Source organism: Balaenoptera acutorostrata, chromosome 2, assembly GCF_949987535.1.
Source record: "Balaenoptera acutorostrata chromosome 2, mBalAcu1.1, whole genome shotgun sequence".
NCBI classification, from domain to species: Eukaryota; Metazoa; Chordata; class Mammalia; order Artiodactyla; family Balaenopteridae; genus Balaenoptera; species Balaenoptera acutorostrata.
Genome location: NC_080065.1, coordinates 152,889,105 through 152,961,193, shown reverse-complemented (window position 1 = coordinate 152,961,193; position 72,089 = coordinate 152,889,105).

Below are 72,089 nucleotides of genomic sequence, written 5' to 3'. Positions count from 1 at the left end.
TTCTCACAGGGTTGGTACAAGATTTAAATGAGCTTCACAATCTTTTTTGAGATTCTCTAGAAGCTGCTTCCAATATATCAAAGTATTTAAACTGTGTTCCCCATTGTATAAATTCAAAGTACTTGTCAGCACCCCATGAATGTTTTACTAAGGTCACTTGAAGGAAACACACTTATTCCAGGTTGCTATTTTCCACTCTAATCTATACAGAGCAGTTTTTGATCCTATCAGCTGTTTGATCTTGGCAGTTATAATCAAGGAGTTTCCTATAAAAAGAAAGAAAGAGTTATATACTCGTGGAGACTTTCAAAAGCACAATGCACTAAGAAGCTGGAGACCGAGGGACTAGTCCCTCATTTTTCTATTGCCTGGGGCCACTGAGAAAGACCCAAGACTCTTTGCCCTGAGATACAGGGAAACATAATCTGGACCCTGCCTGACTCTCCCATCTTGCCAGGTCTTACTGTCCCACTCATAGTGCTCTGGCCCCGCCGGCTTTCTTTCTGTTCCTCAAGCACTCAACCTCCTTTCAGCTTAGTGTCTCCACTCACTCTCCATACTGCCTGGTGTTGACTCTGTCAGATCTTGGCCCCAATGGCTCTTTCTTCTCATTCAAGTCTCAGCTAAAAAGTCCTCTTTTCTGAGAAAACTCTCTTGACCGGCCACCCCCACTGCCGTGTTTTACTTGTTTCCCATCACCGTGCCCAAGCTTCCATAATCTTCAACGGCCATCTGATAGTACCTTCCTTGTTCACTTATTTATTACCCACCTCCCACTGGAAGATGGTCTCCATGAAAGCAGGGACCTTGTCTGAATTATTAAAACCTAGAAATCTAACAATAAAAACAAGAACACAAGAAAAGGTGATCTGGACACGCAGTCACCCTAGGCAAATATGATAAAGACATGAATGAAGTATCTCAGCACTGGGAACCCTGTGACGTGGTTTTCTTTGTAGTCATGCTCCTAACTAGATTGGTGACCTTCGTCAAGTCCATTAATACTATGGGGTTGGAATCTTTATCCTAGGAATGGATATATGACGCATACGTGCTTCTGCCCCACCCTGCAGCACCCATGCTGGTCATCTTTAGTTGATCTTGTCACTCTTCCACCAAGCCATATGGGACGCATATTCTTTGTCAACACAGCACTCCAAGCGGCCACTATTAAGACTTTGCTGATGGCGTTCGAGATAAAAACTTTCCTGCCACTACGTCATAAGATGATATCTAATGATCCTTTCGGGCTCTGCTCAAATATCTCTGGTTTAAGAAAAGGGTCAAAGAAAATCATAATCTTACCTAAAGTTCCAAAATTTTGGTCCACACCCCGGGACCTAGAAAGAGGGCAACAAGAAGTACCAGGAAGGAATCTAAGTTCACAATGTTCTAAGGTGCCATGAATGTCTCATAAAGACAACTCCTGATGACTAATTATGTATTTTTCCTCCTCTTCTCAAGGTCTGGAAAGGCCAAATAAGATGTTACAACATTGTGAGAAACAGTAAGCCTCCTTTTCATACTTTTTCCTCAATTCAAATCCCACTCCAGGATAAGGCTCAATATGATTTTGTTGGCGTCCTGCTAGTAGCCATTTCCATATCCGTCTCTACTTCCTCACTGCTCTCAAGGTGATGAGTTTCAAGGCTCTTCATCTTTCAGTGGCGCCTCAACAAGTTGGGCTTCCTGTCTTTTCTAGTCTGGCCTTCTCCCAGCCTTTCCTCCACACAGCAGGAGACTGTAGCTTATCCATGAAAATCCCTACCTCTCTGTCCATACCACTCCCCAAATGAAACGCTCCAGTGGCTTCCTTTCTCTTTCAAGGCAGTGCCTACACTCTTTACCCTGAGCTGCAGAGCCCTTCCTGACCTAGCCGTGCCATGGCATTTACTTCCCTTCTTACCATGCTCCTTGCCAGGCTCCAAGGCTCACTTGTTTTTCTCTGTGTCCAGGGCTTCCTGCCCCATCCCAGCCAGCCTGACTCACCTAGAATACTGCTCACACACCACTTCCCCTGCAGGTCTTCTCTGCCTTCAAGCCCCTTGTCCAGGTTGAGTTGTGAGTCTCTCAATGGAAACCTCTATTACACTGTGTCTCTACTTATGACATCACTTGTCACATTATCTTATAATTATATTTCACTTTCCCTCCTCCACAAGACAGAGTTCTTAGAGCACAGAAGTGCTGACTGTTATCGCTGCCTTCTCTGTGGCTATCACAGTGGCCTCCCGGTGTTCAATAAACAGGAGCTCAGAAGTACATTTTAAAAATGTGACCTATTTCCTGCTTTGGGGATCAGCCTGTCTCTGATGGGTTTTTTGGCTGTTGTTGTAACAAGTCACCAACACTTTGCAGAGTGCTCACTACATATTATACACTCGTTATGCATCTTAAATACTTAAATAGATCATTTTCATGTAAAAAACACTTACATCCATTATGTGCCAGGCAATTTTCTACATATTTTTAAAACATCAACTAATTTTATCTGTATTTGAGCTAGGTACTATTCATTTCCTCATTTAACAGATTAGGAAACTGAGGCAGACAGAGACCAAGAAATTTGCACAGGGTGACAAGGTTAATGGTGGGGGGGGGGGCAGTGGGCAGGGATGTGTGACCAGGTGGCTTTTGGAATAGATGCATGTGTGCATGGATCCATGTGTGCATGGGCTCTCTGATGATTGTATTAGGTGGACCCAATGATTAGAACAAGGCAACTCCTTGTCAGCACTTTCTACCTTTACAATCAAAAAGTCTTTCTTTTCTTACAATACTATCTCAAGTCCTTCTCCAGAATAAACAGTGAAGGATGAGAACTCCTTGAGAAAGGCTGAAAGGAGACAAAGCAAAATACACAGAGCTCTGTACAGCCCTTGCTAGGCAACATCTGCTCCCTCCCTCCCCCTTCACTTGTGATATATTGGCACATAAGCACATTGATACTCATGAGAGAAATTACAGTCATCAAGGTTATCTCCCTAAGAAGCAACTCTCTTTCTTTATTAATATGCTTCAGATTGTCGCAACACTACAAAGCCCAAAATAAGTTTTCTTTGATCAATAAATTGTAGGCTGGGAAAGAAAATACTAATTTTCCATTTCTTTGAGACCCAGCACTAATATATAACAGAGCTTTGCAAAAGGGTTCTCAGAAACCTGATATAGAATTATCTGAAATTACACTCAACCATCCCTACAAGATCATTCTGTTCTCTGCCACTTTAGAGAGGTGTCTTCCGTACTTGGCAGGCATTTTTTTTTAAAGAAATCTTTGTGTATAGATATATTTTTCTATTTAAGTGTAAGCTGGGCAAAGAAAGCATCCTACATCTTCAAGTTAGTCCCTAAGAGAAAGATTGTTGAACTCTCTCTCCCCTGTCAATTTTGGGCTTTAAAACATGCCCCTTTCACTTCCAGGAGGAACTTTCTTTTTAATCCAATATAGAAAGGAATATCAAACCTTGCTTTCCATGCAATAAAATGTGTATGATGTCAAACAGCCTACAAACTGGAAGAATGCTAGGAATAAACAGGAATAGTCATGAAAAAATAACAGCAACTCTACTTGGAGGCACATTTAATCACATATTGAATCAGAGGCAATGCCCCACAGTAGACGGAGAACTGGATAGATACTTAGTCCTTGGATTAGAGTTGTGATGCTAGTTTTGCCAAGGGTTTTGGTGACTTATTTAAACTCTCAAGGTTTGCTTGGTTGCCTAATCTGTAAAACAGTGGTTCTCAACCGGGGACGGTTTTATCCCCTCAGGGACTTTTAGCAATTCCAGATACATTATTTTTGTTGTCACAACTGGAGAATGGGGAGAGGGACGCTACTGGCATCTAGTGGGTAGAGGCCAGGGAAGTTGCTAAGCATCCTACAAGGCATGGGACAACCCCCCTTCCCCCCAACAAAGAATTATCTGACCAGTATTGAGAAAACCTGCTGCAGAATAAAGTAGAATTAGACAAACATTTAAGATCCTATCATTTTTTGGTGGTTTTTGTGATTCTAAGAGGTATGGTCCAAATACAGACCCATTTCTTTCTAATTTCCACAAGCATCAGGGATTTGGGCTTTCATCATGTTTTCTTCTATGTTTTTGTTTAGGGTCCCTCATTTCTATGAGGAAAGGTCACAGAGATAAACCTGAAAAGTTTATCAGATAAAACTGATCCTGTGAATCATTCAACAAATACTTATAGGGGGCCTTCTATGTCCCAATCATTTTCTGAGGCTCCATGACACAATTATGATCAACTGATGCATTGCTTAACAGTATCCCTGAGTTCCAATCCATAGCATCTTTAACATGGATTCAGTGGGTTAAAATCCTTAGGTTCCATGAATCGTGTATTGAATAGTGACTGATTCACTACCATGCCTACTTACAACCATCATCCAATAAAACATTCTGCTGGTAAACCTTAAATTCTTAATTTCAAAGATAAGAGAGTCTGATTGCTTTTACAAATACATATTTTCATGTGAAATTAGTTATGATACACTCAGTCAAGTTAATTGAAAGTAAAGTCAAGTAAAATCAAGCTAATTGAAAGGCCAGACTAATGAAAAGAAATCTGTGAATTATAAAATGTCTAAAGGAAAGAGTTTGGGGCTATTTTACATTTCCAAAGCACTTTTTACTATTAAAATAACATGCTTCCATATATATCTCAGATCTTTAAATCAGTCCTGAAATAAGTGTGTCGTACTTATTATTTTACCCATTTCATAGGTGAGGAAATTGAGGTTCAGAGACAGGGTACCCTGAACCAAGCTACCAAAATGTTGGAGTGAAGGAATATGTTAACGAATAAACTAAGGATTTATAACTACTGTATCACATCTCCAGCTCAAGTGATGGGCCATGGCAGTCCTGTGGCTACAAATCCCTAGCTGCTGTCTATCAGATCCACAACCACATTTGCAGAGTCCTTGCTTTTCCTGGAATGTTCCCAGCCAGTGACTGCAGAGATCTCCTCTTGTAGGACACAGGGCTTCAAGAGGTGACTTAAAGAGTTGCGAAAGGGGAGCAACTAGGCCCGTGAGCCACAACTACTGAGCCTGCGCGTCTGGAGCTTGGGCTCTGCAACAAGAGAGGCCACGATAGTGAGAGGCCCGCGCACCGCAACGAAGAGTGGCCCCCGCTTGCCGCAACTGGAGGAAGCCCTTGCACAGAAACGAAGACCCAACACAGCCAAAAATAAATAAATTAATTAAAAAAAAAAAAAAGAGTTGGGGAAGGGATAGTTAGGGAGTTTGGGATTGACAAACTAGAACAAATCATCTTAAAATTTGTATGGAGACACAAAAGACCCTGAATAGCCAAAGCAGTCTTGAGGGAAAAAAACGGAGCTGGAGGAATCAGACTCCCTGACTTCAGACTATACTACAAAGCTGCAATAATCAAGACAATATGGTACTGGCACAAAAACAGAAACATAGATCAATGGAACAAGATAGAAAGCCCAGAGATAAACCCACGCACCTATGGTCAACTAATCGATGACAAAGGAGGCAAAGATATACAATGGAGAAAAGACAGTCTCTTCAATAAGTGGTGCTGGGAAAACTGGACAGCTACATGTAAAAGAATGAAATTAGAACACTCCCTAACACCATACACAAAAATAAACTCAAAATGGATTCGAGACCTAAATGTAAGACCAGACACTATAAAACCCTTAGAGGAAAACATAGGAAGAACACTCTTTGACATAAATCACAGCAAGATCTTTTTTGATCCACCTCCTAGAGTAATGGAAATAAAAACAAAAATAAACAAATGGAACCTAATGAAACTTAAAAGCTTTTGCACAGCAAAGGAAACCATAGACAAGACGAAAAGACAACCCTCAGAATGGGAGAAAATATTTGCAAACGAATCAATGGACAAAGGATTAATCTCCAAAATATATAAACAGCTCATTCAGCTCAATATTAAAGAAACAAACAACCCAATTCAAAAATGGGCAGAAGACCTAAATAGACATTTCTCCAAAGAAGACATACAGATGGCCAAGAAGCACATGAAAAGATGCTCAACATCACTAATTATTAGAGAAATGCAAATCAAAACTACAATGAGGTATCACCTCACACCAGTTAGAATGGGCATCATCAGAAAATCTACAAACAACAAATGGTGGAGAGGGTGTGGAGAAAAGGGAACCCTCTTGCACTGTTGGTGGGAATGTAAATTGATACAGCCACTATGGAGAACAGTATGGAGGTTCCTTAAAAAACTAAAAATAGATTTACCATATGATCCAGCAATCCCACTGCTGGGGGTATACCCAGAGAAAACCATAATTCAAAAAGACACATGCACCCCAATGTTCATTGCAGCACTATTTACAATAGCCAGGTCATGGAAGCAACCTAAATGCCCATCGAAAGACGAATGGATAAAGAAGAAGTGGTACATATATACAATGGAATATTACTCAGCCATAAAAAGGAATGAAATTGAGTCATTTGTTGAGACGTGGATGGATCTAGAGACTGTCATACAGAGTGAAGTAAGTCAGAAAGAGAAAAACAAATATCATATATTAACGCATGTATGTGGAACCTAGAAAAATGGTACAGATGAGCCGGTTTGCTGGGCAGAAGTTGAGACACAGATGTAGAGAACAGACATATGGACACCAAGGGGGGAAAACTGCGGTGGGGTGGGGATGGTGGTGTGCTGAATTGGGCGATTGGGATTGACATGTATACACTGATGTGTATAAAACTGATGACTAATAAGAACCTGCAGTATAAAAAAAGACACAAACAAAACAACTAATACTAAACTTTCATTGGGTTATTTATATGGAAATGTTAATATAAATGTTTCAGACATTACATGAAACTTCTAAAAATCTTATATGTTCTGATATAATGTTATAAGTCATAATTCTAGTTATTACTTTAAAGTGTATATCTCAGAAATAACTAAATTTCCTTGTCAATTGCATTATTATGAACTTTCATCAAATCTTTAACCGTGGTCATTTTTAAGTCTTTTGTCATTTACAGACAGTTCTGGGTGTACTCTGGTGCTTTTGCAAATATGTTCCTATAAAAGGGTTTCATCTTCAAGGAATTCATGGAAAAGACTCTGACAAGTACAGGTTTCTGGTAACTGACTATACTGCTGAACTGAATGAATAAGCATTTTCAGAACTCTAATGAAAAACTGATGAACTCATAAAAGTGCTAACAAAAGATCAAGATGAAAAAAAAATTAATTACATGGGAGTGAGTGAACTGATGAGGATGATTATAATTTTTGTGACTTTCTGTTTGAATTAAAAAAAAAAAAGAAAGAGGGTAAGAGAGAAGAGATACAAGCATAAAGTTCAAAGACTTAAAACCCTATAATCTATAAATTGAATTGGAAATATCAAAATAAATTCATGAATTATTTTTCTATGTCCTGGATAAATAACAACGTCCTACTGCAGAGCACAGGGAACTATATTCAATATCCTGTGATAACATATGTTACTAGTTGATCAGTGAGAATCAAAGTGGTATGGCCACTTTCAAAACCGATTTAATAAAATTAAATTTACACTTATCACATGACTCAGCAATTCCATTCCTAGATATTTACCTGAGAGAAATAAAAACATATCCACACAAAGACCTGTAAGGGAACGTTTATAGCAGCTCTATTCATAACCAAAGACTGTAAACAATCCAGAATCCACATACAATGGAATCTTCTCAGCAACAGGAAAGGAACAAACTACTGATATACACAAAACATAGATTAATCTCAAAAGCATTATGCTAAGTGAAAGAAGCCAGACACACAAGCTACATACTATACAGTTTTATGAAATTCTGGAAAGGGCAAGACTATATACTGCGACAAAGCAGATTAGTGGTTGCCAGGAGCCAGGGTTCAGGGAGAGGACCGACAGCACGTGGACACCAAGGAACTTTTAGGACTGGCAGAAATGTCCCACATCTTGATAGTGGTGGTGGTTACATGATTATATTCAAACCTCAACAAAATTGTATGCTTAAAATTGGTGAATTTTTGTAACTTAAATTGTACCTCTACAGCAGAAATTAACACAACATTGTAAATCGACTATACTTCAATAAAATTAAAAAAAAAATTGGGGGAAGGGATAGTTAGGGAGTTTGGGATTGACATATACACACTGCTATATTTAAAATGGATAACCAACAAGCGCAGGGAACTCTGCTCAATATTACGTAACAACCTAAATAGGAAAAGAGTTTGAAAAAGAATAGATACATGTATATGTATCACTGAATTGCTTTGCTGTACACCTGAAACTAACACAACATTGTTAATCCACTATGCTCCAATATAAAATAAAAAGTTAAAAAAAAAAAAAGGAGATGACTTTAGCACAAGGACTTTGCATCAAACTGCCCCCCAACTTTTTTAGAACTGGCTGCAGTCTGAGACTTTCCTGCTCAATCTGTCTTCCTTCTGCCCCTTCTTTACAGGTGTCAGACCTACATTATGGTCTGAAAGCTTTCCCTGCTCCTTCCCCTTTATCCTTCACAGATATTTCCCCCCATTAATCTCCTGCATGCGTAATTCCGTCACAGCATCTGTTACTCGAAGGATCTGAGCTAACACAGGCCTTTTCTGCCTCATGTAGGAACAAGCATTATCAGAGAGACCTTCCTACGTGCCAGGCGATGTGCGAATTGCTTTATAAGTATCTCATTTCATTTTCAAAACAACTCTATCTGGTGTGCATGTATTATTATTCCAATTTTATAACTGCTGGACTGTCTCAAGATCTCTCAGCTATTTCCTGGCAAACGCAGGCTTCAATGTAGGTCGTATGACTCTGTAGACCCAAGTTCTCTTAACCACGATGCTAAACTTCCTTAACCAGCTTTATTTATCATAGGTAAGCATTACCACTAAAGCATGTTTAATGCATTCCCTAATTAAAATTCTTTTTTCAACATTGCTTATGCTATTTTTTCTTACACTATAATTTATTTTCTATTTTTAAACTTATTTTTAGATTCCCAAATAATACATGAATGCGTTCTTATTCTAACAGCATCTAACAATACAGAGGCAGAAATACTATTTATAACCAACTAACTACAGATCGTAGCTTTTGAGGAGGTGAATTTCCATGAATAGTTCCCTCTCTGAATTATTCTTTATTCCAAGTGAGTCAAGGGCAGTGATATTTGAACCTACAATTTGAATCCTGGTCTTCAGCTCTGAATAAACCGTGGGGACTTGAGGGGCCATGGGTGCCCTAAATTTTGAGGAGAGACTCCAGTGAAAAATGCAGTGCTTATTATTACAAACAGAACCATATAACTGCAGTGAAGAGTCTATCTTTTAAAGTAGACAAAATGTCAATGTAGGTGCCCTCAGATTTTTTTGAAAGCCAAAGTGGAAGTTGTTCACCTCTGAGAAGTCATTTTATAGACTCTGAGATTAGCCAGCCTCCTGAATTAGACTCCCCCAACCAGCCCAGGTAGCCTTACTCCTTCAGAGTCTCCTTTCTGTGATCTCGCCTTTCTTGTGCAAATTCAACTTTGGTCACCTACACACTCTTCTTTAACAAAAGTTACTCATTTTTAAGTGTGTGATCTTGGATCTCAGCTTCAAGGTCTTCCTAGAGTTTAGCTGAGATGACTGTGTTATTTGCAAATCCTGGTTGACTCCTGTCCTCTCGCTTGATGCTAATGCCCTTTCCTTCTCATTCAAAGTTTCAGAATCTCTTCTCTCAGCAAACAGAGAAGGCACGGATGAGACCGCATTGCCTTCTCGAGTGCCACATTTCAACTTGATCTTTTCACTCCCTCTGTCAAATTCAAATGTCACTCCACTATTCCTGTGTATGGGGAGGATTCTAATGTACACCTCTTCAGCTTCTTTCAAAATTGCTTCAGTTTCTCTGAAGTCAAAGGCCTTTTCAACCTCTGGAAATTATCTATGGAATCCATTAACATGGTTAGTACACAATACACACCCTGTTGAAGGTTCACGAGAAAAGAGAGAAGGAAAAATTTTTAAAAAAAGAAAAAGGAAGGCAAATAGAGGTTTAATTTTAAAAGAGCAAAAGAAAAAAAAAATTTTAAGATTTTATGTGAAATTTTTTCATGACGAATTCTAACTTACATGAGTAAGACCTCTGAATGTGTGTCCCTTCCTTGCAGAGGTAAACTCTCAACAGTTAATTTTAACTGGTACCTTCTCTAGCAAACACTCATAATTATTTTCTTGATAGTACAAGTGGAAAGTTCAGTCAATTTTACCCTCAAAATTTAGCAAGTAAGTTTTTAAACAGGAGTATTTGTTCAATTAACTCCTTCTGATTTTTCCCAAACAAATAAAAATCTGGTGAGGTCTACATTTGCTTCATTAAAATTGACTTAATAATTTATAAACATGTTTTTGTTTTTTTTTTCAATTACACTATACTAGGTGTGCTTTATTTATTTATTTATGGCTGTGTTGGGTCTTCGTTTCTGTGCGAGGGCTTTCTCTAGTTGTGACAAGCGGGGGCCACCCTTCATCACGGTGCGCGGGCCTCTCACCATCGCGGCCTCTCTTGTTGCGGAGCACAGCCTCCAGATGCGCAGGCTCAGTAATTGTGGCTCACGGGCCCATTTGCTCCATGGCATGTGGGATCCTCCCAGACCAGGGCTCGAACCCATGTCCCCTGCATTGGCAGGCAGATTCTCAACCACTGCGCCACCAGGGAAGCCCCATAAACATGTTTTTAAAGAGTCTTCCCATATTGATGTAGGAAATATTCAAAGTATTAAATGAATGAAAAGGGCAGAGTCCAATACTGTATATATACTATCAACTCAATTTTGCCAGGATGGATGGATGGATGGATGGATGGATGGAAGGAAGGAAGGAAGGGAGGAAGGGAGGGAGGGAGGGAAGGAAGGAGGGAAGGAAGGAGGAGGAAGGAAGGAAGGAAGGAAGGAAGGAAGGAAGGAAGGAAGGGTGGGAGGGAGGGAGGGAGGAAAGGAAGGGAGGGAGAAAGAAAAAAAAATTTGATGGAAACAGAAAGCAAAAAACAAAATGGTCTTTCTTGGAACTGATGTGGGTCTTTTGGTGGTGGTTTTGGGGGAGTGGCCATAATGTTTAAAGATTAGGGACCATTTGTTTGGGGCTAACAAAGGCTGCAGATCATCATGTCTCTTCTGGCCACATCCCTGAGAGGAGCAGATTGCAGACACCAAGCTTGCTCAGAGGTATCCTTTGTCTGTACTGATTTTCACAGCCTTACTGATGCCTCATAAAGTTTGTGAATAAAACTGATACTTGTCTATGAGTTTATTCCTACCATCTCTGTACTCATTCCCAGTCTTCTAGAACCAAGGATAAAACAGTTAACAATGGTTATCTTTGGATAGGGAGAGGGAAAACATTCCCTTTTAGTTTTAGAAATTTTCTACAATGAGTATGTATGACTTTTACAATTAAAATGTCATAGGGTAAGATAAAAGATTACATGAAGTTTATATAAGGTTCCGGGAGTTTGACACTTCCTCTGTTTTACATCTTAAAAGAGTGAATACTCTAAGCCTTCGGGAAATCCTAGAGCAAGTCATGAAGTAATGGTCCTTCTCCTACCCCATGTACGTGTAGCCCCTTTGTGACTCAAACAACTTCTCTTCTCCAAAATAACTGGATTAGACACCATGAAGTTCCCATCTTTGCTAATTCTCCATCCTGTTACCCAGAGGGCCCCTGATCAATAATTTATGTTCCAGGAAATGGCCTAACCCCTTCCTTGGTTCCCACTCTCCCGACTCCCAATGTGCCCTTGCCTGAAATTCTGCACATTTTGTCAACCCATCTACTGGTCCTTCCAACTCCTCTATGTGTACATCTCTTTCAGGATACGGTGTGACGAACATGGAATTTAAAATTTTTAATTTATACTGTTCTCCAAAGAGCAGCATCTCTCTCTCTCTCTCTCTTCTACTCTTATTACCATGTGCTAATTTGACTAGGATGTATTTGGAAAGAGGCCATTGTCATGATGGTATAACTATTCGGCCCATACCTCTTGATGCCACACCTCTGCTCTAATTGCTCCATTCATACTGTGAATTTCCCAATCTTCCCCTAGGAAAGCACCCTGGAATTTCAGAAGAGCAGCATGATGCCAGATTGTATAGACTGGAACATTTTCAATTCGTGAGATTCAGCTGGCAATATTAAAGAATTAATTATAATGAAAATGCAAAGAAACAGAATCTTCAGTGAATTCCATCTGGGAACAGTCTTTTCTTAGGCCTTATACAATTTTTTTCAATCCACCTTAGCCTCCTATTTTCTCTTTTCTTCATGTAATGGGAAACACTGAATAGTCTGAGACATTGGACCTAAAATTTTGATAGAGGCTATCATCAGATTTCAACTTGTTCTCAAAACAATTTATTACCCCCAAAAGGTAGGTACATATCCAGCCTACATTCCAAATTTACATGAATTTTTCCCCCCAAGGGCCTGACTTATATCTTAACTACTCTGAGATGTTATTACACACAAATAAAAAGATTGACTCAAGAGGACACTGCCAAAGATTTACACATCTTTTACTGAGTTAAAACACCTATTAATCTAGGTGAGAAGAATCTATTTCCATTTGCCACAGTGAAGTGAGAAGAAAGACTATGGTATTCATGCCCTGCCAAACAAAATTCTTTGCTGTTTACCTGAATGATTTTTTAGGTACACTGGCTCATCTCTCATGTTTAGAAACAATGATGAAGTTGTTGCCAGGAAAACAGCTTCTGTGTGTCATATATGGATTAGCCTCCTCCTTGCTCTGCAAGTTCACTGTCAATCATTTTAATGTCCCAGCCTAACATACATTTTGCAGTGTGTATTTTGGTGTCAGCTCACAATATGGCAGAATAAGGAAAAAAGTGACAAGGGAATTGATATCCAGTTCATGTCAAGGCATCCAAACATATGGCCAAATGAACAAATTAATAAATCTAATGTGGAAATAAGGGAACACATTACTTACACTAGTAATTTGGGTAAGGCATAATAAAAAGGGTTAAAAACAACAGTTAAAAAAAACCATGATACGGACTGGTTAATCTAATAATTTCATTGTACTAGTGTGTAAAACAGTCTCATAAAATTACTGCACCTCCTCTACTATGAATACATTATATTTTAGCATAAAGGTTCACTCAAAATGTCTCTGTTTTATGATTTCTGACTTAAAAGAAAGGAATGGAACTAAAATACCAAAATCTGCATATGTTGTTTGGGATGCAGACCGGGTATATATTTTAATACAAACAACAATAAATGTGGACACCAAATATAGGATAGATGACAAACCTGACCCTAGAGAGGGGACTTGGGTCATCCCTTATCTGCAGTAAATGGCAATTAATTCCCATTGGTTTTCCTAGTTCAATAAGCCCTCCCTACCTACAACACTGATCTTTGGTTGAACTGACACCATAGGATGTCACTTTGCTTTCTTTCTTTGTAGCTTAATGAACATGCCAGATTTTTATAATAATCATAATAATTGTCATTATTACTATTGTGTCAGTGAAGAAAAGAGTTATACCCTGGCACAGATTAAAACTCAACTACCTAAGTGAATCAATAGTTAAAAGTAGCACCACTGAGATCTTACTCAAGGTCCAATATGTAATATTTTGCTCTCTAGTTTATCAGAGAACTACAACAGACAAATTATTGATATTACTCATAAATGAGAACAGTACATATAGCCATACCTAGATAAACCAAAATATAAGGGGGGGGGGGGGAATGTTATAGTAACATTCCTGAAACATTATTTAAAATAATATAATTCATTTAAAAGATTCTATGAAAACATAAATTCAGCAGTTTTTATCATCCAAAATTCTTTTTCCTTGCATCTCTCCCAAAGAAGCTGATTCCAGGAGTTACGCCTTTTGAGAGAGAGAGAACTGAGAAGAATCTATGCTGGGGCAAGACAACCAAGCAACAGCAAGAACACATTTTGCCTGCTATATTTCTGTCTTTACTGTCATATTTCTTTTTTTCCCAATTAAATTACAAATCCTCAAATACAGGAAAACATGCACATGAGAAATGGTTGTACACAAGTTTTCCATTATGGAGAGATCCTGTGTCTTTTTCTGAGCTTCTAAGAATGTTCTGATTATAAAATAAGACAGTCTAGTCTCAGCTCATGAGAACATGGATTTAAACAGGGAAGATCTCAAGTCAAAGAAAAAAGTTAAGGAATCGCCAAGGTAATAAAGCTGATAAGTGGCAGAGGTGGAGTCCAGATCTTATTTCCAGTTTATTCTGGAAAAGTCTTTGATATGATGCACTTAAATGACAATCAATTAACCAGAGCATCTTGAAATATATAGGTTGAATGCCTCTGTTATGTATGTTGGGTCATGATATAATTAGATTAAATGAGCTCTAGCCTTAATAAAGAATGAGCAGTTACCTTGGAGAAAGGAGTGACTTTTCAAACTTTGGTTCTTTCTTTATTTACTCTCAAGATGGGATGGCTTTAATTGCTTAGACACCTACATATGTCTCTTCTGTGTTCTCTATATTGCCAACAGATGGAATTACACTGTTTTTGTTAAAGGAACATGTCTCTAGTTCTTTAACATTGCCACACCCCAGTAAACAAGGTTAGAGATGACAAAGAGAAAAAAAAGGCTGTTTTACTTATCTGATACATCAAATCTAAAATTTGGGGTGGCTGAGATTTGTCACCAGATTCAGTGGTGGACAATATGACATATAAAATGATTAGCCACAGGACGAAGGCTGGATAACAAACTACGTCTTTGGGGGGGACCCTCAGCCTCCTAACCCCTGACCCCACTCTGCCATAAGGTAGCTCGTTATCTTGGTAATAGCGAAAGATATTGATGGGAGGCAACTTAGAAAGTTAATCTAATTCTGGAGCTTATAAAATTTATCTACATTGCTCTGAAAGGCAAGAAACAAGATTTTTCCTAATACCATGGCATGAGGGTATACCATACAGCCAATAAAATTCTCTAATAATCTGCCAGCCAAAAGACTTCTGTCTTTACTTCCATCACTCTAAGGCCCTAAGACACACACGTGTGGTAGGAAATGGGCAACATAACTGTTACTAACATTTCTAGGGCAAAGTTTGCGAAATGCTGGTACCAATACTAAATATTGAAAAACCAAAGAACAGATGTTCCATTCACTTTAATCATTAGTGTTAAAGTGAGAAATAAACTGTATTTAAAGAGTTTAGGGAATTTGGAATCAAGACACCAACATTCATACATAATATCGATTTTTTTGTTGTTCAATGTTCAGGACTGTTCCTTATAGTTTTCTTATAAAGTATCCACTTTCTGTTGTATGAAGAATTGGTCAATGTATACTAACATGAGGAAACAAATAATAGTTTCAAGAATCATTTAAGCTGAGTCAAAATTCTTGTTTCTTAGTGAACATTTTATTACTCTGTATCCGTTTTATCAAATGAGAGCTGTCAGTCATAATTAGTTCTTGGGGGCTCTGTCCTCTTTACTTAAAAAAAAAAATTAAAAGCCCTTAAAAGTGTTCTATTTGCACATAAGGTCTAGCTGTATTAAACAGATAGTGCCTTACCACTTTCTAATATACAGTAAAAATACCATAAAGTTTTGCAATTAGTGAAAAAGTCAAAACCTCAGCAAGAAGTCCGGTTTTTCTTCTCAACTATCCATTAATGAAGGTTTCAACGTTAATTGCCTTTTCATTTAAAATTCTTTAAAACCCTTTCTTAACATTCCGTACAAAATCAAATTAGCCTCTAAGCTTTGGAACAATCTCTATAATTCTGTTGTGGACTCCCCTGTTCATTATTTGGATTGGTGAGATTGAGTAATGAACGTGTGCCTTTCAGATACTCGTGAATACTAACTTTAAATTTGGGGGCATTACTATGAAGTTCTTTTATTCAAGTCTTCTCTGAAATGAGTCATATTAGACAGAATCCTATTACCATGAGCACCGTTAAAAAAAAAAAAAAAGCCTGCCGTATAATAGAACTAATGTTCACAACCCCAAAGTCTTGCCTATGGAAACAGTGTTTTTGTTCACATTCATTCCTACAAGGATGAGGTCCTACTGTGTGCAAGGCACTTAGTCACCTAGCACTCTTCTCGCTCTAGACAAGGATTCATAGCCTCATCTATGACTTAACTCTTTGTGAGTCCTTGGGCAAGTTATTGATTGAGCTACATATTTCTCCTCTAAAAATGGAGATAATTATAGTGTAACCTCATTGGGTTATAAGTGAGGCAAGGCAAGCAGAGTACTTAGCACAGTATAAGGCCCTCTGCTACCTATTGTGAGAAAGGCAAAGATAATGTTGGATTCAAAATGTCTACACTCAAGTAGGAGAGAAATAGCGTGTATCGATGTCTACAATGAAAGTAGAGGAACTCTGGGTCTTAAATAATATCCAGAAGGGGTGCTAGAAGGGTTAAGAGAGAGGGAAGGATACGGGTGAAAAAAGAGCAGGAATACATATCCATTTTCTGCTTTCTGTAGCTCAAGTTCTCTGCTGGATAGTTGCGAATAATTTCATGTCAAAGAAGAGGTTAGGCCCTCCATGAAAGCCCAACAAGTGTTGCCATTGAGAACCGGATGCCTTGAAGATGAGTCAGATTTGAACTTTTCCATATGGGGTGTGCTTTAAGAGTACAGACTTTGAGATAAACAAGGATCTGAATTCCTGTTCTGCATTGGGCAATTAATTTAATCTCTCCAAGCCTCAGTTTTCTCATTGGGAAATGGAAATGTTAATATCTATTCCTCCAGATTTCTCCAAGGTTTTTGAATTAACTAAGATAATTCATGTACATCTTGACCTTGAGCCTGACACATCCTCAATAATTGTTACCCAGTAAAAGTGAGAGGAGCACGAGAGAGTTAGGCCTTCATATCTGTCAAATTTCATTTTGATACATTATTTTGAATATTAATTAAAATTCTTCTTATAAAGGTATTTCATTCATACATCACCAACCACAAAAACAAATATCATAATACTCCTCCAAATTTTTATTCCTTCCTCCCAGCCTCTCTCTTGGGCTCAGGATCCACATTAACAACACATCTGCCCATTGATCTTGCAGTTACATTACTTATGCGCAAAACCAAATAGGTTTGCTTTACCATCATCAACTATTCATTTTTGCATTTTCTATCTATATTAATGGCTTTACTTCCTAAGCAACTTTGCAGTTATTCCCAAATTCACCTATACCTTCCCTACCATGTATGACCTCTCACTGATGAGACCTGAGAAATGTCTTTGACGTCCCTCTCCTACCGTCGTCATCTCTCTCATCACGGCCCCAGCTCCAGTTCACTGTCTCTCACCTGGAAGACAACAGTGATCCACAGATCCACACCCTGCCTTCAGCTCTCTTCCCTGCTCGAATCCGCTTTCACCCTCATCACCGAAACTAGTTCTCTAAAATATAAGTTGAGTCATATCAGCCATCTGCTTGCAGTCTCTCTAGAATTAAGTGAAAATTCCTTAGTACATACAGTATTTTATGACTCCAGATTACCTTTCTAGCCTCATTTCCCAATAAATTAAGCCCTTCTCCCTGGCAATACAGTTATTAACAATACATTCAACAAGCCACCTACATTCAGCATTACCATGCAGTTTCTGCCTTTTAATTTCCCCCTTATGCTTCAGGATATAGTTCAAATGTTACCTTCTCCCTAGACAATCCTAGACAATCACCCAGCGTTAGAGATGGATCCCGCCCTTCGGGTCCATCACTATGTGATCCTCTGAATTTCAGTTAACTCTTCCATAAAATGGAAATGATACTTGTCCAGAAAGTGGATAGTTTGAGAACCAAATGGAACAATGTTTATTTAATACTGGAAGATGATATATCAATATAGAACTAGTGCCAGGCGTGGAGCCAAGAGCTCTATAGACATTATCTCATTCAGTCCTTAAATATTAAGCAGATACCACAAGTGAGTAAGTTATGTTCTTAATAAAAAAAAAAAGAATAGGAGAAAAAGACAAAAAACTTTCCCATTCACATCTTCTTTCATTTGTATTATAACACTTCACTCTTCTCAAAGCTGCTTCCACACATATCACTCTTTTGGTCCCTTTTCTAAAAATTATACTTTATCCGAACTTAACACTTAATTACTTGACCTTAACTTGTCCACTGTATAGCACTACAGGCTGTTAACCAGAGATCTAAAATGATGTTAAACAAGGTGGGGTGTTTGAGTCACACTGGAAGGGTTAAACTGCATTAATGAATTATGTAAGTTAAAATTCCTCAGGAGCCTTGGGGCAAAGGACCAATTCACAGAGCAGGGGGAAAATGAAAAAAAAAAAAAAAAAAAAAGAACCTAATCAGTCATATAATTAACTCTTTCAGTGATGTGGTGATAATGTGGTACAATAAAAGTGTTACAAATATACTCAAGGATCATGAGGGTATCACTTGAATGTTTTCAAGAATGCATCCACAGAGAACTATATTCAATATCCTATGATAAACCATAATGGAAAAGAATATTAAAAAAAGAATGTATATATATGTATAACTGAAACGCTTTGCTGTAAAGCAGAAATTAACACAACACTGTAAATCAACTACACATCAATTAAAAAATATTGAAAAAAAACTAATAAAATAAAATACTGAAAAAAAAAAAGAGAATGCATCCAACACTGGACTGAGAATTTAGCCTCTTAAGCCAAAAATTATAGACTCATTTAAACTGCATCAATATACTATAAACATTTACTGACCCTTCACGATGGAGTCTACTTTTTTCCTAATTAAATATATTTTACCTTTATACCTTGAAATACAGTCTCTGACAAAACATATTTTCTCTCTAGCTTTTTATAGACAGCAAATCTAAAATAATTCAAAGGAAAAAATGTGCTTTGTGAAAGTAGCTTATTTCATCCTGGAGACTAAATGCATTTGCAGAAAGGATTATATTTTGTTTGGCAATTTATTTTATTGACAAAACATATTTCTTCACATATTCCATCACATTCAGTAGACAAGTGCATGTTGTCAAATACCTTATTTCCTGCTTTTGATGAAAAACACATATTTTTCAGATTCCACATTTTTTTAAATGGTGGAGTTCTACAGACAAGCTCCATTTGCTCTAATTTGTCCAGAGGTGTCTAGATTTGGATTTTATCCAAGGTATACGGTTTCTTCTTCCAATATGATATAAATTAACCTCATAGGGAATATTAATGTCCATCTTCACCCATAAAGACATCAAAATTCAGTTTACACTGTAATCATTATGATAGGATCCTATTGTCTAAACATAAAACTCAAATGGTTCCCATACACTCACCAGCTGCTAAAATGCAATTACCCTTTACAAGGTAACACACATGCAAAGTAAATATTTAATCTAACTTATTTGTATATCTGTTTAATGTTGGTAATTCAATTATTGTCTGTCCTTTCCATATTTGCCCTCATGCCTGCTATACGTATTAAATTATAAATAAGTTCTTCAAGGTCAAGAAGCGGATCTGCGTAATTTGTTCTGAGAGCACTCGGCACAGTGCTTCATGAAAACAGGTGCTGGATAAATTCATGGTTCTGGCAAAATGGTAATGACATTTCTCAGCCAAAAATCTTTTATTGCCAAAACATTTTGCCTTTTTTCATGTCAACAGTTATATAACGAGCACCCACAGTATGGTCAGTGCTATAAAATTATCAAGGGATGCAGAGACTGACAATCATGCTTGTCCTCAAGGGGTTTACAATCTAGTAGGCAGAGCAGGCATGAAGAAATAATTACAATACAGGCTGATCCAGGAAACATGGAGTTTGTGCTGGGTCCACACGCAGTACAAAGGCAGGAAGGCCTGACACTGGTAGACCGGAGGGAAACAGGAGGTGTTTGAGAAATTGACATGAGTAGGGTTTCAATACTAAACAGCAATTTCCCAGTGGATACAGTAGAGAAAGGTATTCCAGGAAGGGAAAAATGTGCTATGATACAGAGGAAAGAAGTGTGTGTGTGCGCACATGTGTGTGTGTGTAAACCCATTATTCTATTAGTATTACTCTTAATGTAAGCTATGAGGTAGATCTACAGGAGATGACACGGAAGAGGTTGACGGGGTCTCGAGGGGACTTATATGCCAAAGAGCTTGAAAACTCATACATAAGTCTCGGGAAAACCACTGATTATTCGAACTGGTCAGATTTCCATGAAGATTGGTTGACATGGGTGTGTAAAGGTAATAAGTACAACAACAAATTAGAAGCCTGTTGAGTTTCTCCAAGAAACACATAGAGGGTGTAAATAAAGGCAGCAGTAATATGAATAAGGAGAATACAAGGATTCTAGAAATAAATAGGACAGCATATAAAGGGTTAAGAACTAAAGTGACTCTGGGGTTTCTGCTCTGAGTAACCAAAATTTGAAAACTAGATATTTATAGCTTTTAAAATTCCCTGAACTCAATTTGTAGACAGAATGAGTTCAAGAACCCTCCTCAAGCCTTATTCACAATTTCACTTACCCACTAATCCAAGTTCACATACATAACAAGGGCTTATGTGCAAGACTGGTCCTCTAAGCCAGAAACCACAAGATATTGTAAATGTACAGAATATTGAGAATATTTGTGTTCCTCAGCTTCTGAGAATAAAAAATTACCTACCCAAGTCCAAAATCTACTCAAAAAGGCAGTTTTTATGAATAGAAACAGCAGTGGATTATGAGTCAAAGGACTTGGTCCCAGGATGAGCTCTTTCTGTCATGGGATCTTGAACTAGGAATTCAAGCTCTACATAACTCAGTTACATCCTTGGGATATGAGACGGCCACCTGTTCTCCATAGCTAACTCATAGTCTTATAGTGAGCATCAAACATCATAGTTGCATGTCAAATACAGAAAAGTGAAGAGTCTTCCAGATACAAGGCAATAAAATCATAGCATATTATGCTATTATTATTGTGTAAGCTTTGTCAACTTTTGCAGTGCCTGTCTTGCAATTCTAATGCTAATGCCTTTATTGGCCTTCTGTAGCATTAATTATTTCTGGCAGTATTTGGTGAAGGAGATTTTTATCACACTTCCAGCTTCATTGGCTAGAAACCATTTTCACCACTTCCTATTCTTTCAACCCTTATATTCAATCTATTTATTTCTTAGAAATCTACCTAACTTTACCCTTCATTTTATCACTGTGCCACCTGCCTATTACCCTGTTGGGCTAACTAAATAACATCTCAGCTGTTCTCTTTTCTTCTGGTTGCCCACCCCCCTCAGGTTGCCAGTCTCCATACTGTTGCTAGACTAACCTTCCAATGAACTTTTAATCCAGACATCTTCCTCCCAGATCAAACACCTCAGGTGCTTGTATCTCTAAAGAAGCCCATCCAACACCCTGTATCATCCTCCTCCTCAGCTCTTCTTCTTACTGGTTTGTTCTCCATCCACGCACTCATGAATTCTTTTCTCACTTCTATCTCTGTTCCCATGGTTACTTCCGCATTCAATGCCTGCCTCTACTCTCCTATGCTGCTTATCTAAATCTTACACACCTGACCAGGCTCAGTGTAAACTTTATCTCCCCACCAAACCTCACAAAGTCTAAAACCACCCCACCTCAGAGTGATATTGTCTCTGAACTCAAGTGCCAGAGCTACATCGAACCATACTTAGCCCTTAGATACATCATCTACCCAAGAAGTTAAGCTTAGGGGCTCCACATCCTCTTCCTTCACTTACTATGGAGATGCATTATTTCACCCCCTTTTGCTTGAGTTCCCTCATCTACAAAGTGGGAAGTGCAATGATGCCAAACTTGGGGTCTTGGTGAGGGTTATATAAACACTAGGTCACAAAATCTGGCACACAGCAAGCAATAAATGGGAACTTTTATTAGTTGATTACTATTATCAGACATATCAGGAGCATCTCTTTTCCTGATCTCTGTTTTGTTCAATACTTTATTGTTAGATGTTGGCAAGAGTAAATCAACCTTAGTGGTGTAAAACATCAGATTCTTTGGGTCAAGATTTTGGACAGGGCGCAGGGGGTTGGACTGCCTCTTTTCCATAATGTTGGGGGCCTCCACTGGGAAGACTGTGGTCTGGGGTCTGAAATCATCTTCACTTATGTCTGGTTCTTGGGTGCAGATGACCCAAAGACTGGAGTCAGAGCACCCACACTGGGCCCCTTCATGTGGCCTGAGGTCTCACAGTGTGGCAGCTGGGTTCCAAGAGGGAAACCATTTCAAAAGAGCCAGATGAAAGCTGCCTGACCTTTTCTAACCTAGTCTCAGAAGTCCATTGGTTACAAGTGAGTCGCTAAGAGGAGCCCCAATCAAGGGATGGGAAATAGACTCCACCTTTGGATGGAGTGTAGCCACTCCAAGGCCACACCGCAGAAGGGCATGTGGAATGGGAGATACTACTGTTGTCCCTGTCTTTGGGAAATACAATCTCCCAGTAAGGCGGTACTGTGTAAAACTCACTGCTTCTTCAAGACTCAGTTTGGTCACACATAAATAATAGGATAACCCTGTCTGGAACATAGTTGGTATTCCATAAGTAATTACTGCACAGGCAAATAAACAATTTCACATTACTTTCATATTAGGCTTCTCCCCTAAATTAGACTAGAGGCTTCTTGTAGGCAGGAATTATACCATATACTCTTTCTATATATCAAAAAAGCCCCCCCAAAAAGTTACTAGAATCAAGGTAAATTAATTATTACACTGCTGATTATTGTGAGGGATACAATATAAATCCTGAATTCATTAACTGATAAAGAAGCCATCTAAAACTTTGAGAGACAGACTCTGTATTTTGGTTACAGGGTCCATAAATTTCAGTTATTTTTATTTTCCTAGGACCATATATTTGAAAAATGATGCAATTGATACCTAAACTTATATCTCCAGAACTTCAGCATTACTTCTCTCAATATAAACCAATTAAAGATGAATAACTGTAATTACTGCCTTTTTAATCCTTTCCTTCTCGTGTTGAATTTGTGTCACCTTGTAGTATTTAGATCGTGTTCTGTTTGCTCTGATTCAGATTCTGAGTCATCAAAATGTTTGAAATAGGTCTGAAAATAGCCTGAATTAATTCTCTGGATTGCTTTTTATAACAGATATACAAGGGAAGCAGTTTATAATTTTAAAGGAAAACTCACTTTGTTGCCAAAAAAAAAAAAAACCCTGAGAAGTTGATTCTCAGGCACCACGTATGTTCAGAGAATGTGGCAGGAGCAAAGGAGATGGCAAGAAAGAAAGACGCTTTCCTTACATGGAAAACAAGGAAAACAGTTAACTATTAAAAGCAAAAGGAGCAGAGTCTTCAACGCATTTAGCAAGAGCATTTTGAAAGACCCTCTCAGTCTCCAAAGCGTGGCCTCAAGAAAAATAAAAGTGATCTACCAGCAAGGAGAACAACGGAGAGGGGGGAAAGCGGTGTCTTTGGGGGCGGTCACAGCTGCCTCACGGTAGCCGGAGACAGCAGCCAGTGTGCTCCAGGTGAGAATGGTGGGCCTCCCCTGGACCCAGAGGAGACACAGCAGCACTGTCTCGCATCCCCCAGGTGGCCCCGGCATCTGAACTGCAGGAACCATTCACACGCCAGCCATCTCTAGCTGTGCCTTCCCCCTTTCAAGTTTCTGCTAGACGACCAGAGGCAAAACGCTGTCATTCGCTCAGACTGTCTGTCTAATAGCCGTAATTAAAGCCCTCTCATCGCCAAAAACCCAGTGTGTGGGAACTTGGCTGAAAACGTACACAGTGAAAATGCAAGGCCACCTTTACAGGCGGAAAGGTGACGGGCATGTTTTAAACGGCCCGATGGACGACCTTCAGCGTGCAGGTGTGAGGGGGTGGAAGGCTGCTCGCAGGTTTTGGCCACAGCCATTGGCAAAGGTAAAGGCGCTGCAGGGTGAAGAAGTATGGAGAAATCTGCCATGTCGTTCAGCCAATGAACAAGACAGGAGGGCTCGCTCTGAGCTGGTCACCCACCCTTGAGGCAGCCTTCTATACGCGGTCACTATAGCATCTCTCCTGAAAGCTGCTGAAATGAACAGCCCCAATGCAAAAAATCCATTCACTTCTATTTATTTTTTTAAGTTCCTTTTTCAAGACAGCTACAGAGGTAGTCATTTCTATGCTTCAAAAATATATGAGACTTCTGTTGGTATGGTTATTCTACATATCTGTCACAGGTAAGCTTCAATGTAATCATTATTACTTTTATTAATGAAACAATAACAACTATACTAGTAATAATAGCAACTACAATTAACACTTAGCAGCATGTTTGATATTTGCCAAGCACTGTGCAAAGTGCTTCACAGGGACTGTCTCACGCAAGTCCCAAAACAACCCTAAGTGGTCATACTCTTGTACCTCCCACTTTACAAATAAGAAACAGAGAGGTCAGGTAACTGGAACAAGTGAATGGTAGAGCTGGGGGTACAAAGCCCCAGGGTCAGCTGGTCAGGCTCCGCATCCCACACTTGTAACAGTTTTGTATTAATAAAGTCAAAAGACACACATTTTTGGCAGCAAAATCCCCCACACGGACATTTTAGAAAAGGTCTAAAGTAGCAGATTCCTGGGCCCTGACTGCAGGGATGCTAATTCCATAGGTTGCTGTGGGCCTAGGAGTCTGCATTGCAACACCTACCCCACCCTCTGCCCCCAGTAAGCTCCTAATGCAAAGGAGCTTCACAGACGTGGTTAGAGAACCAGCACTAGTAACTTTGCTTGGCTGATACAGAATAGGAAAAAACATGCTTATCAACGTAGTGTTGTTTTCAATCATCACATAACTTTGGTTCCTATCTATGGACAGAATAACCTCCTGGAACATGGAAACTGGGTCTCACAAACAATCCATTTTAGACAAAATGCTTCTAAACTGACCATCCCCTCCGTAAGGGGTTCCCTTTTCCTCAGTGTGTTCTCAAGTTTTCTGTTTTCATCTTGAATAAAGTCTCAGTTGGGTTCTAATATGCATTTAACAGCTGCTAATCTCTGCTTTACTAAGAAAACGGGCAGAAACAACAGGGAAGACAGCTCTGAGAGAAGTCAGAGCCAGGGTGGAGTAACCAATGGGAGGAGAGCCCACTGATGCACCATCAGGGTGTATGGCCCACTCTCGCAAGCAAGCGCAAATCTGAAATTTCAATGCTTTCTCATAAATATTTATTTTAAAGAGGCCTAAGACTTCCTGACCATTCAAAAGCAGCTCTCTTTTATCATTAATACAGAAGTGGAAAACCCCAATTAGAAACAAGAGGCAAAGACATAAGTGATTATATGATTATAACCACTCTCTTCTGTTAGCACATCATTTGTGTGACTTGCACTTAAATGTCACGGAGTACATCAGATCAAATACTCCTACTTCTAAATGTTATGTATCGTGATTCTTGTTAAGTGTTTGAAAAATAATGCACTGGAGCAGAAATAATAGCCTAAGGTAACTCTGTATTCATTTCCCAGATGATGACCACATAAAAGTAATATATTTTAGCATAATTGGTTTGCTTGGAATAGAATTCTATGACTAAGATAATTTTTAAAAAGGAAAGAAGGAAAAACTTGGCATGATTATTATTTATACGATAAGTAACATCATTCAGATCTTATTGTCACTGCAGCCACAGCACAAACAAAAATTAGAAACAATTTGCACAAAGAAGACTCTCCATGAAAAAAGAAGTAGTTACCTAGAGAAGCAAGAAGATAGGAGTAGGGCTTCCCTGGTGGCGCAGTGGTTGGGAATCTGCCTGCCAATGCAGGGGACACGGGTTCGAGCCCTGGTCTGGGAGGATCCCACATGCCACGGAGCAACTGGGCCCGTGAGCCACAACTACTGAGCCTGCGCGTCTGGAGCCTGTGCTCCGCAACAAGAGAGGCTGCGATAGTGAGAGGCCCGCGCACCGCGATGAAGAGTGGTCCCCGCTTGCCGCAGCTGGAGAAAGCCCTCGCACAGAAACGAAGACCCAACACAGCCAAAAATAAATAAATAAATTAAAAAAAAAACAATAAAAAACAAAAAACATATGCTATTAAAAAAAAAAAAAAAGAAGATAGGAGTAGTCCTGGGCTACACTTATGGAGCATTTATTATATGCCAGGCGTTTTTCTAAGTTTGTTATGTGAGAAACATGAAAAAGAAAAGTACATACCACGAAAAAGAACTTTTAGAACGGGTCTTTTTATGCCCCCAAGAAATGTCAAAGATGGGACTTGCATTAGAAATAAATCCAACTCTACTTTGGAGTAAACATATAAATCTTCAGCATCGTCTTGCTGCCAGAAAGTACTATCTAATTCACTAATGTTGGATCTTAAACCCATGGAAGTGCAAACAACGGATTGTGACTAATGCACAAATACACAAAATGGATCATAAGTATCGCCATTTCTTATGTACGCTACCTGCAGGTGAATGCCAAAGATGATACAAAGCTTCCACATCTGACCATCCCTGTGCTGGTAATCATATTCCAGGAGCAAAGTGAGGCAGGAAGGACCACACACCTTCCTGATCCATTAACAGTATGTTACATTAACCTTTGAATATTTACCTTGATGCCAATTAAATATTTGTGATGGCAGCATGGATAAGGAAGAAAATCTTGGCTGAGGTCCCATTTGCCCTTGTTTTCTCTGCAATTCTTTGTAAATAACATCCTGAATTTTTGACACACCAACCCACACAGATCAAATCATCTTTAAAATAAGCAAATCCTGCAGATCCATTACCTCAGTAGGCCACAGGACTAGTATAAGCAAACACCCACCATCGACAAGCCAATGCCTTGAGCGTTTGGCTTTCTCGAAAAAAGGCATTAGTTAGCATTTAGATGGATGACAAGGCAGCAGACAGTGAAGTCTGAGCCCGGCAGAAAGGCATCCAGTGTTCTCTGGAGTGTGTAAGCCTTCATGACTGGCTGAGTAGGTCGCGGACAAAAACAACTCCGTGCAAGATAAAGAGAAAAACCAAATAGCTTCAGCAGTTTTACCAAACCAAGACTGCAGGGTGTCTGGGGCCAGGTCTATACATGTTGCATAAGGCATTCCCTTTAAAAATTACAAGGCTTCATTGAGGTAGAACTGACCTGCCTCTCCTCTCTGTATTATTATCATGATCATTTTCTCTAAATCATGTAGTATATTAATTCTCATTACTACCATATAGTTCTCTTTCCCCCTCCACTAGACAGTATGAATAAAAACTCCATGTGGAATAGCTGAGAAATACTGTCAGCGTTCAGAGTACACAGACCTGTCTGGAATGGATTAATTATGGGCTTCAGGCTTTATGAAAGGGTAAGATTTGAGCTGAGGCTTGTCAGGCTTGTAGAATTTGGACGGGTAGAGGACAGGAAAGACCAAAATCTCACCAGGAGGCAACCTTGAAAATAAAGTACCTGAGAAAGTCTGAAAGAGAATGATCAGAACACATAGTCTGTGGTAAGAAACTAACTGGGGCCAGAACAAAAGGGAACAGCGATTCCTGAAAAGTGTTATGATTCAGGAGAGGTAAATAAGAAGGCAAGTCAGATACCAACATGCAGGTGAAACCCCTGCGCATTTTTTCAGTGTTGATCTTTTTAAAGCAAATTAGAAAAGACCACGAGGGAAGTTTCTTGGAATTGAAATACCCTGTATCTTGTTTTGGATGGTGGTTGTTATACACTAGTTATGTTCAACTGTCAAAACTCAATCTGAACACTTAAGATCTGTTCATTTTATGGTATGAATTTGATTTATTAATTTTATTGTGTTAATTTGACCTCGTTTTTAAAATAAAATTAAACTATAGGGGGGAAAAAGTCAGATACTCGCTCCTTTAAATTCCTCTAGGGGCTCCCTGGTTCACTTAATAAAATAAAACCCCCAAACTCTTGATCGTGGCTGATAAAACCTTACAGGATTTTCCTCAGCCTACCCCTCTACCTTCACTTCAAGGCACTCTTCACCGGTTCACTCTCCCCAGCCAAATCCCCCTCCACTATGTTCCGTTCACCAGGAAACCCACATCAGCCTCTGTGCTTGCTATTCTCTGTGCCTCTTGGAACGTTCTTGCCCCAACTCCTCTGCTCCTCAGCAAAGCCGTCCATGATTTCTTTCCATAAAACGGTCTTCCTAATTTACTACCTCATTATCCTGTTCTTTTCCATCATAAAATTTCTCATAATCTATACTAAACCAGCTTACTTATGTGTTTAATTACTTATCATCTGTGTCTTCCACTAGAAAGTAAGCTCTCTGATTGAAGGGAAGTGGCCATTTCCACAAGGTCCAGCTCAGACCTGGCATATAATAGATGCTCAATAAATAGCAGTTTGTAAACTGTAACTTTTCAAAGCCTATCCCCCTATTACATCAGAAGTCCTTCCAGGGCACCATGCCTTTATCATCTCTACATCTCTGTGACCAAGTTCAGTACCTGGCACATTATTAGAAGCCCACGAAATGTTTGTTGAATCTATACATAGGTTTAAATTTAGATCTAACATGACTTCACCAGTAAATTCCAAGAATATTTCATTTTGCAAGGAAATTTGATTTGCCACCTAAGAAATATACAAACTTATCTAATTTTAAATCACAGAAGCTGAGGTTTACAAGGACTGTCCCAGTCTGCTGATTAGGTTTGGCTTCCTGACTTAAAGCGATGAGAAAACCAACCTGTGGTGAATTCACCCAGATCTGCTCCAGGTGACCCATCCAAGTAGCACAATCTTTAGTGAAACCATTTCAAAATGATCAGCTCTGGAGAACTTTTGTGATTCACTCTCAGTGGACTATATAAACATATCTAAAAACTTAGTGACAAGTGATGGAGCCTCCTGTTTGTTTTCTTTGGTTGGAATTACAAAGAGCAATGAAAAAGTATAAGCTATTGATTCACACAACATCATGGGTGAATGTCCTCCCACTAAGTGAAAGAAACCAGATGCCACATCCCCCAGAATAGTATATTTTGAATGATTCCATTCATACTAAATTCTAGAAAATTCAAACCTATACAGTGACGGAAGGCAGAACAGTGGTTTCCCGGGAATGGGGGTGGAGGTAGGGATGGATGACAAAGGGCCACAAGGGAACCTGTGCGGTGATGGAATTGATTATGCTGATGGTTTCATGCAAGTATACCTATGTCAAAACCCATCAAGTTGTACACTTTAAATAGGTGCAGTTTATTGTATGTCGATTATACCTCAATAAAGCTGTAATACATAAAACAGGAAGTCTCCATTTCAGATGATTCTTAAAACTTTAAATATGCCATCAGATTAGCAGCATTTTGATTTTTGTGATTACTGGGGATGTACCATTAGCCAGCTGCAGTGCATCGTCTCCTCCCTGCCACGTGCACATTCTTATTTACCCTCTGCAGCTCAGCTAAGGTGTCACCATTCCCTACTCTCGGAAAGATATCACAGGGCACCTCTCATCATCCACTGGGTCAGTGAGCAATCCCTCAGCTGTGCTTTACAAGAACCACTGCCCAAAGATACCGCAGCCCTTTGATGACTTTGAGTCATCGAAAGTCAAGGACTATGAAAATCATCTTTTCATTCCAGTCCTTCACCAAATATAGTGATAAATTCTCTTATATTTGGTCTACACAGTATTCAAACCTTCTCCCTCTCACTCTGGAAGCTGAAGAAATCCACATGGTCTTCCTAACACCTGGCTAGTGAGCTAATGGACATAGTCTAAGACTTGGGCAATTGGCTACTTCTATTTATAACTGTGAATTTTTACGAAAGACACAAAGGTTAAGGGACAGGTCAAAAGTCGATCCAGGTAGCAGCATTCAGCAGCATCAATACTAATGACGTTGTCCCATTCAGCCCAACCCTTTGGTCGGGTCTACCCAATGGCTCTTGTTGCCAAATCTTCTGTTCTTGTCTCCTTTCTCAATCTTGCCTTCCTGGCTTCCTGCTGATTCTCAAAGCTACCTGACATTCTTCCAGTACGTTCCTTCTCTTTTTAGGTTGCTTACAAATTAGAATCCTAGCTCATACAAAGACAATCTGGCACAAAACACAGGACCAGAAAAAAAGAAATAAGCAGAGAAGTGGTGTAAGACCTTTTGAACCTCCCCATGAGCACCTGTGTCCATGGAATCCTAGGTTATTACAATGAATCTGGGTTAAAATGGCTTTCCTAACACCACAGAATTGTGTGCCAGACCTTCTTGGTGCACTCTTTCTCCCTGTTGTAACAATTTTATTTTTCTTTTCCAGTGAATTCTCTTTCATAGAGAATCCACTAGAGGAATTTACTTCTCGCATATTTTCTAGCTAGCATGATTAAGCTCTAGCCAGGAAACACCAGGGTGGGGATCTGAAGGTCATGTTTCAGAAACTCTGGAGACCCCTGCTGAATTATTAACCAGAGTTTGAAGGGGAAAGAAATCCAAATCTCAGACTCCAAGTCAGAAAACCAGGAAGGGCTTCAGTAATTCTTCTCATCTTCATCCCCAAATTAATAGCTGTGTGGGAAAGAAGGCATTAGTATTTCTTCATTGAGGAAATGTCTACTCATTTCCTTTGTTTTTCTAGTGAAATGTTTGTCTTTTTCTCTTTGATCTGGAAGCGCTCGTACTCATAGAAATGACTATAGTGCAGTTGGATTTTTGCCCTCAGACAAACCTAGCTCTAAATCCAAGCTCCACTACTCTCATTTTTGTGGCTTTGGGCAAATCTTTCCCTTCAGTTTGTTTTCTCATCTATAAAATGGGAAAAATTTCAGTATCCACCTCATAGACCTATTATAAAAATTCAAGGGGATGAGCCACACAAAATATTTAGCACAATCCTTGACACAATAAAGTTCCCTTTACATGTTAGCTGCATTTATTAGTTATTAGGAAATCCTGTATGTGTCACATTTTAAAAAATTCTCTCTGATACTATAACCTAAATCTAAAGCAGGTGTCAGAAAACTTTTTCCAGAAAGGGTCAGATAGTATTTTAGGCTTTCTGGGCCAGACTATCTCTGTCATAACTCCTCAACCCTGACATTGTAGCATTAAACAGCCACATACCATATGTAAATCAATGGGTGTGCTATGTTCCAATAAAATCTTATTTCTAAACACTGACATTTTAATTTATATAATTCTCACGTTAAAAAATATTTTTCTTTCTTTGATTTTTTTCCAATTATTTAGAAATGTAAAAATAATTCTTAGTTCACAGACCATATCAAAACAGGCAGTGGGACTAATTTCATCCATAGGCCACAGTTTCCCAATCCTTTATTTAGAGAAAGAGACACATCCTATACACGGCCCTTGTTTGAGACAATATTCATTTCAAGGTCTGCACCAGCTGTTAAGTGACATGCTGAGAGACAATATGGTAAAACCTGATCAACAAAGCCAGCGCTGTAACTTTGAGATCCTCCAGAGTATGTTACAAACGCTACATCAAGTGCCAAGATTTTCTTGACACTGAATTTTTTAAACTTTCGATAAAAAGTCACCAACAGCTATTCAAGTCTATTTCTACTCGGTTGTTAGGAAAATTCTTTCTACTTTTATTCTATTAGAGGCATCTTGAAAGGAAATTAACAGTTTGTCACCTTAACAGTGTGAAATTATGCAGACAAAAACTGTGATTTACAAAAGATAATGTCTTTTATTCATTTATATTCATAAGCATTTACTAGAAATATCTGTATTGAGAGGATTTTTTTAAAGAAAATACTTCATAAATTACAGAAATATCTCTACACCGAAAAGATTTGCCTAACTGTGCCTACATTTTTATTCCAAGATCTCATCCAATTTCTAACCAGCAATGCCTTTATTACCTGTATATTGTACCAAACTACATATATCTAGAGTCTGACATGAAACAAATGTCACTGTGAGGTTCAAAACATGTTTTAGTTCCTCTGTTTCTTATCCGTACTACATTACAACATGCCATAATAAAAGCAAAATTCTTATTCAAATTTCTGCTAAAATTGATATACATTTAATATTTATTGTATTTGCCTTGATAGTTACCCATGCATGTGTAAATTTTATAAACATCCTAATTTTGAAACTAGATTCAGCATTTTTTACACTTCCCATTTGTAATCACCCCCGCCCCCTTTAAGAAACTAAAATAGGCTTATGGAGCCAATAATGGGATGAGCTATTCCACATCTGGTTATCGGAAGCATATTTCCTGATTTTAAAAAAAATCACAAAAAGCTGTTTTTATATGCTTGGTTTCTCCTTCTGTTATTACCCGTTTAACAGTAGTTTCACATACAGCCAGGCATGTGCCAAACATAGGGCCAATAATAAAAAATACTGACTTAATATAATTTGCTTCCTTGGCTGCTGGGAAAGCAGAAAGCGTTGAAAAACTGTTTTGTGTTTATTAGTGAAGATATTGTAGAGGGTGATTGGGGTTTCATTATAAGCGGCCTGCAAACAGTTTTAGCACAAATGCCAATATACGTTTTAGAATCAAGTGCAATTTTAAGTATTTTCACTAAAATGGTTTTGCAGAATCTACAACTCAAATAAGTATATTGTGTTTTAACACTGCCAACAGCTACTACACTATTTGCTGCATTGATCTCCATTGTGAATGCTTCAAACCTTTCTACTTTCATGAAATGTAATGGGCAAATAGATTCCCTGGAATCCCAAGGTATGATTAGTTACTAAGCAATCAGAAAAATCACAGCAAGGCATACTTCTGAAAGAAATTAGAAAGAGTAAAGATCACTTCTCTATTTGTGCTACATAGAAAATCACACAATACCTCATCGATGGTACTGTATATATTAGCTAACCACCATGGGCTAGCAAGAAGCTCATGCATCAATGAAAAGATCTTTGTCAATTGCTGTATGCCTCATTATCTCACTAAGATTTCTTGGCAACAATTAACAGTTACCCAATTCACAGAAATTGCCTTTATTATTTTTGAAGCAGCTACTTTCTTTGGCTTTAATGACTAAGAGAATAGAGACAGATGTCTCTGTTGCTAGGGAGACTGAATTTAAAAAAAAAAAAAAAACCTTTGAAACGAAGTAAATAAGCAACTACCATCTTTTTTTTTTAAAAAGGAGAATTCTGTTAGTTTTGAATTAACTATTTGTTTTAAAAACAAACCAGCAGTAGCTCCACTTTTTGAAGGAAATATACTGGAATAGTTTATTACCATTCTTCTCTGACAGTAATAAATCATTAAAAAAAAAAAGAAAAGAAAAATAGGTCCACCTGTGCACTCAATAACAATTGAGGCTGATTATCAGAAACTGGTACTTTCTTTGTACTGGTACTTGAATTCAACAGGAATTACCTTTTTATATAATCTGTCAATCCTCTGTAACTAAAGAGAAAGCAGCCCCTCCCTTGAGTTAGAAACACCTAAGCCTTGCAGACAAGCCTTGCCTGCTGGGTTCTGAGAGCTCATGCCCTCTCGTCACCCAGCTCCAATCTTCCTGGCAGTCCTGTACTCTAGACTCTGGACAACAAGTAAAGCGATTCAAGCTAAGAGCAGTTTAGTGACTGGGCCCAACCCAAGCAATATTTCTTCCTTCAAATTTCTCCCTACGCTCATCCCCCCTCCTCTGTCTTTAATTCCTGATGCTTGCTAATACATGTAATGCACTTGCATTTTCATCTATCTTGGACTTGCAGATCCTGTCCAAACCCTCCCCTCATCCTACTCCTTATGTCAACATGCTTTAACAGGAATGATACCGTCACGAGAAAAGAAAAAAATAATCCAGTTTGAAATGAAATCACGTGTAGTGAAAACAACTGCAATTCACCTAAATTCTTTGAAAGAGCCCCTAATCTCCTTTGACATCTATACGAAATCACCCATATATCTTTTCACCTATTCTAATTAAACCATCACTAGCTACCAGCATTCAATTTAAGTATAAACCAAAAATTGAATGGGCATTTCGGGGGCTTCTTTTGTTCAAATATTTGTACAGTATATTAAAACATCAGCAAATTATTCTGTCTATTTTTAAATGTTATATGCTATTGCCATAATTAAATATTAGTATGTAAACAACAGGCAAAATAAAATTACTTTGTTTTTCTTGTCTAAGAAAATGTTCAGAATTATGTTTGGCTTCTGTGGCCTGGGGATTGGAGCAGTATTCATAACATTCTTTTAAGAAGGCATATTTCAAGCTCCAAATGATGGACTTTAAAAGTCCCTAAGAGGGCTTCCCTGGTGGCACAGTGGTTGGGGGTCCGTCTGCCAATGCAGGAGACACAGGTTCGAGCCCTGGTCCGGGGGGATCCCACATGCCGGGAAGCGGCTGAGCCCATGCACCACAGCTGCTGAGCCTGCACTCTGGAGCCCGCGAGCTGCAACTACTGAAGCCCGCACGCCGCAACTGCTGAAGCCCATGCTGGAGCCCATGCTCTGCGGCAGGAGAGGCCACCGCAGAGAGGCCCACGCGCCTCAGTGAGGAGTAGCCCCTCTTGCCGCAACTAAAAACAAAAACAAAAAAAGAAAGCCCGCATGCATCAACGAAGACCCAATGCAGCCAAAAATAAATAGATAAATAAATAAATAAATAAAAGTTCCTAAGAAATTATAATTCGAAGACTTTCTGTACTTTTTATTAAAATTCTGATTTGGTGAGATGTAATTAGTAGGAAAGACATACAATCATCAGGATCACATCTGATGAAACTGGGTCCAAATCAAGCAGTGCAGTATTTTGGGTGAATGCAGCAGCTTTGAGGTCCACAACTCTGGGTTCAAATCACACTTCAATCATTTACTTGGGGTAGGACTTCAGTCAATTGCTTGACCCGTCTAAGTCTCTGTTTTGTGGATGGTAAACTGTGGATAGTAATCACCTCCTAAGTTTGCTATAAGAGTTAAAATGATATAATAAATATAAGTATTTGGTCTAATGACCAGCACTAAGGAAGCACTCCATAAATGGCAGTCAGTGTTGTTGTTGTTATCTGATTAGTTTTTTGAGAATATTAATTGAAAATCAAGTTTTTATAGGGATTGGGAACACTGTATTTTCTCCATGACAGTCATGATCATATTATTTAGAGACATCTGCATTAGATACCACTTGTGATCTATTTCCAAATACTGTTTTCACTTTGGATGATTTCATTATATCATGAGGTTGGCGTAATTTTAATCATAGCTTGTTCATCCCAGCCAAGATAACTAACTTGTGCTACTCTGAGCATGACTTGCTCTAGCTCTTAAGGGATACTGTTCCCCTTACAAAGATCATCCTCCCAAATCTTGTCAGAGACCACCCTCTCTTTATTTGAAATCTACTCGGAACCTTACTTTGGCTATTAAAATTTCCTGATGAATTTCAACTACCTTATATCCATATTACCGCCTTATAGCAGAGATTTTCAGCTTTGTATATCACACACAGAACATTCACTTAACAAATGTTTATTGGGTACCAACTTTATGCAAGGTATTATTCTAGGTACCAGAAATAGAACGCTGAACAAGTCAGAGAAAGTTCCTATGCTCTTTTGATTCCTACCTTTTAGTGATAGGAGATAAAAATAAAAAATAAAAACATAAACCCAATAAACAAATTGGTCTCAGTAACCTGGAAAAGGGAAAAATTAAACTAGTTGATTTGAGAAGAACTGGAAAGAGGGCTGATCATCAGGAAAGGCAGCACCCTAGTTTATGGCCTCCCTTGAAATGCACTGCACAACCCCAGAAGGTGCTGCTTATATAGATTCCACTAAGAGGGTCTGTGAGCGAAGAGCTAAATGGCACAAGAGGAATGGCATGCAAAGATCTAGGTAAAGAGCATTTCTGTAGAAGGGAAAAGAGAGACCAAAGACCCTAGAGAAGGAATGAGCTCTGTATGCTCAAACAGAAAGCAGGACAATGGACTGCAGTATATGAGCATGGGCGCAGATGCCTAAAGATAATGTGAGAAAGGTAGGCATTATGGTTCCCAGGACCAAATACATAATATTACTTATATAGCTTTTGCAAAATATGGATACGTGGGCCCCACCACAGACCAATTAAATCACAATCACTAAAGGTGGAGTCCAGGCTCTGTGTGTGTGTGTGTATGTATGTGTGTGTGTGTTTGTGTGTGTTTCAAAGTTTCCTAAATGATATTAAAATGCAGCCAGCATTAAAAGCCATTGATAAAGAGCTTTGTAATCAGTGATCAGGAGTTATGATTACTACGTGGCGTTTTTCACGAATGTTCCTGGTTAATTTTTCGTGTCTCGGTAACCCATTAAAAGTCTGTGTTCCAGACATTCCTAATCATCACGTCTTTGCAAAATGCCAACTAGAGACCTGTGCATGCAATAGTTGTATTGTTGTGCAAGATGCACAATACAAGGCTGTGATTGTCTTCTGTGAGCCTAAATCTGCTTCGAGTGCACTAGAGAAACAGACTCAGGCTTCTAGGCATATTCCCAATTACATTTTAAAAAATAAACAAACAGGTGCATGCAAACACCAGCACTTAGCAGCTGGCTCCCATGCATCTCCTCCAGGGAAATGAAGATACTGGCTAGGAATTCTCCGAAGTCTTTGAAAAAGAGACAAAGGAAGCTTCTTTTGCTTTGGGGTTAGGAGGTGAACAACACAGGACCTCTGGACCATGAGAGGGGTCGATACTCCCAAATGCTGATAAACATTCACAACGATATTCATCTTGTCAGAGTCCCAGTGATCTCTCCGAGAGGAAAGAATGGCCCCACCCAGTTTTAAAAGTCAGAAAACACAAGTACAGGGGAAAGATCTACCAGATGAAGTTCACGTGAAAAGCAAGAGGGAGAGCGTGAGCAAAACACTGTGGGGTTTGGAAACGACTGTTGGCATGTGTTAGAATTCCAAAGAGTCACTCCAGGATTGTTTGAGGTGGATATAGCTGGGACATCTGTCACCACAATGGCAGCCAGGGCTGGTTTTGATACATTTCTGCTTCATGTGCTCAGTTGAAGAGAAAGCCCTTCCCAACTGGAAGAGAATCATTCTTCAATTGTGGTTGACAGGAATTGCTAGAAGTCCAGGGAGACTTCTGGGTAATAGAGGATAGGAAAAAAAGTTACATCCTTGGTAGTTTATTCCTGAAATTGTGATAGTGGGGCACAAAAGTAGCTGTGAGCACTCCAGACTCAAGTCAACAGTCTTCCTTCCTGGATTGTTCCAAAATTTGACCTGCAGGCATGGCTAACCTTAAACAAGGCTTTCAACATCCTATAATATTTACATATGCTTTGATACTCTGATTCTAGCTATTTATAATAGGGTTTTTGAATTTGAACCTGGGTTTGACTCTGACATCTGCCACTTACTGTGTGACTTACACAAAACACTAGCAGGCAAGCTCCATGAGGATGGGGCTTTAAACCTGATTTCTTTTATAAGAATACACCATTGAAAAAATTAAAAGCAGATCCAAACCAAAATCAAAAAGAACTTTAAAGCCTTTGTCTCCTTTGCCTTAGTTTTTGCATCTTTAAAATGGGAATGATTATACGATCTCTCTTATAGATTTGTTAAGTATTAAATGAAATAATGCATGCAGAGCACTTTGTGTGTTGCATAGGAATAGTAAACATTCAATATTATTAGTTGAGGAAAAATTAGTGTGAGTATAATGTCTTTTAGCAGAATATTGATAATGATAAGATAACTTTGCAATTATCTATAAATATAAATATTTTAACAATAGAAGGGTAATCTCTCAGGCTACCTAACAATCACTATCTTGAGTATATGATCCCAAATGTAAGCTCCAAACTTCAAACTAAGTACCGTATTTCTAATGATAGTTAAAAATTATATCCAGATCTTTGATTCACCTATTTCAGCATCTTTGCTTTGAAAACTCCTCCCCTTTCATTTTGAGCTCAGTCTAGGAAAGAATAAAATCACCATGGTGACAACTGCCCTCTCTTCAGAGCACATTCAAATTTATGTTGAGCTTTTCTTGAATGCTGCTGTGTCTTGCCTTTGAATTGTGTTTTGGAGTCACTCCAAGGTCAGGGGAATTTCTTTATCACTTAAGATGGCCTTCAAGGATACAAAAGGGCAATTTGGAGTTCATGATCTGGAATGGATAAATTTGAAAATAAATAATTCTATCATATTTGAATCAGGTGAATAATTCACCATGGCCCTCACGTTAAAGAAGTTGTGACTAAGAGCCTCATACAACAAAAATATATGTATAATATCTTTTTTTCCCTAGACTGTCTGATCGAGACATTCACTGAGTGAGTATTACTTACTCAGAAAGCTGCCATTCATAATATATAACATCAGCTTGAGTTCTGATACTGATGTGATAGAGTAAACAAATTTGGGTCTTTTTGTTTTATAATAAACAATGACGACTTGAATTATACTGTGAAAAAAGTGCTATTTCAATGGTTGTCCAACTTAGGAGAGAGAAGCTGAAAAACAATATGCAGGTAAGGCTGGGTGATGAACTGAAGCTTTAGTGGGTACAGAAGTTATGAGTCTGGAGTGTCCCATGGAGCACTGTGGGAATCAAATGAGATAATGTATGTATGGTTAGTCCTTAGCAGAGCCAACCCATGATACTATATGGTCTCCATATGTTAGCTATTATTAAGTTCCAGAATTTATTATTATTGTTGTTGTTGTTATTGAATTTCAACATTTGGTCTAAAATACATCTACATTTGGGGGAAATTCTCAATCTGTTTCGTATACATAAAGAACTAATATGGCTCTCCAAAGCAATCCCACGACACAGAGCTTATGGGTAATTAGAGGCAAAATCCTGGATATCCCATAGATACATCTTCAAAATATTAGTCAGTATAGGCAGAGGGGTTTTGTTTGACAAAATAGTTAGAACTCACTGCTTTGCAATGAATTTGGGAAAGCGTGATATAGTGTCTCTTATTACAAAATCCCTATAGCCTTCCTCCCAGTACCCTCACCAAAAAACCACTACCATCTCTTATACCTGAATGAGAAAGCACACCAAAAGCAGAATCATCGTATAATGGCTAATTTCACACATCCTCATCTAAACCAATGATCTTCAATATTCGATTGATGTAAGGAGGAAGCTTTAGAGCGGTAGACTAGGCAACTTTTCTGAAAGCATTTCCCTTGACAACCTCAGCTTCACACACACACAGACTCACACACACAGACTGTAGTAGAGAATTATTTGTCTCATGAATCATCCTGCTTCACGTCCTGTTAAAATAGTCATGCCATTATGCGGGAGCACCATCTCTTTGCTCTCCATTGCCCTACCAATGGGCTTTTCCACCCCACTGCTGGCAATCCATGAAGACTCCAAACAGTTAAAACTGAATGGGTCCTGGGACTTCCCTGGTGGCCCAATGCAGGGGGCACAGGTTCAATCCCTGGTCAGGGAACTAAGATCCCACATGCCGTATGGCGTGGCCAAAAAAAAAACACTGAATGGGTCCTTTAAGGAAACTCAGTGGTCGGTGACATTTCTTTCCTGAAGCCCCTATAGTCATAGCCTCATCCCAGGAGGGACATCTGTGTGTACTTTGGGGCTCCTGGATCAATTTAATATCTCAATCTGTGGTACCAATGATTCGTCTGACAGTGGTGGGTCTCCGAAACACTTCTATAGTGACACTGGTGACCTCACCGAAGCTCATATATCTACTACATTTTCAATTAATTCACTTATTCTCTCTATGCCAATCCCATCAAAGTTCTTAGATGTAGTCACACAAATATGAAATGAACTCAGGGAAGGACCCTCAGCAGAAAGAATTCACTCATTCATTCAGAAACTATTTATTGAGCAACTATAATGTCCCAAGCAGCTGGTTAGGCTTTGGGGATTTAGTAATAAGGAAGCCAGACACAGTGGCTGCCCTCTAGGAACTTAGTTTCCTAAGGAGAAAAGCCTGAATCAAGTTGGCTATTCCAAAAAGGTTTCCTGAATTTAAATCACAAAAAGAAGTGGCCACTGAGAGTCCTCACCCGAATGCTGTGGTTTAGAGAAGAGATTCCCCAATAACTGTCTACAGACCAGTGCTGCCTCCCCGACCCACATTTTCATCACTTCATGGCAAAATGAGCAAAAGGAGACCTTCACCGACCTTATATTCCACGAATTCTCTGTGTAAACCCTCCGTTCTGCTCACAGTGGTTCCTCTGTGGAGTTTGCTCACTCCATTTACTTTCTGCCAGCTTCTTATACTGCAATATTTCCCAACCATATTTCCATCACTACCTTCCCAATGGCCACCCTCTCACACCATCGGCATTATTTCTTATTATTTTTACATATCTTGATAAATTTTTGTTTTTTAAACACACTATTTTAAAAGTTAATGATAAAAGACTTAAGCATAAGAAGCAGTATTGTTTGCTATGGCTAGAAGGTAGCTGTAAAAATAAATTTAATTTTTAAAACGTTCCTCATTTCAAACTACATACAGTTAGCTAATGAAAGCTCTGAGTCTGAGCCTGCTACCTTTTTTTCCTAAAAGAGAGAAAAGAACAAGTTTAAAGGAGTTGTTAAAACATCAGTAGATATAAACTGAGATGCTCTTCTTGAATTAATGGACTTATCAGAGAAATCTGAAATGGGAATAACTTCCTCATTGTTCTGTTTCCCTGTTTCACTGTTCTATGAATCACTTCAGTGCCCTGTACCACCAGTGATACTCATTTGGCTTTTTGGGTAATAATGCTATAATAATATGATGATTGTTGTTGCTACTGCTAATGATAATAGTCATAATAATTAAAATAACAACAACAACAAAAATAAAAGTGCTTACGATAAGCCCAGCCCTGTTTTAAGGATTTTTACATGTTTACACAGAATAACTAACTGACTCTTCCTAACAGCCCATGAGGGAAGCACTTATATACATGGGAACCTGGAGCCCTTGAAAGTTTAGTAACATGATCAAGCCTGTCAAGTTTAAGAGCAGTCACTGATCAAACCTCAGCTGTAAGTCAGACAGACCTTGTTTCCAGCTTCATCATTGACTTTGCAACCCTGGGCAAGCCACTTTGATGCCACCTTGCAGAAAAAACTGAAACTTTGAGAGGTGACAATTAAATTATGTTTTTTCCACTATTACTTAGATTGGAATTCACCTTCTGGGGTTCTGCTGAGATGACCTTTCTCATTTCATGTAATTCTTAATAGAAAAAACTAATTCGTGAAATGTTTTGTATGTGTGTCTTTTAAGAGAGTATAGTATGTTAAAAGTGGTGAAAGTCTGTAAGTCTTTTTTGCTTTCTAAAAGGTTCAATTACATTGCAAGTATACATTGGTGCTTTAAAAGAATGAAAGAAGTGATAGGAAATTCAGAGGTAGGAGTTACCACTGTAGTTATCACCGTGGGCAGCACGCATAAGGGAAAGCACCAGAGAACGGATGGCACAGAATGAGCCGTGAATAACGGCTGGGGATTTGATAAGCGCACAGCAGAATAACAACAAGGGCTGCTTACTGAGGGCCTATTACACACCACCTACGGTGCTAGACTTCCACTGCAGCCACTTCAAAACATTTGCCACAATGTTGTCCAGGAGTCGACATCATCTCGTTTTACAGATGAAGAAAGTGAGACTCAGATATTAAACATGCTTCTCAAGGTTAAATAGCTAACGCATGACAGCAGAAGGGTTCAGGTACCACTCTCTTCCTCCCCTTCTTCTTCCTCCTCCTCCTTTTTACTGAATTCTTATGCCAGCGTTTGCATTATGAGCTTTCAGGCTTTATTTGAGCATTTCTTTTCCAGATTGGGCTCAGAACCGAGGCAGTTGGACTGGGTCTGACTTAAGAACCAGACTGGGTCTGACTTAAGCTGGACTGGGTCCAGGGTGAGGCTTCAGGTGAATAAAATTTTGTTTTAAGGCTGAACAAGTAGGTTAACCTTACCAAAGATAATCTAGCATGACAGTGACCACAATGGAGGACTTTCAACCATCTTAACATAAGCGTATCCATTTATGAGGTGCCCTAGAGAAAAAGGAGTCTCAGGTAGGCACTCGCTACAAAGGGTAGAGGGAAAATTATTATTCCTTCCTCTGTAGTTTCTGGTGACCAGAATGAAACTTAATGGGACACCACACTCACTCCAGAACCTAGATGGGATCCTGGGAAAACTGGCAGAAGCTGGCGAAGGGTGAGAATTCTTTCCAAAGTCAGCTCTCCCAGACCTGTATCTTTGGTGTCTGGTCAAGAGAGGAAGGTAAAATTTCACAGAGTCCTGAAACAGGACAGACAGAGGCAGGGCACAACCTTTAAAAGAATGACATAGCCATTGAGGATATGACAAAAACTGGTTAGGATCAACTACGTCCAAGATGGCAGAAGATATGACTTCCAGTGGACCTTGTGCCTCATTATACACTCATTATAATACATCAGCATGCTAAGTGACATACTCACAGGCAGCAGACAGTTCAGAGGCCAAACATAAAAGGCCAAAAAGTGGGCGGTGGCCTGATTTCTAGGAATCCCCGCCCCTTCCCCCAAATAGTTGGAATAATCCTCCCACTCATTAGCCTATGAAATTACCCAGCCCGTAAAAACTAACCACCCCATATTTTGGGGCCTCTCATCTTCTGAGATGGCCCACACTCTGTCTGTGGAGCGTGTTCCTCCCATGGCCCCTCTCACTTTCTGAGACGACCCCATGCCCTGGGGCCACTCTTGCGTTTTGAGACATTCTGTCTATGGAATGTGCATCTCTCTAAATAAGTCCACTTCTTACCTATCATTTTGTCTCTTACTGAATTCTCGTCTGCAACAAGACATCAAGGACCTAAGCTTCATTAAATCCTGAGACCAGGTGTGTGATCTCAATTAAGAGACAGAGGGTTCAAGTCCCAATCTGAGTTTTGGCTGGGTTCGAGTCCCAGCCTGTGGGTTCAAGTCCCAGTCTCTATTCTGGCTGGGTACCAGTCCTGGCCCGTGGGTTCTGGGTTGGGTGGTTTCAGTCCCTTCCTTTCCAAGCTTGGATTAGCAGGAAAAAACATTGATTATGGATCCTGTCTCTCCCAGGGATGCCTACTGCCTCTTGTTTATTTCATTTCGCGTCCAGAGAACTTGATTTGGCAACTGGGAGGTTGAGGGGCCCCCAAATATGGCCAGACAGAAATGCAGGCTGCACTCTGTGGCCTGGTTCTACTGAGTGTTGCCAGCTCTCAGGGGAACTGAGTTTTTCTTTCTTATGTCTATCTTTGAGATATGGCTCTGATTCTTGGGAGGGCAATACCCTTTGCATTCTCTTTGGGGACTCCTCTTGTGTTCACAGAGTTGTTCAATACTGCCAGGAATATGTATTGTTTGTCCTGGCTGAAACCTGACAAGATATTCAAAAGGATTTTTTTAAGTGGCCTTATGTTCGGAAGTTGGTCAAGTTGGAAGTTGATATTCAGAACCTTACAGGAACTTTCTTTCAGGCCTTCTTCCCAAAGCTAAAATGAAACTATGTATCCACAGGGAAAGAAAAGCATTCTGAAGCTACTGTGGAAGATTTTACTAAAACATTCCAAAGACACCCAGCTCTAAATCTAGAACATAGGAATCTTTTGATTTCCATCTTAGTTGAAGATCTTCTTGCTGATATAAAGAAGCAAATTGAGCATAATGTAGTTGGATGGCTGGGTCAGCTTCTGGATATCATTCAGGTTACAACCCAATTCTTTGAGAAACTAACAACAAACAGTTTTAGTTGTATTTGTCTTACAAATCTAGTGTTTACAAGAACAGAAATGTGACTACAGAAAAAATTCAAAGCCCACTTACCCTTTTTACCAACCCCAAAGCCTCCCCCATTCATCTAAAAGGCTTACAGATAAAAGTCTGGATTTAGGAAACAAAATCCCTTTTCTGAGAAACTTAAATCCTTTCTCTGTGCTCTCTGAGATGTAAATGCTCTACCTGGTCTTCTCTAGGAACCCACAGTCATCTCTTGAAATGCAAACTTCAGGAAGGCAATTCTTATTAGAAAAAAAAAAAGAAGCTATTTGGAAATTAGGTGAATGAAAATTCTTAAAAGTCTTTTCCACAAATATTAGTAGAAGCTTTAGCCATCTGAGCAGATAAGCTTAACTTACTCTATATGCCAGAAACACAATTTGGATTCAACTGTTCTTTTATAAGCTAGTGAGTTTTGCATTATTTTATTTGTCTCATGGCTAAAATTTTAAAACAAAAGCTGTAAGATCTCTGAGTTTGTCTGTAAGTTTATATATGTCTTTGTATGTATGTTATAGATGTGTGATATTTTTTCTACCTCCAGATGATATAGCCAAATTTAATTTGTAAATAGTTCTATTTAATTGTCTCAAAGACAAACAATTGTTTATATAAATCAAGTATACTCTCAGAAATATAGAAACTAACTAAACTGTTTTTCATGTTTCATGATCTAGGATAATCTTCAGAAAATAAAAGCTAGTTTAAGTTTGTTGGTTTAATTAAAACAGGCATATTTTTAGTGTTATCAACATTAAACCTACTACTTCTATTCTATCTTGGTTACTAACATTCAAATAAGCTCATGTTATCTCTGTTACAGAATTTATCAGCAAGAAAGATAACTTAAGACTATGGTCAGCTGTTTAATGCCTCATGAAATTTTCATTAGTAATCTAAACATAATTGTTAAGAATAAGTAAATTAAGTAGATGTAAATAAGATAAAAGTTTATAAATAAACTTTTCAACAATAATTATGCTTTATGGCATGTCAACTTAAAAATAGTTTCCAAAATCTTTTTGGTCACTTGAAACCTTAATGCTGTACAGTCTTAAGATGGGGTTATATTCCAATAAACCCACTGTAGATTGAAAATATAAGCTGAAGATGCATTTAATACCCTTAACCTACCAAACATCATAGTTTAGCTTAGCCTACCTTAAATGTGTTCAGAACACTTACATTAGCCTATAGTTGGGCAAAATCATCTAACACAAAGCTTATTTTATAATAAAGAGTTGAATGTCTCATGTCATTTACTGAATATCATACTGAAAGTAAAAACAGAATGCTGGTGCTGGTATAGAATGGTTTTTTAAGTGTATCGGTTTTTGACCCTCATGACTGAATATCTGACTGGGAGCTGCAGTTCACTGCCGCTGCCCAGCATCACAAGAGAGCATCGTACTACATGTACTAGCCGGAAAAAAGATCAAAATTCGAAGTACTGTTTCTACTGAACGTGAATCTCTTTTGCACCGTCATAAAGTTGAAAAATCTTAAGTCAAACCATCTTCAGTCAGGAACCATCTGTACTGAGATAAGTTAAACGATGACTATTCAATGAATATCTAGATAATTTCCAAATAAGATAAAATATTGAAACATTAATTACTGAACATAGGTGTATCCACTTTCAACTTCTTTTTACAGAGGAACTAAAGATATTTGTAACTCTGAAATCAAGACTCCTGGCACAGAGCAGTGAAAACTCTGAATCACCTGATGCAGGTTTCCAGCTGAGATGGAACAAGGCAACTGCCTTGTGGTGTCAGTGCTCATATTATAAATAAGCCTTTTTCACTGTCTCCATAGTGTCACATTTTTACATTTTTGCGCATATTGTTCGTGATTTTGCTATTTAAAATGACCCCCAAGCATTGTACTGAAGCACTGTCTAGTGATCGTAAGTGCAAAAAGGTTGTGATGTGCCTAATGGAGAAAGGACATGCGCTAGATAAGCTTTGTTCGGGGGGAGTTATAGTGCTGTTGTCTGCGAGTTCACTGTTAACAGTCAACAATGTATATTAAATAAGAAGTCTTTAAACAGAAACACACACAAAACAAGGTTACGTATTGATCTGTTGATTGATAAAAACGTTGCGACCACAGGGTTGCACTTACTTAATCCTCTATTTCCCCTAGGAGCAGTGATTCAGCATTTGCTAATTCAGTGTTTTAGACAGCTTTATAGAACATGACTACCACAAATAAGGAGACTCAACTGTATTTATTTATTTTCCCTATGGTTCTTGATATTTTATTCTTTGTATGACTATGATCTTGTATTCTTACATTCTTTATTAAGATGCCTTACTTTTGCAACCCATTTTCTATGGAACTGGGTATGATATGCATGAACACAACACGCACACACACGCAAATATCCATTTAAAGACCCTGACTATAATCTTTTGACTTATTTATGATTTATATTATGTATGATGGTATTTAATTTATATTAAACTGACCTTTTAACAATATATATTTATGTTTTAGTTTTTCAGTTAAATTGAACTCATTTACTTATTTTCCTTTATTTACTCAACACCTTGTTGAAATGCTTGGTTTTACTCAAATTCTGTTCCATTTGTTCATCCTGTTTTGCATAGTTCTGAAGATACAATAAACAGCTATAGGATACTTTTCTTCTTTTTGTAACTGTTTTGTAATAGTAAACAAAGTCATTCAAAGGTATTCCATGTCAATTTTCCAAATGAGCTACTTAAAAATTTAAATAGCATTTTATAATTTTCTTAGTCCATGTTACAAATATCTCCTTGATATATATTGATATATTCAGGGACATGGAAACCAAAATCTGCATCCAATGATGGTTGGCAAAAATGCTAAGTACATTAGTCCCACTTCAGCATAAGTGACAACAGCGGGAATTTAAACAAGACAATCCATAATTTAGAAAGTTATGTAATTCTTTATAATAAAACATATGGTTTTCTCTAGAATAATCCCATATTTTTGCTGGTCAAAAAATGTTCAATCAGTGGATTAGTATCTGCAGTAACAGATTGGACCCAAAAACTTGGTTCCCTTGAACAAAATATTTAACCTCTTGGATCGCAGATTTTAGGATTAAATAAGACTTTGTTTTTATGTTAAATAAAATAATTTATATTAAGGAGAAAACATTTTTAAAATGTGGTACATGGTATGCATTTAATAACTGTTCCTTTATACTTTTCATCTATTCATAATTGTTATATTAAAACACCACAAGCATCATATATTAGTTCTGATTATATGTTCTACTTTATTCTTTAAATCTTCAAGAAAATATTTTGTGAAATATATAATATTGCACGACTGTATGTGAGAGAATGTGAAATATTTAAAGAAAACCTGTTGTAAGTTTCACAATGTTAAGAAGCAACTCAGGCATGTAATGCAGGGAAAAAAAATAATCTCAAAATGCACTCATCTTAAAGGTTAGATGTTGAGTATTAAAGGGTGTTTCTCTGCTGGCAAAAAAGGAAAAGGGAAAAAAAAGAGCTTAGTGTAATACTTTCAAAATGGTGCTAATAATTTCAGTTCTTGCATAGAAGTGGATTTGAAACTAGAGAATAAATGTGTTAATCTTATTTTTTTAAAGAGACTTGGTCACATATATTCAGTACATACTGATTATTATGAACTCTTTAAATGGGAAGGAAAGTGAAAAATGTCACTTGCTTTCTATTGATGGGGAACTAAATCCACATCTCACCCACTGCCGATGTGTAGCTGAAAACACAGCCTTCATGTAGGTCTGTTGATTTTCCCAAATTCTCTACCTAAAGTAGGGTTTCATTTCAATAATATGGGAAATCAAGAAACATTCTTTCTGTTTAGCCCTTATCAAAGGCAAGCTTTCAAAGTATCACAGTTTTTTCTATGATTTTTAAGTTGCTTTCTCTTTCATCTTCATTTTTAAAATAGTGTAAAATAGCCAAAAAGCATGTTTTAGTGATGACAAAATCACAGCTTGCATTTCAACCTAGTCTGGTTGAAAGCAGATACGACTGTCTTAGAACTCTAAGAACCTCCATTTAAATCTTGTGTTTTCTATCAATCCACCATGGAGTAAAAACCATTTTATATACTACCAGTGAAGCAAAAGGAGCCACATGGAAACGTTTAAGGTAGATCCCTGGCCAGAAAAGCTGTATACTTTATTCTGCCTCTTATGAGCAAAGAGAGTATCATTTAAAACTTCAGGCGTAAGCCTAAGTTGAAAAGAAAAAAAGCCATTGGTGGTCTAGGAGGAAAGTGAAAACCTGGGCAAACACCAGCTTATATTTATAAAGCCTCCTATTGTCTGGGAAAGCTACTCTCATTGATTCTATTAGGGCTGCAAATGACACTCTGAATGAACAGCAGAGGGCAGAAGCCTTGCAGAGTCCTTTTCCAAGTAGGTGGGTATTTCTTGAGAACAAGTTCAATTGAATATAAAATATGATGCCAGAGAGTTATCGTGAAGAACTTCTTCTCAAAGTTAATAGTAGTTTTCTGAAAACCAAGTCCGGCCTCACTGACTGGCTTGTTATTACGCCAAAATTCAAGGCATTTTTGGTTTCAATAGTCAATTACCAAAGTACTGCCCTAACTAAAATGATGGCAAAACCTAATAAGAACACTGAGAAAGCGTAATGAATTTTCAGGCCAGCACGTTAGGCAGATCACTGACATTTGGAGACTTGCTTTCATTATCAAGGAAGTTCCTAAGACCATGTAGCCTTTCCTCCCTCTTCCCACATCTACATGCTACTCCTCATTATCCTCTGCCTGACCACCATGTACCAAAGACCCATCTTCTCCAGAAAACCTAATCAAAAGGTTATAAGCTTTTTAGATGATAAACGTAGGATGATGAGCAAGAAAGGGAAAAACAGGGGACAATTGCTGGCTCTAACAAGGTCAGGAAAATCCTCTAGGAATCCTAAATACAGGCCTCCTTCTCCAATGCAGGATTCATTCTTCCAGGTCCTGCCCCACCAAACTCACCTCCTCTAACTCTGCAGTGTTCTCTGTTACTTGCTCTGGGAGAGGACAGATGGGCTAGCATTGATATGTCAGAGTCTTAGGTCTGCTTCACCGTACACCCTCCTATTTCTTCCAAAATTAACAACTCTGCATTTATAATGGATTTCCAACACTTGGTGATATTTCCTTCAGAAACAATGATGGACCCAGGTTTCCAAGACAGAAAGTGGAACCGGGAGATGATCCTGGGAGAGGATGGTGGCTGATCTGTGTGTGAGCAACCGCGAAGTCAGAACTGTGCTCTAACAAAATCAAGTTTTCCCTGTACAACCCACTTTGGATCTGATCTCCAAGACACTAGGAACAACGATACTTTAGAGAAAGTAGACTCTGAACTGACTGATTGAACTAAGGCTGTCTGATGACTGTATTACACACACCTCCTTCCTGAGGGTATTCCCATCATCACCCCTCCCTTATTCCCACACCCACTCCCTCAGCCATGGTAGACCTATACTCATTGCCTCATTTCCATTGAAAAAGCTTCTGCAAGCAATAAAAAATAAAGAAAAAGAAAAAAGGATTTAATCCAGATACCTTTTCCATTTATCCGTCTAATCACTTATGAGTCTTTACTGGACCTCCTCTCATACCTCCTCCTTGGCCACAAAGTCTCTATACATACTCAGATTACTGAAATTATTCTGTAACTAATGTTTTAGCTAAGTCAGATGTCCCATCCCCAAATTAGAACTGCATAATATATTAGTTGTCCCCACAGAACCCATCTACGGGTCAAACTTGGTAGGATTTGATTTATAAAAATATAAAAGCAAGATCGAAGAAAGCAAAACACTAGAGAAAAAATGTAGGAAGCCCAAGAAAGCCTTAGGAAGACATTTGATATATGATGTTAGATGCTGTAGAAATATATTGAGGATGCCAGTTCAGGGATAATAAAAGCAGAAAGGATTTTACTAGGAGCATTAGAAAGACTTGCTGGCTTCCTTTTTGCTTTCTGCCTGCATAGATTAACAACATTAAACAGATCAAGGGGAACAAATGTTTCTATCCAAAAGGTCTTTACACACGACAATGTGATGCTATGTGGTCCAGCTAATCAAAACCATCACCTTTTATTTCCATATGTACATAACAAATACCGAAAGTGTGGTGGCCAAATTATTCTTAGAGGCTAGGGAATGAGGACTTGGGGGCTGGAGGGGGAGTCCATCCAGGTAGATAAGAACCAGATGCATGACTGAAGAATGGTAAAGTCATTCTCTTGGGTTGGGAGCGAGAGAGACAATCGCAGATTTCAGAGACAGAAAAGGACAGTACTAATTACTTTTGTCCATAAGGAAAAGCCAGCTTTCCTGCACAGAGCTGGAAAAGCCCTATTTTGTGCTCTGTATGAAAGCACTTTGGTCAACAATGCAAACAGAACTTGAGGCACAGCAAAACACAAAATTGTAGCTATGATTCCACTCACCAAAATAGTGGATCTTCAATGTGCAACAGGGAGCTCTACAGGAGTACTCCACAGCAAAGCCAAGTGACGAAGCAAGCCCCAGACTGCTTAGGCAATAAAAAGCTGGATGTGACTGTTAAAAAAAAAAAAGAAAAGAAAAGAAAACAGATAAGATTAAAATGAGCGCATAAAACAAAACAAAAAAAGAATAAAAATGAAAATAAATACCATATATCTTCAATATGTAGGGAAGCTGGAATTGGGAGCTAAATTAGCTTAATTGTATACCTTACCCTTTCGAATATCTTTCAGAAGAGGAATGTAAGATATGGTATAAAACATATTAGTTCAGTTATTTTGACTACGGCACACCATTCCCATCAAGATACAATAGCATACCCATTTGTTATCCTTCAAATGTGATGCTGTTTATAATATTAGAACACTGAAATGCACAGTATTAGAATGGGAGAAGAGTTTAAAGGCATCTTTCTAGCAGTATACAGATTTTAGGTCTGCTCTTCACATTTATGAATGATATATCTCATCTTAAAATGTACTGTTTGCTCACCCATACAGTTTGAGCGTTATTTTGTCAACTTTTAAATTCAAATACTTGCTAGTTGGTGGCACAGTCAATAGGATATGGGAAGCCCCCTGACTCTAGCACAACTTGCTTTGGACAAATAACCTAAGCTCTCCTTACCTAAAAATTGGATATAACAGCACCTATTTCACAGAAATGTTGTGAAAGTTAAACACAAAAATCTATCAAAGCACTTAGTACAGTGCCTGGCACACGGCACCCCTATATTACTTGTCAGCTGTCATTGTTGTCATAGTTGTTACCACGACTCCAAGGTCACAGGTCTGAAATCATCAACAGAGACTTTTGTGCTCATTTCCCAACGATTAACTCTTTAAAATTCACACACACCCCTCCCCCTTTCAAAAAAGTCCACAAATTAAGTGAATTTGCTTAAGACATTCACTATTCATTAGATTCCCTTCTCCCCTGGCAGTAGGACTGGGGCAGTGATGGAGGCACAGGGAGATTTCTTAAGTTCGCAAAGGAATTTCACAAATAATGCAAACATGAAAAGAAAGGTCAACAAAGAGAAACAACAGTTGAAAATGAATGGTTCTAATTTCCCAGCTCTGTTTCAGTCATTCTCATCCTGAGTACTAATGTAGACATCCACATGTCAAAAGGAGCCACCCCCCACCAATCAGCCAACCCAGGTAGGTTCCCAGGCAGTGCTGGTGAGCAAGAGAGGGGCCAGTCTGACTGAGGCCATCTCCAGTGCCCAGATGTGGCCAGAGCTGGATACCACACTCCTAATCACCTTCCTCCCAAGGGCAAGAGTTATTTTCAGACTGATGGCTCTATCTTCCCTGGCCACTCTGAAAAGCCTTCCAACCCTCCACAGAGACTCCTGGTAGGATGTAATAAATACTGGGTGCTAGCTTCCTGATCTTCCAGACAGGAAGAGGGCTTGCCATAGAGCAATGGAGAGTATAGAACTTAAATCACAGCAGACCTGAGTTTGAATTGTGTCTCTATCACTAATAAGTACAATCTCATACAAGGTTCCTCAGACCCTCTGAGCCTCAGTCTACTTATCTGTAAAATGGGAGCAGGGGCAAAACTCCTATAACACAAATTTGAATAGGGAAAGAAAATGTTTCTAGAACACAGTAGGAATACAACAAATGTTCATCGCAATTTCTGCTTTCCTTGCTCTGCTATCTTGCTTATTTTGGTACACTGATAGTCTGATTATAAGGAAATGATAGAATTGTCTGATCAAGACTATGTGTCTGGGCTTCCCTGGTGGTGCAGTGGTTGAGAATCTGCCTGCCAATGCAGGGGACACGGGTTTGAGCCCTGGTCCGGGAAGATCCCACATGCTGCAGAGCAACTAGGCCCGTGAGCCACAACTACTGAGCCTGCGTGTCTGGAGCCTGTGCTCCGCAACAAGAGAGGCCGCGATAGTGAGAGGCCCGCGCACCACGATGAAGAGTGGCCCCCGCTCGCCACAACTAGAGAAAGCCCTCGCACAGAAACGAAGACTCAACACAGCCAAAAATAAAAATAATTAATTAAAAAAAAAAAAAAAGACTATGTGTCTTTAAAAGACAAACTGACAAGACTAGACAGAATTATAAGACCTTGTGTCAACTTGCTTTGTTGTTATTTTGTTTTTTTCCCCAAGTTTTCAACCTGGCAATCACAGCCCAGCAAAGCAATACAGTTCTTTGATTTCCTCCTTAGAAACTCCGCAGCCTTTATTGTCTTTATATTGTACAACTTTAGCACTTAATTATATCCTACCTTGTAATAATTAGGTGTCCTTATAATCAAGTCTGTTTACTCACTTGTGCAGTTCTGATCCTTTAATCTCTCTTGAATATTAGTTTTTAATGCTAATAAGAGCCACAATTTAACAATTTTATTACTAAATAAAATTGAGAGAATATTTTGAAGATTCACTAATGGGTTGAATCTAAAACTTATTTTTATAATTAGGAATAGCACCAAGTCATAAAAGTAAGCCTCAACAGTAGAAACACATGGAGCTTGTATGCCTTCCCATGGACTAGTTGTACAGCCTTGGACAGGTCACTGACCTTCATCTTTGGACCTGTAAATAAGCCTGCACTTAAGTCAAATCTTTGTTTCAGCTAGATCACAAATTTATTTTACAGAGAAGTTAGGAATTCTCTATAACAAGACAGCTGTTAATTTTAAGCAAGAGATATGTTACTGGCTTTGTTACTTCAAATCATGTTAATTATAAATTTAAAAGCCTGTTGCTAGAATATAAAATAAAAGCAGGCATGGTCAGTGTACATAGTATATTTAGTACAGCCTAATGATTAATAAATATCTAGGCTCTACAGTTAAACTGCTTGGGTTTAACATGTGACAAAGACACACTAGCCATGGATTCCAAGACAAATTTCAAACCTCTATGTTCCTTAGACTCCTCCTGGGAAAAATAGGGATAATAACAATATCTAACTTACAGGGTTGTTGTAAAGATTACATAGATAATTCACTTAATGACTGGTACATACTGAATGTTAGCTATTATTATTTTTTATTAGTGAAGTAGAATTACATAAAAATCTGCTTTCTGAAGTATCAAATTTACCTCATATTACATGCATTATGAATATTTGTCAATTGGATAAATGGAAATGATTTTTTGACCAGTATAGTTCACTTATCAAATATTCAGTAACAAATGATGCATGCTTTAAGGCAATATATTTACTAAATGTTGTTATTTATTAGGTTTCCGTCTACACTGATATGTCAGATAATACATGTATTGATTGAAATTAAACATCTTATTGATTAAATTATAGTGAAACTAACCCAACCCAAACTGTAATTTTTTTCTAAAATATAAATTTTTGTTAGATTTTATAGACTTTATGTAACTACAATGAAATCTATATTTTCAAATTTATTTTTGAATATTCTTTTATAGTATCATTGTTAAAAAAAGGTACAGTTAAATAAAGACAAAGACAGTAAAAGTCATTCAAAAGCACATCAAACTGACAGAGCAGTGTAAAGCAGCTATACTCCAATTTAAAAAAAAAAAAAAAGCACATCAGCCGGTGATAACTGCTGCTTACATGTTGGTGAGCAACCTCCTAGACTTCTCTTTATAAATAAATTCACATGGAATACACAAAATTGTGCATACACAGGACAATGCCATCTGTCTATTTTTATTCCAAACCCTTTTCTCTAATAGAAATACATTTTCTAGATTACTGATGGCAGTTAATCTGGGTCCACTGTTGATTCAATCAAATTATTTTAACTTTTCATTTAATGTTTATAGGAAATTTGAGAATTCTAAATCTTCTTTTAGAAGTATTGTAAAATGAGTAATTTAAATTAATTAAATATTATTGACATTTGGGGAGTAATTTAGGAATGCCTTAATTTGCATCTTTCAGATAGACTTTTCCACCATTAAACATATCAGAAAAATTAAACAAATACCAGACTATGTATTTTACACAAACGCCACAAAACGAAATGATACAGACAAACCTATAAAAAGCCAGACAATAGGAGTAAAACTTGCAAGATGTTGTTATCTTCAAACTACCAGTTCCCTTAATGGAAATTAAGTTTATAGGCTTAAAAGAAATATGAACAATTTTCCCTTGAGATATAAAGAGAATGATATTACAATGTGAGGAATGGGAGATTAGCAAATGCAAATTAATTGACTTCTTTCTAATGAATAAAAATATTTCATAAACATAAAAATATGAGCATATGAGTTTCATTGCACACGGCAGAAGAAAATGAAATGATGAGTTCAAATGAATTTCAGAATACTCAAGCCATTTTGCTTTCTACGATTCACATAAATGTTTTGAAACTTCAGCCTTATTCAAAAATGGAATATTCTAAGTCCAAATAGAAGATCTCTCTACTAATGAGGCATTTTGACCTGCAATAAAATAATTTTATGAGGTAGTGAAGTATTAATTGATCTAGATATACTAAAATCAGTAAACTAGTGACATTCATGCATTCATTTGACAAATACCTAATTGATCATATATCAGATATTACTTTGAGCTCTAGATCTATGTTGTCCAACAGAGTAGCAACCAGCCACATATGGGTACTTATTGGCTATTGAGCACTTAAAATGTGGCTAGTCTGCAATGACATGTGCTGTAAATGGAAAACACACACGTGATTTCACAGATTTAGTATAAAGATGTAAACTAACTCAATAATATTTTTATATTGGTTATTATACATTGAAAAGATAATGTTGAATATATTGAGTTAAATAAAATTTATTCACATAATTAATTTCACCAGCTTCTTTTAATTCATGTGCCTATTAGAACATTTAAAATAACATATGTCGTTTGCATTATATTTCTATTGCACAGCCCTTCCCAAGAAGATGACAGTAGTTAACAAGGAAATCAGGTCTTTGTATTCATGTATGTATGCTTGTGGTCGGGCACTAAGGCTGTTTAAGGACCTGTGTGTCAGACACAGAGGAAGGTGCATTAAAGTGTGAGCTGCAAGCCAACCCGTGAAATCTTGCCACCTAGTCATATGCATTAGAAAGACACATCAAAAGTCACGTAAATAGCAAAGCTATTAAATATGAACAACTTAAAACATAACACTGCTTTTTGCAAAGAAGTCTCTAATACAGTTATGGTTGTTCAATGCATCTCACTTCTTTTGTCATGAGGGGAGCATTAGGTCAATCTGCGGTGCAGAATGTACCACTGGGGTGGTGGTGCGTGCTCCTCGGGCTTCAGGGGAGGGAGGGGGAGCTCGTATTTTATTTGCTTTTAATGGTAAATTTGTACAGTGGAGCAAGAGAGCGGCCTCAACACAAATGCTATTTGAAATTCATCGATATCTTCAAGCCAGCTAAGTTAGATCTGTAGAGGAGAAAGCCCCGAGAAAACATTTCAAAACCTCCAGAGGTCCCTGAAGCCCCCCTAAGGACCTGAAGGCTGTGACAAATAGATTACAGAACTGTCAAGTAAACGTTAGAGGTTAATTAGCAGAGCACGATCATTGGTGGCTCTGACCAATATCACACATAATAACAAGAAGGTATGCTTAGAATAATATCTATTTTTATAATATGTTTTATTCCCTCCAAAACCACTTCTGACCAAAGAAGTCTCCTTTTCTCACTGTATGGAATCTCTGAACTGTTCACGCTTTAGGATAACATTTCAATTAATTTAAATCATCTTCTCTCCCACACAGAGATTTCCACAATAACCTGTCAAATTCTGGCATAATTTTGCTCAGAATATGTGGTTTCTATCATAGAGATGCACCAAACCAGTCAAAACACAATCATATTTTCAACTTTCAAATGCAGAATATGTGATCCGAAGCTTATGTTCAACAGTTTCAATAAAAAGAAAAAAATAATCGACAAAAGTTTAAAAAGATACCCCGTGTAATACCAATTCTTTAAGCAATTTTGAAAGGGTCGAATCTTATTTTGCTTCAGAGTTTTTTGATAGAGACATTACTGGAGTTTTATAAAATATTCACTCTCTCCCTGCTCATTTTTTGAATGAATAAATATGAGGCCAATTTTATACAGAATCACTTCAACCTGAACTAATAATTGTGTACTGCAGCCTAGAATAATGTTTGTTTCAGAGGGATACATATAAAAAGGAATGCAAAAGAAAACATTAAATCAGGCACTAATTATAATTAATTCATAGATAGTTGAGATTCATTTGCTTTTGCTAAAGTATTTAAAAGAGCATTCATATGGAGGCCCAGAGTGCAATCAAAAGAGGACTCGATCATATAAGCACTGTTTTTATTTTCTGAATAGCTTTAGGATACAATATACTGTGTTAGGAGACAAATTGGTTCAAGCAGAAACCTGTAGGTCCCTGTGAATCCCTTGATGGTTATTTCTTTTATGTTGAGGAATGTATGTGGGTCCTTCAGAGAAATTTTGAAATCTTTAAGGAAAAATAAAAACTTGACAAAAGGCATTGCTTAGCATTGATTTACGTTGAAACATTCTGGGGCATTGGATTTGCATTGAAACATAAACACACGTTTATAAAACTATCATCTATTTTTAAATAGGGATAGATGGACAACTAACCCACGGAATAAGAGTGCTTTTGAAATCAGAAAAAGAGTTTGATCTTTGTGTATGGTAGCCATCTCTTTTCACCTGATGTCTCAGCCTACTCAGGTGGTTTCATTATAAAGTAATCAACGTATTTAACCCTTGTTTATGAGCAAACTATTTAATTTGTTAATCTGATCGCCTCAACTATCTCCCACGACACCCTCAAAGGGTTACCTAGCTGTTCATAGTATTAATTCCCTGATATGGAGACAGCTGAACTCCTTTTCTGCTCACTTGTGGCCCTGCATTCTCACCACCCAGGGAGGGTTATTCAAGTGAGTAAGCCAACAAGGTATCAAGTCAGCCTACCACCTAAAACTTTACATCAACACACAGTCACCCTTGGTGAGAGCCTGACCCGGAATACAGAATAACTGTAGAATACAAATAGGCACAGCATTCCACCAAATGCTATAAAGCTACAAAAGAAGCCAAAGAAAAAAGCTTAAGGAATTTCGTTTCCAAATACATGAACACTGACCAGGGCTGGTCTATGATAATTTTTCACAGTAAAGACAGAGTAGGAAATTTTTCACAAAAATTAACACAATCAATACAGCTAGCCAGTCTGTGAACAAAAACTTTTGAAGCACCTTTAAATTTGCTTTAACTGCACTCAGTTTGAAATGATCAGTTTACTAAAAATCACAATTGATTCATATTTTTGCATTAAGAATAGCTGCCAGTGGACTTCTATTTACCAACATTTTATCAGCCATCACTATGTTTTACTTGTAGTTAGATGAAAATAATGAAATTGCATTTAAAAAAAAACAAATCATGTTTCTCCCCTTCAGGCACACTACTCATACATGGGTACAAACAAACACACACATATTTTCTCTCACACACACATACACATCAACTCATTATAGGCATTTACAATTGGAAGAGATTTACTCTATGTTCACTACTTCAGAATAAGAGAGGAAAAAGGAGATAGAGAAATTTGGAAATAACGTGTTCGCAATATTTTGAAAATTAAAAATCCCATATCCGAAATGTCATATAGATATAATTATACTTTTATATTTTCTAAAAGTACAATCACTAAACAGATGAAGCTGTGAGAATATTAAAATGTTATGTTCTAAAATTTTTAATACAAATAATGCCTATTTTAATCACATTGCTGTCAGATCTAATGGCATCAATAAAAATTAAGGATACCCAGTCACCATTAATTTCAGAGCTAAAACACTCATTATATAAGGTGCTGGTGGAAAGAATGCCATTCTTCCAGAAGAAGAAATAAAAATGAACTGGTTATTTACCATGTTCATCTCACCAACATGAACTGCACCCTTTAAAATATAAATTGTCCAATAAGAATAAATACAAACACACCCCAAACAAGAAATCAGCAGGATTACTGTATTAAAAAATATAGGGCCGCCCTGGTGGCGCAGTGGTTAAGAATCCGCCTGCTAAAGCAGGGGACACAGGTTCGAGCTCTGGTCCAGGAAGATCCCACATGTACTGAGGAACTAAGCCTGTGCACCACAACTCCTGAGCCTGCTTTCTAGAGCCCGCAAAACACAACTACTGAGGCAGCGTGCCACAACTACTGAAGCCCGCGCGCCTAGAGCCCGCGCACCGCAACGAAGAGTAGCCCCCGCTCGCCGCAACTTGAGAAAGTCCACATGCAGCAACAGAGACCCAACGCAGCCAAAAAAAAATTTTTTTAATAAAAAATAAATAAATTAGAAAACAAAAACTGATTAAAAAATATATATACATATATATTCCCAGAAAATCATATTAAGTAGCAAATAAATGCCTTCGTCTCTTTGGCTACCCTCCCCTTAATTAAAGATTGGCACAGTCTAAGAACTAAATTTATTTTCAATTAAAATAAGAAGCCCGTATGTCATGATAATTTTTTGTTACTATTTCTAATGTACAAGACAAAGGTTTGCTGCTAGCGTTGAACACAGTCATCAAAACAAATCCTTTAATTTTCAGTAACTGTAAGGAGACTTGAAGAGTCGTTCTCCTAGTAAGGTACTACCTCAGTGGTTAATCCTATTAAGAACTGAGCCATGCACTGCCACTAAATCCTCTGGCGAATTTGAGGAATCAAAGGCTTACTGCACACTTAGAAGGCAACGACTTTTGTAAAGGGCTCTATTCTATGAGGAACAAAAGAATACCACTTGTGTACTTAAATACATCTGCTTTTCCTTCCAAAATACTCCATTTTTAAGGAAAGATATGTGATTTAAACGTATTTAGAGTTCAGCTTTTGGCACCACTCTCGTTTCTGAGGAGAAGTACCATCTGCGGGCCCCATCGCTCGCACATAATGATATGCTTACAAGCTGCTTCCCTCTTCTGCACAATATACCCTTTTCACTTTAACATACATTTTCCATAAATTTTTGAATAACAAATTGGGCTGTGGAAGTTTGCTGAAACGGGACAAGGGAAATGCCTGTAGGCTAGAAAGCGGCGATTTTACTAAAGAAATGGGTGCAATAGGAAATATCCACCCCGCCTCCCCCCCAACACCCTCCCCATACACCTATCTTGAGCTGTGACACTTTAAAATTGCAAAGGAAAACTTCTCTCCTCGATAGATTAGGTCTGTACCTTAACTTGGGCAAAGAGCCCACATGCCTGCCATCCATTACACCTGCTGGGTGACAAACAGATGAGAATCATCATGCAGACTCCCAGCGTTTGATCTCCTGATATCGCCAGATGTCCCCCATTTACATTCAAACATAACCACAGTCATTAATGCAACTCGCCTGGCTGGCACTTAATAGGGGGAAAAGTTGAATTCTAATCTAAAATCCTAACTATCCAAAGCTTTCAGTATGTGAATATCGAAACAACTGAATACAGTTCAATTTGTGTAACTTTCTGCCTATTAAAAGAACTGATTTCACTGTCGGGTTGGGGGCTGGTACAGACAGGCAGACTTTGAGCATATTTCCAAAGAGAAGACCTGTATCTTGCCCCATTTGCTTTCTGAATTTTGAATTTAAACAACAAAATTTACCTTTACCTTTATCTGCTATATTCTTAAACACAATAAGAAAAATCTTGATCGTTGGCTCCAATTCAAATACACCACTTACTAAAACAACAACAAAAGTCCAGGAAGCTTGGAAAGCTTGTTTCTCCCCCGTCTCCCTCCCTAAGTCTGATAGCACTCACGAAACTGCTTGCTAATAAGAATTCAGCTGGAGAACTCGGGGGGAGAAAAAAAAAAGAAAAAAAATCAGATGCACACGTATCACTCCAGATCCACTGAATAAGAGTCTCTAAAGGTAAGACCCAGGAATTTTAAAATTTCCTTGCTCTTTTGAAATCGATCCTAGATCTTGAGCTTGACAACTCCTGGAAGTATATTCAGGAACTAACAGCTTGACTTTTTGAGACTTTCTTGCCCATTCTTTCTTTTATGCAGAAAATATTTATATAGTATCTACTGTGTACCTGGCACTGGGTGCTTGGTATACACAGAATCTGTAAGACACAAGATTTTATTTTTGGATGGCTCAATGGGTGGCTCTAGGAAGAGGCAATAGACTGTCGAGTATTACGAGGGCAGAAAGATTCTTATACAAGAACTAAAGTGACTGAAAAAGCCCTGAGCAACTTCCTAGCAATTTATAATGTGTCTGTCAATTTGGACATTTCTAGAAGATTTGGGAAGGAAGAAACCACTAGACTTACCAAAAAGACCTTAACAGCTATGCCTAGGTAGGGCTCTGATTGTTTAGGGGAAGAAGGTTGAATTTAAGCACTAAAGAGGAAGCCAGAAACACTGCAGCTTATTCCTGCATCCTTCCTCTGTTTAGACTCGAATACATTTAGATCTCCCTTCTTCTAGCTTCCTCTCCCTCTGGATTGAAAATACTTTCTCTCCAGAGAGATTGTTATTGATCAGCTGTCCTGGACCCCCAGTTGCTCTCCCATAATGCTCTGTTCTATTTTCCTCATCTCATTTACTGCGATGTGAAATCACTGTGTTCATTTGTTTATCCACCTCTTATCTGTCTCCCTACATGGGAGCAGAGGACTTGCCTGTCATTCCCCTGTCCCAGGACCTAGAACACCTAGAACAACACCTGGCATGAAGTGGGTATCCAATACATGTTGAATGAATGAATAAATAAACCAAAAATAGTTATATTTACTGCTCCTTGATCCCATCTATCACCAGACATCGATTATTTTCTATAATATACCTTCTTGGATTTATATTAGTGGATTATATTAGCATTAGTGAATTTTTCATTTGAAATCCAACCTGATTCTTTTGGCCCATATGTTATCTAGCTTTTATCCACTGAAGAGGCTTACTCTTGGACTCAGTTCAGTAGCAACCCATGTTTATGCCAACCCAATACATCTTCAGCCCATCTCTCATTATAACTTATAAAGTCTCCTAATGCCCCTCACCAGGGACAGAATTCCAAACCTTATTCAAATCTTCCACTCCATACTAAAGAACAACGACAACAACAAAAAACCCTCAAAGGAAGAATCCTTGAGGAATTTCTGTTTCAAGGTCAAGGCAATAGTCTTGATAAACTTGATAAACCCAGACCATCAACTCATAGAATAAGAGGAATTAAACACCGAAATCATTGATTTAAGGCTTTTGGTAATAATGTCAAAATATTAAATCAGGCTTAAAATTACTAAGTACTATCAGGCTACTTTTATTTTATTTTTTTTCCTCCAGCTGCTCAGCACATCCCCGCAATTGGATGGCACCTTCTAATGGAAAGGGAGCTCCGATTCTATCGACAGTTCCATGACAAGTCATCCTTCACCTACCATTGTCCAGTCTTCTTAGCTGTTCATTATCTTGACTGCTGTACCTATGAGATAATGATACACTCTGCTTCTACCCCTGACTGTAACACATTTTTGCTCCAGGCTTCCTTTTAATTGAAACACACTCTCTGTATTACTATATTTCTGGGCAAAAGTAAACACATTTAACACAAGAATTCAGTTTGTACTTGCTTCACCAATAGGAGGTGTGTAAAAAGTTACCTGCCTCTAGAAAAGAGCTTGAATGATCCTTTTGAGATGTTAATATTTTTAACTCTTTTCTTTCACTTTCACTGCCATTTGTCACTTCTGGGGATGTGATAATCAATGATCTCTGTGAGGAAAAAATGTTATTAGCCACCCTTACCAATTCCCCGAGTGTCCCAAACTCATTCAGGAAGTAGTGAGTAAAGTTTTCTCAACCCTTAAGTATAAAACTGACTGAAAATGCTTTAACTCGGAAAAAGGGAGGAATCTAATAACTTGTGCCTGTTAAATTATCTGTGTTCATTGTAAATCGCTTTGAGTAGCCACCAATTAACTAGAACAGAATTGCTCAACTTCAGGATCAGTGGCAGCTATGCATGGCCAAAATGTTGCTCTTGCCTAGCAGACATTCTCAAAATTTGAAATCTTTCAATAAAAACAGGTGAATTAGTTCTGCCAACAAATAGAGTTCAAAAAAATAAATATGTGCATAAGGAACGTTAGGGTTTATTTTCTCATTGACTGGCATGAAAAGATGGTGTGCTAACCATACAAGAACCACGCCAGATTAAGTACTGAGCCTTACTTCATTTTATCCCATTCATTGTTACGATCATACCTATGCTATTAGAACACTCATCATTCCCATTTTTACAAACAAGAACACCTAAGCACAGAAATATTAAACATATTGTCCAAGGACACTCCATAGAGCTGGACCTTGGACCTAGATCTACCTGATCCCACATCCCAGGTTCTTAGCCAGCACTGTGCTATGATGCCTATTCTCTCATAACTGAATTCTTTGGAGTTAAAATATAAAAGCAGCCCAATAAAGTTATCTAATGACTTTCATGTATTCTTATAACAAAAAATGTATGATTTACATTTTGAAAATATAAAATGGACTCATGAATTATTAAATTATTCAGACTGACTTAAGATATTAATATTTGTTAGCATTCCTTTTATTTATAAAGTGTCACATTACTTGTCTTATTTTAATTTATTATTTTATTTTATTTTATTTTATTTTTGGCTGCATTGGCTCTTTGCTGCTGCTCGTAGGCTTTTTCTAGTTGCGGCGAGAGGGGGCTACTCTTTGTTGCGGTGCGTGGGCTTCTCATGGCGGTGGCTTCTCTTGTTGCAGAGCATGGGCTCTAGGCGCGCGGGCTTCAGTAGTTGTGGCATGCGGCCTCAGTAGTTGTGGCTCGCGGGCTCTAGAGCACAGGCTCAGTATTTGTGGTGAACGGGCTTAGTTGCTCTGCGGCGAGTGGGATCTTCCCGGACCAGGGCTCAAACCCGTGTCCCTGCACTGGCAGGCGGATTCTTAACCACTGCACCACGAGGGAAGCCCTACTTGTCTTTTCTCATCATTGTGGAAAACACACGTTTTTCAGCACCATATATTTACGGAAGGGGTGATAGAAGAAAGAGAATTTACTCCTTCTACCAGGAAGATAGTAATTAACCAAGATTAACAGTGTGTGTGTGTGTGTGTGTGTGTGTGTGTGAGAGAGAGAGAGAGAGAGAGAGAGAGAGAGAGAGGAGGTAGGAAGAGATTAATCATTCACCACTCTTAGAATTAAAATGGTTCTTAAATGTTACCATGCAGAAGAATCAGCTGGAGTTTTTTAAAATTTCAGATCACTAGACTCTCCCTCAGAGATTCTGATTCAGCAAGTGTCAGGGAAGACTCAGGAATCTGAATTTTTAATAAGCAACAACAGGTGATTCTACTACAGTCTGTACCTGTATTGTCCAATAACGTAGCCACTAAGCATTTAAAATGTGGCTACTCCAAAATGAGGTGCACTGAATGTAAAAAATACACACTAGATTTTAGACTCAATAAGAAAACAGATATGAAATATCTTCTGAATAATTTTTATTTGTTACATGTTGATAATATTTTAGATATGTTTCATAAAATACATTACTAAAATTAATTTTTTACTTGGTTTTAGTGTGGGTACTGTAAAATTTTAAATTATATATGTAGCTCATATTGGTATGTCAATTGACATATTTCCTTGTGAACTCATTTTTTGGGGGGTGGGGGCGACACTGGTTGACACTCTCATTCCAAGACAAAGGTAGTAAAAGAATTCTAGGGCTTCCCTGGTGGCTCAGTGGTTAAGAATCCACCTGCCAACGCAGGGGACACGGGTTCGAGCCCTGGTCCGGGAAGATCCCACATGCCGCGGGGCAACTAAGCCCATAAGCCACAACTACTGAGCCTGTGCCCTAGAGCCCGCGAGCCACAACTACTGAAGCCCGCGCGCCTGGAGCCCGTGCTCTGCAACAAGAGAAGCCACCGCAATGAGAAGCCCGCGCACCGCAACGAAGAGTAGCCCCTGCTCGCCGCAACTAGAGAAAGCCCGCATGCGGCGATGAAGACCCAACGCACCCAAAACTAAATAAACAAATTAATTAATTAAAAAAAAGAATTCTAAATTAAAATCAGGACAAAGGTGTGTATAATAAAAATTTTAGTATGTAACATATTTTTGAATACTTCTAAAGATCTGACAAAGATATAATAAAGTATTTTGTATTGAAGAAAAAAAAAAAACTTGAAGCATTAACTATCCTTAACCACCATTCAATGATTATCAAATCTCATGTGTGACTGGTGTTTGCCTTTAATTATGAATTCCGTTGGGGTGTGATATATGTATGCATGTTCGTGTGTATGGACACTGTTTAGAAAACCCACCACAAAGTAGGATCTTTCATTCAGTCTTGTCCACAGAGAAGTAGAAACATTCGGCAAGAAAACTGTCAGGTATGATCCAGTATGGTTGTAATTGGCATTAGCTATGTAATGAGATAAATAGGTTTATATGGGTATGTGGGAACATAATGACCCTTGTTAATATCCTCTCTATCGGCCAATGTACAGTTGACACTTGAACAACATGGGTTTGCACTGCGTGGCTCCACTTATATGCTGATTTTTTCCAATAATACATATACTACAGTGCTAAACAATTTGCAGTTGGTTGAATCAGCAGATGTGCAACCACAGATATGCAGGGCCACAGATACGTAAAGTTATATACATATTTTCCACTGTGAGGAGGCTTGGTGGCCCTAATCTTCTCATTGTTCAATGGTCAACCGTACTATGAATTCTAAAGAGCTGACACAAATTGTACCTTCTGAAACCAACTTATCTGGAATTACTACTGATACTCCAAATTATCCATTATTACTCTACTAAAGTGAGGTTCATACATTTATTTTCATATCACTTTATACGCTTTAGTAATGAGTCAATTTCACTCTTAACTTCCCTGATGTATACCATATACTCGTATTTTATTCTTTGTTTGTCCCCACCTCCACTATATACTCATATTTTTATGAAGGGTTTTATCAGAGGTCCCCAAACTTTCTCAGTTCATGGTACCCTTAATGTCTCAGTAATATTTTCATGATGCCCCTAGGGCAAAGAATTATATAACAGTTCCAGTTATTAAGCAATTAGGCCCAAACAACTTAACAATAGTGGTTTAGACAGATGTTGCTGTGTTTAAATATTTTAAGTATCTCATAGGTTCCAAGTGAGTTGGCTAAGGTTCACACAGTTGCCTCAGCCCAGTTTGAGAACTGTAGGACTACATAGTTTTAAATGTTTTAGGAAGTAAAATGCAAAATTCTGTTCTTTTTAAGGGAAAAAACACACCTAATAAAAATAGCTATTTAGAACTTTGTTACTTTTGACTCATTTTAATTATCAGAGTTCGTAAAAGTCATCATGTATTGCACCACTGCAATAACTATCTCAGATTGACATTTAGTATAGATTATATCAGTCAATCAGTTGATGAGTCAACAAGTATTTGTAGAATACATTTGTAGAATGCCTATTATGTATCCAAGTCTCTACTCTCAAACAGCCGATACCTTATAATCTATCTACAGATACATCTCAATGTCAAGATCCCCATGTTTTTCTAAAAGAAATTATCACATGATTCAAATAGGGAGCTCAAATGATTACTGTAATCTAAATTCTTCTATTTCTTATCTTTATCTTTATTTATTGTGTTGTTTTTATTAATCCATGGTTAAAAATTCTTGTGATGACTGGGAAGTCTTGTGAAATTCTGAAGATAAAGTATTTTAACCAAAATGTTGCTATCCTTTTAAGAGGTAGGGACTCAAACAGTGAAAGAGTCAACAAAAATTAAAAACTGACTCTCAAATTCTAGTTTCTATCTGGCGTGTAAGACGATTAGAAGTTGCCACTCCGTCCTAACAAGTAAAAAGCTGAACAAACAGAAAAGTCACAACTCTGGTTTGATATGACAGAGAAGTGAGGCTGCCCTTAAAAATTGGAGAGATAGGCAGATACAGAGAATCACAAATTAACAGAGCAGAAACCCACAATCAGAAACCTCCATGGGAACCAGCAGCGGATAAGAAAATCTAAACTATAACTAACAAATTGCTGGAGGCTCAATTTGGACAAGTCTGAGAGTTAAAAACTCCAGGGGCACAACAGTCAGAGTGAGTCTCCCAAACTTTTGTGAGTTTTACCTCCAGAAGCTCTATCAGGTTCTCACAGTGAATATCGGAGAAAAATTCCCTTGTGCTTTTGGCAAGGGAGAGGAAAAGAAATCATTTTGAAATATGCTAGAACATTCTATACTTCTTAACAAGGCCTGATCTCAGGAGAAACTATATTACCAGAGTTTAAGCTGGCAGGGATTCATCAGACACTAACCAATCTGTGGGAAGGGAAACGTCCAATTCCAGTTCTTTATAGTCTTTCATGTAGGGGAGGGGAAATACCCAAATTCAACTTTGTCAGGCTGTCATGTGAGGGAAGGGAAATACACAACTTCAGTCCTCTCCATTCGTCCTGTCCCACCTACGCAGGGGAACACTGAGAAGCACTGGTAAAGTTCATAGTCCAAGTTTACTGAGACTTAATCATAGGACTATAGAACACTTACCCTCCCCCCATACCTTACCACCACACTACTAAAGATCTGCTTAACACAATTCCTTCTATCCAGTATTGCATGTCTGCCTTTCAACAACAACAACAAAAAAAGAAAAATTATAAGGCATACTGAAAGGCAAGAAGCATAGTCTGAAAGGACTTAACAAGCAACAGAACCAGAGTCAGAAATCGCAAGAATATTAGAATTATTAGACTATAATTTTTTTAAACTATGATTAATAGGCTGAGGGTTCTAATGGAAAATGTGGACAGCACACAAGAATAGGATAATGTAAGTAGAGAAATGGAAATTCTAAGAAAGAATCAAAAAGAAATAAGTCAGAATCACTAACATAAATAAAGAATGTCTTTGATAGGCCCATTAGTAGACTGGATAAGACGGAGGAAAGAATCTCTAAACTAGAGGATATGACAGTAGAAACTTCCAAACTGAAAACAAAGAGAAAAATGACTGGGAAAAAAATAAAGGACAAAATATACAAGAACTGTGGGACAACTACAAAACGTGTAACATGTGTAATGGGAGTAGCAGAAAAAGAAGAGAGAAGGCAACAAAAGCAATACTTGAAGCAACAATAACTGAGAATTTCCCCAAAATTAGTGTTGATACCAAACCACAGATCCAGGAAAATCAGAGGACACCAAACAGAATAAATGCCTAACAAACTAAAATTAGATAACGTTCAAACTTCAGAAAATCAAAGATAAAGAAAAAATCTTTAAAGAAGCTAGAGGAAAAAAACCACTTTACCTACAGAGGAGCAAAATAAGAATTACACCCAACTTCTCTGCAGAAATCATGCAAGCATGAAGATAAGGGAGTGAAACACTCAACGTTTTGAGAGGAAAAAACCCTACCAATCTAGAATTCTAGATCCTTAGGTAAGCTATATATAAGTGAAATGAATAATAGCAATGATATAAGAAACTGGAGGGAGGAATTAGGGATATTTTGTTATACTCACACTATTCATGAAGGGATAATAATGGAGCAAAGATAGTCTCTTCAACAACTGGTGCTAGAACAACTGGACATGACATGCAAAAATACATCTAGACTCAGATCTTACTCCCTTCAAAGATTAACTCAAAATTAACACAGACCTAAAGGTAAACATAAAACTATAAAATTCCTAGAAGGTAACACAGAGTAAACCTAGATGACCTTGGATATGGGTGTGAATTTTTAGATACAATACCAAAGGCATGATCCATGAAAGAAATCATTGATAAGCTGGACTTCATTAAAATTAAAAACTCCTGCTCTGTGAAAGAGATGTTAAGAGAATGATAAGACAAGTCACAGACTGAGAGAAGGTATTTGCAAAAGACACATCTGATAAAAGGCTGTTATACAAAATACACAAAGAAGTCTTAAAACTCAACAATAACAAAAATAACAAATCTGTTTTTAAAAAAGGGCAAAAGGCCTGAACAGATACATCACTAAAGACTATATACAGACAGCAAGTAAGCATATGAAAAGATATTCCATATCACATGTCATTAGGGAATTGCAAATGAAAACAATACCACTATGCACCTACTAGAATGGCCCGAATCCAAAACACTGACAATATCACATGCTGGTGAGAATGTGGAGCAACAGGAAATGTAATTCATTTGCTGGCCTGAATGCAAAATGATACAACCACTTTGGAAGACAGGTTGTCAGTTTCTTACAAAACTAAATACATGCTTACCATAAGATCTGACATTCACACTCCATGGTTATCTACCCCAATGAACCAAAAACTTATGTCCACACAAAAACCTGCACATGAGTGTTTATATCTGCTTTATTTATAATTGCCAAAACTTGGAAGCAACCAAGCTGTTCTTCAGTAGGTGAGTGGATAAACTGTGGTACATCCTAACGATGAAATTTTATTCAGCACTAAAAACATATGAGCTATCAAGCCATGAAAAGAAATGGAGGATTCTTATATCCATATTACTAAGTGAAAGAGGCCAATCTGAAAAAGCTTCACACTGTATGATTCCAACTATAAGGCATTCTGGAAAAGGCAAAATTATGGAGACAGTAAAAAGATTAGTGGTTGCCGGCAGTTAGTGAGGAGAAAAAGATGAAGAGGCAGAACATAGAGGAGTTTTAAGGCAGTGAAACTATTCTACATGATATAATAGTGGTGGGTACATGTCATTATACATTTGTGGAAATGCACAGAACGTCTAATACCAAAAGTGAACCCTAATGTAAACTATGGACTTTGAGTGGTAATGAAATGTCAATTTAGGTTCATGGATTGTAAAAAATACACCATTCAGGTGTGGTAAGTTGATAGTGAAGGGGACTCTATGTGCATAAGGACAGGGGATTTATGGGAACTCTTTCAATTTTGTTGTGAACCTAAAATTGCTCTTAAAAATAAAGTTTATTAATTAAAAAAAAATCCCTCACTCTCAAAATAGCTATGCCTGGGAATGTTAGTCATGCAATCCTACAAGATGATGAGGTTAACATAAAAGATACTCTGTTGGGTAAAGTGGATGGAAAAACGGACACTTCCAACCAATCAGGAATTCCTAATGGTGGAAGACTTCATGCATAGATAAGGGTAATAGTTTATAGTGGTAGTTTTGACATCATAATCAGTTTAAATGGAGACCTTAAGTAAAATTTATTCAAAGGAAAAGAGGTGTGGCCACTCAGTCGCTTTGAACACCTACAAACATCTGCTCCAAAATTGAATTTATTCATTCCACAAACAACGATGAAGTAGCTACTACGTAGAAGACACTGTACAAGTGCTTCAGGGCATGCGTGAGATGTATAGTCTTCTGATCAGGATCTTGGAAGTTAACACGGAGATGTCATATGTATAAGAAAAAAAATTCTTTTCTAAGTCGAAATGTAAAGGAAAATAAAGAATATAGTAAAGGAAGCCAATGTTGGAAAAAAACTTCTGTCTGAGAAAGAAGGAGCATATGGGTCAAGTCTGGAAAGATGAAAAAAATCACCAGGTGGAAATGGGAAGAGCGGAAGAATCCTACTAGAGGGAACAGCATAAAGCAACAGGAGTGCAGAGACGGTCCTGTTCTGAGGACTGGAGTTTGGCCAGGATATGAGGGATGCAAATAAAAGTAGGGAGAAGCCAGACTGGAGAACTGTAAGTGGCGGTTTGGACTAGACTTTGTCAACACTGGGGAAGAAGGCTTTGAACGATTTTAAGCAGAAGAGGATAACATGATTCTCACTGAGTTTTAAAAGGATCTAATCAATAGGACTGTTGATTAGATATTAGAAGAGGGAAGGAGGGATAAAACCTATCTCCAAGGGTGCCCCCAAGAATTAAATAATGTTTACTTAAAAAAAAAAGTCAGAAAACTCATGTCTTGGCTTACAATTGTAAAAGCTGCATACACAGTCTATATCATAGTAACATCAACAGAGTTGCAGTTCTAAGAGGAATGAATACTTTAAGGCATGATAATCCAGTAACCTCATATATTAAATCACCTTAAGTGAATTATAAGAGTTTATTCTCTGTAACAGAAATGAAATACAATTTAAGTAATTCATTATTTTCCAAAGTGTCTTTTAAAAGCAGCATATTTGGTGTGTCACATAGTACAACGCTCTTTCAAAGGATCTTTTTAAAATAAAGCACCACCAAATCCTCTCTGTATGTGGAACAAAGTTAAATTCCAGCTCTGCTTCAAGCATAATTAAGTACCCATAGCACCATAAAACTTTTATTAAATTACAGTGTTGGGAATGAAATGTAAATTTGTCTTCCAATATGATGTTGGCATTTCAACCTTTTTTTTTTTTTTCAGCCTGAATATCATTAATAGTAAAAGTTCAAGGAAAAAGTAAAGCTCAAGTATTTGGTAGAATTCTAGATGTCACATAACTATAAATATTAGTGAGCTTATATTCTTGAGCTATTCTCCACCCTTTCTACTCTACCTATTTTCTAAATAACAATCATTGATACAGTTTAGGATTATAAAAGAACTAATAAGATGGGATTAAAATGCGAAACACCATATATAAATGAGCTTAGTCTTTTGTCATAATAAATGGAGGACATGAATGGCTTTACCTGACAATTGTTTATGCTACAAATTGTAAAACATATAAATATTATAAGCAGAAGATATTCATGCAAATTCAAAAGCACCAAGAAAATCCTGCAAGTGAATACGGGTCTCTCTTAACACGTAGAAGGAATAGAGAAATCTACTTAAGCTTTAAATGAATTGAAAAAATAGAAATAAATATATATTATCTTTGATCTGCAATACAGAAGAGACATGGGCAAAAATTAGGGAATTTAGATCTTTGTATAGCTGAATATTTTATATAAAGAACTGTTTTGAGAACATCCTACCCAAATAGAGTGGGTTTTTTTTTTTTTTGCCTTTTAAGAAAGGAAAATGCTGCTTTCATTTCAGAAAATCCACCTTGCCCCAATATCAAAAGCTGACCAGGCAAATATGTTCAGGGAACATGCCTGTCTAGAGTATGTCATGAGCAAGCAGAAGTTTCTTTCACCTTCCTCAGGTCCCCTGGAGATCTGACCCAAAGAAAATGTGAATAGAGTTTTCCATTTTGTTTCACATCAGGGTCTCCTGAGAGGCAAAGGACTGGAAAACTAGAGTCACAATATCCAAAGCATGATTCCAGCTGATGTCCCAGTAAAGGAAATGTACACTCCAAGCTTTCTTTTTTTCCAACCCACCATTTGCTCCAAATGGTAAAATCACAGCCTCAAGGAAAATCGCACCTTAACAAAAATTGTTTGTGTTGGCTGTTCTCTTAGAGAAGTTGAGTTTTCCTGGAAAGTTAACATTCCTTGTCAGAGAGGAAGTAAAAATAAATGCGGCACAGGCAAAGATGACATTTGAATCCAAACAAAAGTTTGCCTTTTGCTTTTTTTTTTTTTTTTCTTTTCTCATGATTATACACTGATGTGCTAAGAAAAACAGTCCCAATTTAGCTTTCCATAAGCCCTTCGGAGTGGTGCACATATATAGTCTCTCCTAGGGAGGTTCACTCACAAACCCTTGTCAGAAAAAGGAACAAATATGCCATGTGAAAACTGAGTGTTGGTTAGAGGATCAACAGAGAGGCCACAGGGGAAAAAATGCCAGTGGCTTATTTATTGAATGATTCAATGTTTTAGACAAGGGAAGAC